The 72,089-nt window shown below is 41.1% G+C and overlaps 2 protein-coding genes across 3 annotated transcripts; one reads left to right on the top strand and one right to left on the bottom strand.

Moving 5' to 3' along the window:
- The first annotated feature begins 30,276 nt into the window (after positions 1–30,276).
- On the top strand, positions 30,277–40,842 carry wipf2b (WAS/WASL interacting protein family, member 2b). Its single transcript, XM_048245200.1, has 8 exons — positions 30,277–30,459; positions 31,239–31,356; positions 31,699–31,831; positions 32,183–32,299; positions 34,430–35,164; positions 35,390–35,590; positions 37,101–37,202; positions 37,494–40,842. Exons 2-8 carry the CDS (start codon positions 31,297–31,299, stop codon positions 37,532–37,534), a joined length of 1,389 nt encoding a protein of 462 aa, XP_048101157.1. The 5' UTR covers positions 30,277–30,459; positions 31,239–31,296; the 3' UTR covers positions 37,535–40,842.
- A 1,021-nt stretch (positions 40,843–41,863) lies between these two features.
- nprl3 (NPR3-like, GATOR1 complex subunit) lies at positions 41,864–70,139 on the bottom strand. Of its 2 annotated transcripts, XM_048245198.1 has the most exons (14): positions 69,425–70,139; positions 69,144–69,213; positions 65,742–65,780; positions 64,605–64,737; positions 52,371–52,445; positions 48,431–48,584; positions 46,834–46,915; positions 46,404–46,541; positions 45,845–46,001; positions 44,670–44,776; positions 44,253–44,382; positions 43,494–43,686; positions 42,770–42,962; positions 41,864–42,430 (listed from the first exon to the last, which is right to left on the bottom strand). In XM_048245198.1, exons 1-14 carry the CDS (start codon positions 69,624–69,626, stop codon positions 42,265–42,267), a joined length of 1,839 nt encoding a protein of 612 aa, XP_048101155.1. In that variant the 5' UTR covers positions 69,627–70,139; the 3' UTR covers positions 41,864–42,264. The 2 variants fall into 2 exon arrangements, with proteins under 2 accessions (XP_048101155.1, XP_048101156.1); XM_048245199.1 differs by lacking the exon at positions 65,742–65,780.
- Between the last annotated feature and the right edge of the window lie 1,950 nt (positions 70,140–72,089).

The raw sequence follows: 72,089 nt of genomic DNA, 5'->3' as shown, positions 1-72,089 counted from the left end.
TGAGAAAATGTTCAGTGTATTAAATTGAGTCCAGGCACATACTTATTGATCAGATGGACTGTATATGTGCTTCTGTACATTAAAACACACACACTATGCCAGCCCCCTCTGGAACCTTTCCCTAATAGAATCTTCCCCTTTCTGACTTGCATGAGCTCAGGTCAGTGAGGCCTGCAGGCCATAAATAGCTAATGGAAGTTCAAAACTGATTATATCCAATAGCACACAAGTTGATACAAAGGTCTATCACAACATTAGATGATAATATGTCTGTTACTATGGATTTATAACAAGTTGCAAGCGGTCATTTTTGACCGGGAACACAAAACACAACAGGAGGGATAAATACCATCCTGACATTGCCCCTACTGAACAACTGTTGCGTCCTGATAGGAAACCTGAAATAGGCATATAGCGTCAATGGGTGTTTGTACCATGTCAGGTTGGGGTACTAACTTTGAGGAACTATCCGGAACATGCCCCCCTTGCCAGCTCCCACTCCCAGCATGCCAGCTGTCATTGCCTTGGCCAAAAAACAAAATTGATAGTCACCACGTCACCCTCTGAGCCACTATGCAATACAGCATGCCATCAGAGAGAGAGAGAGAGCAGATCAGAGGGGAGAGAAACAGAGGATGGTGGGACAGTAATGACAAGAGTGGAGCCATAAATATGCGGCCACTTGACACCGGGCCACAGTCCTGGTTACGCACTTTGTTACAGTTGGGACGTGTACTTGGCTTGTTTACCAGACGTGATGATGCACAGATCACAAGCAGTACGGGAAAGAGCCACCCTCACATGGTGGACAGGACACAAGGAATAGATAAATTAGTCAACAAGCTGTGTCATGGTAACCTTGCAGCCTAGAATATGCAACAACACATGCAGCTAGAGGGCAGGCGTGACTAGTCATTAGGTGAAGGGTCATACACACAGGAGATGGGGAAAATAATAACCAATCCATACTACATGAGACAGCTGCCAAATAGACTCTGCCACTATTGGGACTCTACAGTACTAGTGTTGCGATCTTGAAAGGGTGAATAAATTATTCTGTGTTGGACATTTCTAAGTTACCACTGGAATACTTTAATATCCCTACATTCACCTTTCATTTAAAAACAGAATACCCACCCACAGCTGATGTACAGACTACCTGGATGAAATAAAACAGAATAATGACATGGTTATATGGTTATATGTTAATTTTTGGTTAAAATGCGTTAGCCAAATAAAATGTAATATAATTATGGGTGATGACCAATGGCATTGCTCAAGTCAAGATTTATTGACAACCAAAATCAGTGACATACTTAAGCTAATGGCGAAACTAGACTCTAAAGATTGTATGGATCCACTCCATGTATGACTGAACTAAATGACTGTAGCACAAGAATGCTAGAACCACATATTTCGTATGCTTTTTAGACTTGGGACTTCAGATGTTTGCAGATTCCTCCCCCATGTGGCCAATTTATTAACTGCATCTCTGTGTGCAGCACAGTGATGTTTAAACTAATCTCAAACACAATCCACGTTACAACTTCAACCACAACAACCTCAGGTCAGACTCAAAACTGGGTCCCCTGGGTCTCCCGGTTTTAAGTGAAGCCAAGCAATGAATCTGTCAGTTCGGTGGGATGTCCATGGCGGTTCAAAGGTGATGGCCACTTAATTGACAAATAGCCTAAAACATGTACAACACTTCCAGGCTAGCCATTGGTATCTCTGGTCATCTTTTATTTTTGAAAAGAAATAAAATTTCAGTGCAATGTAAAGTTAAAGTATCTATCTACTTCCTCTCTCCTTTACATATTTTAGCAAAACCACTACTTGCTCCCACTGAAAGTTTTTGTTGACAGTATATTTGAGATGTATTCTGCAGGTGAAATGTGACTAGCCCTGAAAAGTAGGCCTAGCCCAGTGTTTCTGAATGTGTGGGGTGGGCACCACTTAGAGACCAGGAAAAAGAGACCAGGCAGGTCGGGCGTGCCAAACAGGAGGACATTTGTCTTTTGTCATTTGTCTTTATTATACCTTTCTTTCTTGACAATGAAGATCATATTCAAAACAAAATAGCCACACACATAAACAGGCCTACATACAATATGAATGAGACGGGAAATGCTAGGTGAGCCTCAATGCCAAAATCATATTGAAATCACCATATCATTCCCCATACTTTAGTAGACAACATATATTAGATATTTTGAGAGATATTTCATCTCTCACACATAAGTGAGGAAAAGTGTCACGTTTTCTGGGCGTGCAGTGATGATGACAGAGATGCCATTCTCCCTATTATTGCAGTCAGAAAATTAATTTTAAGTGATTATTTTTAAGGGAAAATTGTTACATATTGTTGCTTTAAGAATGACAGCTAGAGTACATGTTGTACAGTATGTGCTTTATTGCTTACATGATGCTCCACATTTCTGCATCAGCAGCGAGCCAGAGAAAGTAATAGTGTTTGTAGTAGCAGTGGCCCAGGCATTCCCTGAGTCTTGTTTCACAGTGACCTTATCATTCTGTGCCAGCTCAGTCATGTAGGTGCACATACTACCCACAGTGGACCCTGCGCTAACTTGAGAATGGCATAAAACCTTAGCCACACCATTAACCTGCAGCCACCAGGCACCGTTTAGGTTATTTCTGCTACTCTGGACTGAGAAGAAAAACTGGTAGATTCCATTTACTGGAGCAGTGAAGATGCCCGAGCTCCCGCTGAATGCAAAGCCCTCATTCAGGGTGACATCACTGAAAGGGATTGGGTTGAGGCTTCCAGAAACTGATGATGGGTGTGCAGCATAGAAGTGCACTGCTCTGCAGACTAAATAGCAAAGACAAATACAAGAATGTGTGTCCAGATTACCTAAGAAGACCAATATCTTCTGTATGGCCAACATTTCTTTCTCTCTCTCTCTCCTCTCTCTCTCTTTCTCTCTCTCCATTTGCCTGATTTGTATAGCATCATTAAACAAATGACCGTCTTAAAGCAATGGACAAAGCCCTACATGTTTAAACCCTTTTTTCAGTCAATTGCATTTGAATTCACCATTGACACATTTTAGTTGGGTATAATAAAATGTCCATTATAAATGAAAGTTGTGAAATTGTTACCTTCCGTTGGTGTGTTACAAAGCTCCACATTGGTGTCATCATTCTAGTTAGATAAGGATTTAACATGTTTAATCTGTTTACATATTGGGATGGGCTATATGGTATCATGTCCTATACGTTATAACGCAAGACTTTCTCTGCAGTCACAACATTCAAGGAAGAATATAACTTGTCATTAACTCACATTGGATAGGACTGGTCTGATTTCACATATGAGTGAAATCATCACCACTAGAACAACTTTCATTTCTATTTCAACCTGTGAAAAATATAGAAAAAACACAGTTGTAGATTAGGAAATGCCGTTAACTAAGAAATGCTTCAATAAATTACTAGACTCTTTTGAATCACCATTCTGCTTTGCAATATGATAGGTAAAATTATGAATAGGTAACATTTCAAAGACTATACAGTTGATCTAAAATATATTTGTTTATGCTGAGGTATAAAATAATATTCACAATACCTGTAAACAAGAAGTGTCCAAAATATCTTAATTATTGGAACCTGGTTGTCTGATAATGAATGACACTGACAACAGAATTCTAGACCAGGTTGTATATATATATGCAGTATCTCACAAAGTAAATATTTACTCAGTAGTTAATAGTTAGTACGCAAAATATGACCACTGCTCAGTCCTGGCTGCACATTCTCTCCGGTGGGAGTAATGGGGTGTGTGTGACTATAGAGAGGAGTAATAGAGGGTGTAACTATGCGTGTGTATGTGGGGGAGGGGGGTATGGAGTAATAGAGGGTGTAACTATGCGTGTGTATGTGGGGGAGGGGGGTATGATATAGTCATAGTCATAGTCAAGTTTATTTATATAGCACAATTTAAAACAACCTGTGGTTGACCAAAGTGCTCAAAAAAAAAAAAACTGATAAATAAATAGATAATATAAGACAAAATGAATAAAGACACACAAAAAAAACACAACAACAGGAAAATAAAACTAAAACAAGATGTACCGCATAGCGGTACAAAATATGACCGCCGCTCAGTCCTGTACATCCGTTCCGCGAAAATAAATCACACTTCAATTTGTCTCCATATTTTACTCCATCCCCCACTCTTGAAACTTTTGTGTATGCTTGTTTGGCATGCCTGAGTGTGTGTGTGCGGCTGCACAGAAAGTAGCCTACTGGTGCTGAAAAGGTGAATAGATTGTAAAATAGCCAAAGAAGATGTAGCATTGTTATAAAACTTTTAAAATCTCTAAACAATCACAAGTAGGGCAGTTCATCACAGTTCATCCATTGCAACTGGATTGATGAAAGGTCACTCACACCTGTAGGCTACATTGTATTTGGGAAAAGCAAAAGGTATCAGCATAATGTTATTTATTTATAAACAAAAACATCTCTGTCAGTTCCATGCCGTTTTCAACAGCTATCAAAAATAAAGGTCATTTTTGGATGGATTTTTTGTGAATGTTTCTAGATAGATAGATAGATAGATAGATAGATACTTTATTGATCCCCAGGGGAAATTCAAGGTCTCAGCAGCATACATACAACAATAACACATTCGCACCAGGTGGAGACTACGCTTCCTACAAGGACAAGACTGTACAGTAGTTTACCGCAGAGAACGTCTAATAAGGGTAGGATGATTTCTGCATGACATGTAATTCCCATTTCCTCTTGAAGCCAAAATAAATCTGAGAATGTTTATCGGACATGCTTGTTTTTTACTGCAGGTAGGCTACGTTAATCCTATCAATAGCAGGTAAATTAATGTTAAGGGACCGTTCGTTATTTATAAACGGGATCACCGGAGGGATTTTGAGTGCTTCGATCAAGAGTTGCATGACCCCCTGCCTGCGCTATCATTTTCAACGACCCTCCAGCAGTATTTTCAAAACTGACATGACCCTCCCCGGCCAAATGTCGAGGTCTTCCGCCCACGCTCTTTACGCGCTATGAAAACACATCTACATATGCTACCGCACTGTAACCAACCTCTGCTTTCTGATCTTACACATCACACTTCACCTTTAGAACACCCATGTGTATTTCTGGTCAAAAATGACCGGCCATTAGAAATGAATGGGTGAGAAAATGTTCAGTGTATTAAATTGAGTCCAGGCACATACTTATTGATCAGATGGACTGTATATGTGCTTCTGTACATTAAAACACACACACTATGCCAGCCCCCTCTGGAACCTTTCCCTAATAGAATCTTCCCCTTTCTGACTTGCATGAGCTCAGGTCAGTGAGGCCTGCAGGCCATAAATAGCTAATGGAAGTTCAAAACTGGTTATATCCAATAGCACACAAGTTGATACAAAGGTCTATCACAACATTAGATGATAATATGTCTGTTACTATGGATTTATAACAAGTTATAATGCAAGCGGTCATTTTTGACCGGGAACACAAAACACAACAGGAGGGATAAATACCATCCTGACATTGCCCCTACTGAACAACTGTTGCGTCCTGATAGGAAACCTGAAATAGGCATATAGCGTCAATGGGTGTTTGTACCATGTCAGGTTGGGGTACTAACTTTGAGGAACTATCCGGAACATGCCCCCCTTGCCAGCTCCCACTCCCAGCATGCCAGCTGTCATTGCCTTGGCCAAAAAACAAAATTGATAGTCACCACGTCACCCTCTGAGCCACTATGCAATACAGCATGCCATCAGAGAGAGAGAGAGAGCAGATCAGAGGGGAGAGAAACAGAGGATGGTGGGACAGTAATGACAAGAGTGGAGCCATAAATATGCGGCCACTTGACACCGGGCCACAGTCCTGGTTACGCACTTTGTTACAGTTGGGACGTGTACTTGGCTTGTTTACCAGACGTGATGATGCACAGATCACAAGCAGTACGGGAAAGAGCCACCCTCACATGGTGGACAGGACACAAGGAATAGATAAATTAGTCAACAAGCTGTGTCATGGTAACCTTGCAGCCTAGAATATGCAACAACACATGCAGCTAGAGTGCAGGCGTGACTAGTCATTAGGTGAAGGGTCATACACACAGGAGACGGGGAAAATAATAACCAATCCATACTACATGAGACAGCTGCCAAATAGACTCTGCCACTATTGGGACTCTACAGTACTAGTGTTGCTATCTTGAAAGGGTGAATAAATTATTCTGTGTTGGACATTTCTAAGTTACCACTAGAATACTTTAATATCCCTACATTCACCTTTCATTTAAAAACAGAATACCCACCCACAGCTGATGTACAGACTACCTGGATGAAATAAAACAGAATAATGACATGGTTATATGGTTATATGTTAATTTTTGGTTAAAATGCGTTAGCCAAATAAAATGTAATATAATTATGGGTGATGACCAATGGCATTGCTCAAGTCAAGATTTATTGACAACCAAAATCAGTGACATACTTAAGCTAATGGCTTAAACTAGACTCTAAAGATTGTATGGATCCACTCCATGTATGACTGAACTAAATGACTGTAGCACAAGAATGCTAGAACCACATATTTTTCATGCTTTTTTTAGACTTGGGACTTCAGATGTTTGCAGATTCCTCCCCATGTGGCCAATTTATTAACTGCATCTCTGTGTGCAGCACAGTGATGTTTAAACTAATCTCAAACACAATCCACGTTACAACTTCAACCACAACAACCTCAGGTCAGACTCAAAACTGGGTCCCTGGGTCTCCGGTTTTAAGTGAAGCCAAGCGATGAATCTGTCAGTTCGGTGGGATGTCCATGGCGGTTCAAAGGTGATGGCCACTTAATTGACAAATAGCCTAAAACATGTACAACACTTCCAGGCTAGCCATTGGTATCTCTGGTCATCTTTTTTTTTTTTGAAAAGAAATAAAATTTCAGTGCAATGTAAAGTTAAAGTATCTATCTACTTCCTCTCTCCTTTACATATTTTAGCAAAACCACTACTTGCTCCCACTGAAAGTTTTTGTTGACAGTATATTTGAGATGTATTCTGCAGGTGAAATGTGACTAGCCCTGAAAAGTAGGCCTAGCCCAGCGTTTCTGAATGTGTGGGGTGGGCACCACTTAGAGACCAGGAAAAAGAGACCAGGCAGGTCGGGCGTGCCAAACAGGAGGACATTTGTCTTTTTTGTGCCCATCTTTATTATACCTTTCTTTCTTGACAATGAAGATCATATTCAAAACAAAATAGCCACACACATAAACAGGCCTACATACAATATGAATGAGACGGGAAATGCTAGGTGAGCCTCAATGCCAAAATCATATTGAAATCACCATATCATTCCCCATACTTTAGTAGACAACATATATTAGATATTTTGAGAGATATTTCCTCTCTCACACATAAGTGAGGAAAAGTGTCACGTTTTCTGGGTGTGCAGTGATGATGACAGAGATGCCATTCTCCCTATTATTGCAGTCAGAAAATGAATTTTAAGTGATTATTTTTAAGGGAAAATTGTTACATATTGTTGCTTTAAGAATGACAGCTAGAGTACATGTTGTACAGTATGTGCTTTATTGCTTACATGATGCTCCACATTTCTGCATCAGCAGCGAGCCAGAGAAAGTAATAGTGTTTGTAGTAGCAGTGCCCCAGGCATTCCCTGAGTCTTGTTTCACAGTGACCTTATCATTCTGTGCCAGCTCAGTCATGTAGGTGCACATACTACCCACAGTGGACCCTGCGCTAACTTGAGAATGGCATAAAACCTTAGCCACACCATTAACCTGCAGCCACCAGGCACCGTTTAGGTTATTTCTGCAACTCTGGAATGAGAAGAAAAACTGGTAGATTCCATTTACTGGAGCAGTGAAGATGCCCGAGCTCCCGCTGAATGCAAAGCCCTCATTCAGGGTGACATCACTGAAAGGGATTGGGTTGAGGCTTCCAGAAATTGATGATGGGTGTGCAGCATAGAAGTGCACTGCTCTGTAGACTAAATAGCAAAGACAAATACAAGAATGTGTGTACAGATTACCTAAGAAGACCAATATCTTCTGTATGGCCAACATTTCTTTCTCTCTCTCTCTCCTCTCTCTCTCTTTCTCTCTCTCCATTTGCCTGATTTGTATAGCATCATTAAACAAATGACCGTCTTAAAGCAATGTACAAAGCCCTACATGTTTAAACTCTTTTTTCAGTCAATTGCATTTGAATTCACCATTGACACATTTTAGTTGGGTATAATAAAATGTCCATTATAAATGAAAGTTGTGAAATTGTTACCTGCCGTTGGTGTGTTACAAAGCTCCACATTGGTGTCATCATTCTAGTTAGATAAGGATTTAACATGTTTAATCTGTTTACATATTGGGATGGGCTATATGGTATCATGTCCTATAGGTTATAACGCAAGACTTTCTCTGCAGTCACAACATTCAAGGAAGAATATAACTTGTCATTAACTCACATTGGATAGGACTGGTCTGATTTCACATATGAGTGAAATCATCACCACTAGAACAACTTTCATTTCTATTTCAACCTGTGAAAAATACAGAAAAAACACAGTTGTAGATTAGGAAATGCCGTTAACTAAGAAATGCTTCAATAAATTACTAGACTCTTTTGAATCACCATTCTGCTTTGCAATATGATAGGTAAAATTATGAATAGGTAACATTTCAAAGACTATACAGTTGATCTAAAATATATTTGTTTATGCTGAGGTATAAAATAATATTCACAATACCTGTAAACAAGAAGTGTCCAAAATATCTTAATTATTGGAACCTGGTTGTCTGATAATGAATGACACTGACAACAGAATTCTAGACCAGGTTGTATATATATATGCAGTATCTCACAAAGTAAATATTTACTCAGTAGTTAATAGTTAGTACGCAAAATATGACCACTGCTCAGTCCTGGCTGCACATTCTCTCCGGTGGGAGTAATGGGGTGTGTGTGACTATAGGGTATGGAGTAATAGAGGGTGTAACTATGCGTGTGTATGTGGGGGAGGGGGGTATGGAGTAATAGAGGGTGTAACTATGCGTGTGTATGTGGGGGAGGGGGGTATGATATAGTCATAGTCATAGTCAAGTTTATTTATATAGCACAATTTAAAACAACCTGTGGTTGACCAAAGTGCTAAAAAAAAAACAAACAGATAAATAAATAGATAATATAAGACAAAATGAATAAAGACACACACAAAAAACACAACAACAGGAAAATAAAACTAAAACAAGATGTACCGCATAGCGGTACAAAATATGACCGCCGCTCAGTCCTGTACATCCGTTCCGCGAAAATAAATCACACTTCAATTTGTCTCCATATTTTACTCCATCCCCCACTCTTGAAACTTTTGTGTATGCTTGTTTGGCATGCCTGAGTGTGTGTGTCTTGGCTGCACAGAAAGTAGCCTACTGGTGCTGAAAAGGTGAATAGATTGTAAAATAGCCAAAGAAGATGTAGCATTGTTATAAAACTTTTAAAATCTCTAAACAATCACAAGTAGGGCAGTTCATCACAGTTCATCCATTGCAACTGGATTGATGAAAGGTCACTTACACCTGTAGGCTACATTGTTTTTGGGAAAAGCAAAAGGTATCAGCATAATGTTATTTATTTATAAACAAAAACATCTCTGTCAGTTCCATGCCGTTTTCAACAGCTATCAAAAACAAAGGTCATTTTTGGATGGATTTTTTGTGAATGTTTCTAGATAGATAGATAGATAGATAGATACTTTATTGATCCCCAGGGGAAATTCAAGGTCTCAGCAGCATACATACAACACAAACACATTCGCACCAGGTGGAGACTACGCTTCCTACAAGGACAAGACTGTACAGTAGTTTACCGCAGAGAACGTCTAATAAGGGTAGGATGATTTCTGCATGACATGTAATTCCCATTTCCTCTTGAAGCCAAAATAAATCTGAGAATGTTTATCGGACATGCTTGTTTTTTACTGCAGGTAGGCTACGTTAATCCTAACAGTAGCAGGTAAATTAATGTTAAGGGACCGTTCGTTATTTATAAACGGGATCACCGGAGGGATTTTGAGTGCTTCGATCAAGAGTTGCATGACCCCCTGCCTGCGCTATAATTTTCAACGACCCTCCGGCAGCATTTTCAAAACTGACATGACCCTCCCCGGCCAAATGTCGAGGTCTTCCGCCCACGCTCTTTACGCGCTATGAAAACACATCTACATATGCTACCGCACTGTAACCAACCTCTGCTTTCTGATCTTACACATCACACTTCACCAAGATGGTGGCCATTTCAGTAGATTTACTCACTAACATTGTTGTGGAAACACAATAAGCATGGAAACTAAATGCACACTTCCTGCAACTGCATTAGCCTACTTGAAAAGTTACTCCTCTAGTAAGTATTCACATGAAATAAAACAATAAAGCATTGAGACCAGAGCCATATAAAGGTAGAGTTGCGACAACTCCATTGACGCTAATGTTCCATTTTTTTCCAACAATGGCAGCTAATGGAAGCCTCAAATAGTTCCCGGAAGTTAACCATTAATAATAGCAGCAGTGCAGTTACAGCAGTATAGACTGTTTGAAGCCAACATTTCAGACTCAGATTTACATTCCTTTGCCTCATCCGAATAATAATAATAATAACAGTAATAGTAGTAAAGTAATAGTAGGCTATCACAAGAGCCTAATTATAATAATAAACGATGTATCGACTATGACTTTTCTGCTGCTCAGTCATATCAGTTCAACATCAAATAGGCCTAAATTAAAAGAGGCTAAAAGCCCAATAAATGTGCCACTTTTAATACTTGCCTATCCCATTTCAATTAGGCAGCACCACCACAAGCTGTCATTAAGTTTTTGCGTTTAGTAGGCAACTTGACGTGACGTTTCTTGGGCATTTAGCTTCACCATCACGTCAAGTTGTAACGCTCATATAGGCTATGGATTTAAGTGGCTTAAAGGCAGCAAAAGTGCAACTGCTTCCCCAAAACAATTCCTCCATAACTGTGTATTTAATCGTTTGATATGTGGATAACTTTCAGTGGACTAAACAAAAGGTAAAGATTTTGTTATCACAAGGCTAGCTGGTTCGTTATATGGCGAAGCATATAGCCAATTTTGTTTGCAGCAGTGAAGCTGAGTTTGTTGTTAACATTGTTGGTAACTGTCAGGGAATTTAACCCCAACATACAAGAACCACAACACGTAGTATAGCTTTGCCCACAAACTCTGGTACCAAGAGGAGTGCCTGCTAATGTAAGGAAGAATTCCTCACACCATCAGTCTCTGACTCTGCAGCCCAAAAGCTGTGTCTTTTATTGTACAGATGCACATAGAAAATAGAAAGCAAGGCATAGCGACTTCATTGTGACATACTCTTATCTCACCCACCCACACACACAGACAGGGCATACCTGTCAACACACCCGTTTTTCCCGTGTTTCTCCCGTATTTCAATCTCCCAGCACACTCCCGTTTTGTTATTTCTCCCGGAAAACTCCAGTAATTTGCATGGCCATCAAACTTCATTTTAAAATCATTGATGCATTCAGGTTGGCAGATTGTGTATGAAATACACCCTACACATACACGATCACTTAGTTTCAATTTCAACCGTTTTGTCAGGCTAAAACCTGGCAACCCAAATAAGGAAGTGGGTGCAGTCTGATTCTCGTCGTAAGGAAGCGGGCTAGATGAATGGCCTACTCCACAACTAGCTGTTGTGAAATTGTTGGGAATTTAATTGATTAACACATCACATAAACTGTTATTGAGTGTTGTTGATACACTGAACTTGTTCCCTCGGAACCAAATCTAGCAGCAAGCAACTCCAGCTTTGGAAATGGTAGGCTAAAGTAAAAGCAACGACACTGACCCCCAAAAAAAAAAAAATCTCCTGTTTTTGGAAAGCTAGACATGAGATGGGTGCAGTTCCTGTCTGTCTGCACACTTAACTTGTACTCTCTGTTCTTAGAACTCAGCACAACATTTAACTTGAACTCTCTGTTCTTAGAACTCAGCACAACAATATTTCTGCTTACACAAATGGTTATACAATGATAATAATAATTTCCTTACAGTAACGTAAACGTTTCTTCTGTTAGCAGCAGTAGCCTAGGCCTACTGTTTTTTTTTTATGTTGCATTCATTTTCATTGGCAAAAGCTAGCCTAATATGCATGAGAACCTATATAGATTTGAGGGAGCCGCAGCTTAGCATCAGCACGGTCATATTAACACAGCAGGCACTAGCCCAGTGAAGGATCGTGTAAGCCCATCCACAGAAACCAGTTTCAAACCAAGCTTGCGCTGATATGATGCATGATCACTGATCAAATTGCTATTTTCTGACAGGATGAGCACAACCAAGTTCTCTGAATCTCAATTCTTTAGCCTAGCACAGGGGTGGGCAAACTTTTTGGCTCAAGGGCCACATTGGGTTTTGAAAACTGGCTGGCGGGCGCACAACAACCCCCCCACGACACACACATAAAAAAATACATTTTTTATAGCCTATAATTTAGTATGAAACGTATTTGTTTTAAAATATGAATTGCTTAAAATGCTGCTAATTTTATACTGTTTAACAAATGTATAAATTGTGCACTGTCGCTTTAATTCACGTTTATTTCTCAATGATCTTCTGCCTGCTTCCCTATGGCTAGTGCTGTACCTACAGCTGGGCCCTCTCACAGTTTTTAAATGGTCAGTAGTGGGAACTACTGTTGCCTTCATGATTTCCTTTTAAAACTTTCTTATAAGAAGGAGATATCAATTATCAACAATGACAAGCCAGCTGGAACCTGCGGCTCTCTCTCCCTCTCGTGAGTGCAGACGCGTTCCCAATTAAATGGATTGCATAATGTTCACGTTAGATCTGCTGCAAAGGAGATAACTAAGAGTTAATTTAGTTTAACACGATATTATCTCTATTTAACATGATGTTTTGACATTGACATAATGTTCTCTAAGGAGAGTGAAAAGCAGTTTGCAGTAAAGCTAACCAACGTCGTCTCTATCGCAGGAAAAAAATAGGGAGCAGCCTGATAACCAAATGAAATGCTCGGCGGGGCGGATGAAAGTGCTTGGCGGGGGCGGACCATGCGGGCGCAGTTGCCCACCCTGGCCTAGCATCTTAATGCTGTATTAAGCAGCACGGTGAATGACAAAGCGGTGACAAAATGCTGTTGTTTATGAGTTCATAGCTGGTTATTTATCAAGGACTATATCACGTTTTATGTTATTATGATCACTTTCGCATTACCATAGGGTTACTGTGTAGGTAATGCTACGGTTAACTTAACATGCCCACCATTACACTGGAGATGTTAGAAAACTTTTAAACTTTTTTTTGTATTCTCGAGGCGCTAGTTAAGGTAGTTCGCTCATTATCTCAGATCAGTGAAGAACTACCAGAGAAAACGTTGGGGAGAAAACTCAAACAAGTTAATGTTAGACTTAGACTAGCTGTGTTAGTTTCTCGTTGCAAAATTAAAAATTCCATGCGCTTTTGTAGGCTACACGCAGTCTCAAAAACACTGTTTACAGCTCTTGAGTCACGTACTAGGTCATTTTTTTTATAACGATAATTTAGAAAGGCCTAGGCTACACTCATGGGGTGGGTGCTACTGCGTTTTCTAAAGAATCTCCCGTCTTGGTTTTGTACAGAAATTAACATACGTAAAAGCGAGAAAAAAAGGTCACCTTCCGATATTTAGCAGGCTACGGTCTGGGATTTAATTTAATATTGTTGTAATGGTAGGATAACTACACAGTTTACACAATAATTACACTGTGTTATAAGTATTGTATATCAATGCATTTATTGTCTGTCCCAAAATTGTGGCTCTGTCTCTCATTGAACAGTAGCTTATTTAATGCATTCTAATCCATTGTCAATCACTTCCGGGAACTTTTTGAAGTTTACATGAACCACGTGACCTTAACGAATTTTGAACACCCATTGTCGCAACTCTACCTTTATATGGCTCTGATTGAGACCATTCAACAAAGCACACTGGGTAATAACAAATTCAACACATGAACTTGTTGCAATGGACTCGTCTCTAGGCTTCCTCAGTCATTGTAAAGCTGGCGAAGCTGAACATTATCCAAAACTCAATTTTTTAGACGAGCGTCAATTTGGGAGCTTGCTAACACTCCTTCCTTCTCAAATGGCTTTAAAAGGCCGTTTGCACAATTTCACAAATAATCACAGGGACCGAAGAATAACTAACATGCCAACTTTTTCCGGGTTTATCATTTTAACGTTTCCCCGCTGTCTTGTCGTTTTAATATTTTCCCGTAGAATATCCCATATTACTGTAATACTCTCATAACATTAGTCCTGCATTCTGGCCTGTCTCTGTGTTGTCCTGTTGTTACCCCTAAGCCCTTCCAGTGAAACAGATGTATTCAAATCATCGTTTTGCTTGCCTGAATCACCGAACTCAGAGTGATGTTAACCTAGGCCTATTTAAGTTAACAGCATTGGCTGTCGTGAGAACCGCGATTCATTGCGCTTGCAGTGTTGGCCCGTGAGGCTATGCCTACGTCGCACCTGCCAGGCCACTCAGCTAGACAAAGAATTTCCCCTGTATATTCCTCCAAGTTGGCCTACCATAACTTACCAACTACACTGTAGACCATAAACTGGCTATTTATATGACCAAATGTATTTGTTCAACTTTATGAAGCAAATTACGCACTGCTATTTGGAGCGTTACACATTTTTTGTTGGCAGGAGAGATAATGACAGCGATTAACAAATTGCACTTGTTGCTGGTTACCAATAAATACTATATATATTTTTTTGCAAACAACAAAAACAGAAAGGATGGAGACAGCAAAGCTAGAGATGGGCAGGAACGAGGTCAATTGGTAGAAATGCTTGTCAAAACGTTAGGAGCTGGATGTGTGGATGAATGAAGCACAAGTGTGCTTTATGTTAAAGGAACCGTATGTAGGATTTTGGCCAAAACTGGTACTACAATCACTTTCAAAATACTGTAGAGCGGTGTACACCGCAGATGTGGTAACTAGAGCAGAGCTGGCAACCCAGATGCCGAAACACTACTGACTTTGTGATTACTAGATAGGTGGAAGGTGGCGGATCAGGCTAAAACACAAATATGTAAACATCAACATCAGTTGAGGGCTGCAACTTCACTTTTTTAAATGACGATATCCTGGCCGGACTACTGTTGTCAGTGATATAAGTATTTGAAATTAGCATGATTTCCTAATATCTAGTGACAAATCCATTTTATGATTAATTGAATTACATTTCTTACATACGGTTCCTTTAAGCATGCACACTGTTTAAAGTTAGGCTACACGGTAAACTACAAGTAAACCAAAGTTAAATTTAAGTTAATGGAGACGAATGTTGACATTTTCCGTATTTTGGCGTGAGAAACCGGAAATCTCCCTTATTTTCATTGTTCAATGTTGACAGAGCTATGGAGCGAAAGAGAAGCGTTATATGGCGACGAAATCAACAATCAAACAAGCCACTTTGACTTTTTGCTGTTTTCATTAATACAAAAGATGGGTGACCCTGCCTCCTAGACAAAAAAAGTTAGGTGACCCTCCCTCAACAAAGAATAAAAAGACATGACCCTCCTATTTTCCTCCGGTGGCCCCGTTTATAAATAACGAACGGTCCCTAATGTTACCGTTAGCATGGTTGAGTGATGGAGGCCGATTTGATTATTGATGTATTTGTAGAAAACCATAAATCGTTTATAGGCTACCAAGCAAATTGATAACAGCACTAATTGTATCTTTCGACGGTCATCTCATTTGCTTATGACCATAACCTAGTGTAGCAGGGTTAATTATGCTTCCCTGGATTCCCCCATCGTTTCTACAAGTTCTATTGTAGTTTCCCATACTCTGAGGTACAGTAGGTTGTAGGGGGGGTGTGGCTTGTGGCAGGGTAGGTTCCCACGCTGAAGACCCTTAAGTGTTCATGTAGCCCCCTCCTCTGCCTCTTTTGCTACTGTCCTGAGGCAGAGGTATGGAGTCTTACATACAATACATCATATCTTTTATTTATGCTTTTATGGTTACTTGTATGGTGCATTTTTCACATAGAACTGTTTTCTGGTGTTGCACACCTTATATACGAGTTATGTTTATTTAATCACTGTTTTTATGTTAGCTCGTTATACAATGCACATTACCTCAGCTCTACATGCTACAGTCTGCTAGCGTGGCTGCAGGTGTAGCGGCGTTAACTAGTTAGCTTACAGACTTTCATACTGGTGAATTGACTGAATGCATTTAAGCGTGGTTTACCTGTTTGATTGGCAGGAGCTGTGATGCGACTGGCTGCGCTCCCCTGTCTGATGTGTTTGTTTGGTCTTATATTTCAGGTATGCCATGTTTGTTTAATGTACTTTTGTTATTGTCTATTCACATGTACTTTTATTGGCGGCGCTGTTAACTGCATGTCTAAATGAGTCTTGCGTAGCGCCTCTTTGCTACTGTCCTGAGGCAGAGGAGCTGTGATACGACTGGCTCGCTCCTGTCTGATGTGTTTGTTTGGTCTTATATTTCAGTAAAAGAGTCAAAGACCAGGTCGGTTGTGGCGTCTCTTATTATACACAACACAACGCAGAGAACGTGGTAGAGGGAAAACTACCTCTGTTACACTGGTGCCGATTGACCCGTCGTTTGTTCAGCTGAAGCCGAACGCTGGGGTTGCTGCATCGAGGAGACGTTCGACCGGACCTGTTGCTGCGTTCTTCATTGGAGCAGTCTGCTGTCGTCGGAGCCTCTGTCGTCTGCACGAACTGCCATTGTGCGCATGTATCTTTTGCAAAGACTCTTACGTTTTAATTCTCTGTTCCTGCATTTGCTGAGGGTGATACGTGAGAGCATTGTGTATATGTATATATAACTGTGTATATATATCTGTGTTTTTTAATTATTATTTTTTAATTTCTTTTGAGTGGGTAGTTTACCATGGATGTTAGGGGTGGTAGTCCTGGGCATTCTAGTTTTGGGAGGGGCCATCTAACATTTACCTTGGATCACGCTGGCAGGGTTATGGACAGTGAGTACTCTAGTGTTGGGAGGGGGAGGGGCCTTCTCACATGTAGTACTCCAGGTAGCCCTGGTTTAGCTGATGGTGACAGGTTTACACCATTTACGCCTATGCGTCAGGATGTGTTACCACTCAATTTCAGTGAGTCGGACATTCCAGTCCAGTTGAGTAGTGAGCAGGCGAAAGAGATCAGTGCTAATATTAGTCAGTCTGTCACTGCAAGTCTTTTGAAGAATATTCAGTCAGGTTCACCTACGCCTCTCTCTGTAGGCCATTCCCCAGGGCATGGTACGTTCATGGATGCTTCGAAATTTAATCTCGTCCTTAAGTCTGAGAGGAAAGAGCCACCTTTCTTTAGAGGTGATAGCTCGGATAAGTTCACTCTGTGTGAATGGGAGGGATTGATGAGGGGGTATCTGAGTAAGAGTAGTTACACTGGGAGGGAACTGGTAGACGAGCTCCTTAGCAGACTGTTGGGCCGCGCCAGGGATGTAGCTAGGATTTGGCTCCGTAGTAATGTCCAGGTGTCTTCTTCTGGTGATGTGAATGCTGTCTTTCGCTTCCTCAGGCAGCATTTTGACAGTGCTGTGCATTCAGGTATGCCTATTGCTGACTTCTACGCTACCACACCATATACCAATGAGCAATTGTGGTGATTTTATCTAGACATGATAATAATAATACTTGTGTGTGTACTGGTTTATTAAGGAGACCTTCCATTTACTATGAGAACATTGTTTGTGCAGCTGTTATGCAACATTTACTGGAAGTCATGAGACTGGACTGTCAAAGGCTAAGAGTGGAAGTAAACAAGACAGGGCCTGGAAGAGAAAGGTGCTTACCAGAAGGGCATAAATAGAAGGGGCTAGCAGAAGAGGAGAGGTAGGGACCTTCCAGAGAGAGGAAGTGAAACCAAAGTTGAAGTGACACATAGAACCAAATCAAAACGTACCCTGCCTGGCAACAGATTACACATAGAACCTGGACACATGTATTCTGCCTAGCAACACACATTTTTTTAATGTTTATATGAGAAGGAGTTTCCACCAATATCTCAAGTCCCAAAACGTTCTGATTGGCTAAAAGGGGCCTGGTGACGTTCCTGGTGATAGGAACGCCTCTCAGGCCCCTGAGAGCATAAAAGAGAGAGCTCAGGCACATTCAGATCAGATCTCATCGGGGTAGCAGCTGCCACTCATCACTCTATTGCCTGATGGTCCAGTCCTGACGCTGTTTGGATTGTATTCTCACTGCAATACGGTGAATAAAGGATCAACAGTATTCGGCATCTCTCGTCTTGGTGTTCTCCTTCGGGTCTTTGACATCAGAGTGCTAGTTGGATTGGAGGTTTTGGGAAGTGGATGATTTCCACGACAGATCCTCTTGATTATTGGATTAGGTTGAATAAAGCAGCGGAGGTAGCAGAACAGTCTATGGGGAATGATGGTAGGTCAGTGTGGCTGCAGACTGTAGAAGTCGCTGCCATGTTTGTTAGGCATTGCCCTTGTTTCTAAGCAAGCCTCAGAATGAGTGGACGGCCTGTGAAGTTCAGGCACGTCTGGATGAGTTTTTAAGAAATCGCAAGGGTCAGAGGGGTCGTGTGTCACAGCACACTGTTTCTGCTGTCACGCCTGTAACTGAGGCTGAGAGTGGCATTATGCTGTCGGGTGAGTCTGCAGTGGGGGTGGGCAAGCCAGATAGCGAGGCTACAGAGGGCACCACGCTGGATAGGTTACTGGGCATGCTTGAGAAGGCATTAGTGTGCAATGTGCAGGCTGCTCAGCATACTTACCCTAAGCAGAATGTGAAGCGCAGTTTCAAGTGTGATGTGTGTCAGAGTGCTGATCACTACACAGTCTCACTGTAGGTTACACAGGTTGTGCTTTTCGTGCTTCAGTCCTGAGCACACTCGTGCGCAGTGTCAGGGTGGGTCTCAGGGTGTAGGGCGTGCTGTTGGTTCTGCTGTAGTGGGGACTGCGCAGAGGCCGAGGCCGCCTCAGGGAAACTAGAAAGCCTCCATTCGGAGGAGGGCAGTGGCAGGCATCCGAGTTTACCCTCCAACTTAAATGATGATATTGAGTCTGTGTATTCATATTTGTGTGAGAAATTGCCGAAATCAAGTAAAATAGTCATGCAAAATACCATGAGAGCTGCGCAGAGTGACAGTCTGTTTTACACGTCTGTGTTGGTGCAGGGCAAAGTTGAATTGAAGGGGATGTTGGATACTGGGTCAATGGCGACCACGCTTAGTGCAGATGTTGTACCGCATCTGAGGGAAGCCGGTGTGTTGCCAGGTGAGTCTCCAGCCCCGGTTGATATTGTCCTGGTTGGCTGTGGGGGTAAGCAGACTAGTCCTCTGGGTGTATGTAATTTGGCTATTGAGATGTATGGATTCAGTTTTGAGGTCCCGGTGTTAATTGTTGAGGGACAGGTGGATCCCTTGATTGTCGGCACAAATGTTTTGAAGCCTTTGATCAGGCAGTTTAAATCTAGTGATGCTTTCTGGCGGGTTGTGAGCCAGCCTGATGTTGCAGGTCAGGATGATGATAGTCAGTTTTTGCGTTTGTTATCCAGTCTGGAGAGATGGAGAGGGGGGTCCATCCCAGATAAAGTGGGCACACTGAAGCTGAGAAGTGCAGTCACACTACAGCCCATGACTAAACACCTTGTGTGGGGTAGGTTACCGCCTAAAGACCGCAGTCTCTGTCGGCAACTGCGGTTGCTGTGGAGCCCAGCACGCCAGCTGTATTAATAGGCAGATGTTAGTAGGCGTGTTGTCTCTCCTATGTGGGGAGATGGGTGGCTACCAGTCAAGGTATTTAATCCCCGTCAGCTGCAGTAACCTTACGCCAAAAAAACGAAGGTAGCTGATGTATATCCATCGTTGCACTGGAGGATCTTGATCAGGACTTTGTTTCGCAGCATGCAGCTAAAGTGAGTGCAGATGGCTCTCATGGCAGCTTATCTGTCAAGAGTGATCTTGGCAGCAGTGTTGCTAATGGTGACTCTTCGCTGCAGGGTCTTGGACTGGGTGCTATACCCATTGACAGTTGTCAGGTCTCCTCTTATTGGAAGGATAAGTTAGTTGACCTAATAAAAGAATATGAGTCTGTCTTTCTCGTCACCACCATCTTGACTGTGGTGGCATGGGTTCTGCCACAGGATTAGGTTGACTGATGACCGTCCATTCAGATTGCCATATCGCAGATTGTCCCCGGCCCACTACCAGAAGTTGAAAGAGACTTTGGATGAGATGGAGGAGAAGGAAATTATTAGAAAGTCTAGTAGTGATGAGGCTTCTCCACTGGTGCTGGTGTGAAGAAAACGGAGATCTGCGGATATGCACTGACTTTAGGTGGCTTAATCGCCGCACTGTGAAAGAGCATCCACCCACTCCCCACCAGGCTGATGTCGTTTGCAGCTTTAGGTGACAATGTGTTTTTCTCCACCATGGACGTCGGGTTATTACAATGTGCCATTACATGAGGATGACAAGAAATATACAGCCTTTTCATCGCCATTAGGGTTGCATGAATATAACCGACTCCCTCAGGGCCTTTGCAATAGCCCAGCTACATTTATGAGGATGATGCTCTCTGTCTTTGGCGATTTCTTAAGTCTCTTGTGCTATTTGGACGATGTCCTTGTATTTGGCAGGTCTGAAGGGGAAAGTTTGCAGCGCTTACGCATGGTGTTTGAACGGCTGAAATTGCACAACTTGAAGCTGTCGCCTGCTAAGTGCAATTTTCTTAGGAGATCTGTGAAGTTTTTAGGGCATATAATTTCTCAGGATGGCGTGGCTAGTGATCCAGATAAGGTTGAGGCTATTGTGAATGTTTCACAGTCAGATTTGATGGAGGCTGATGGCGTCACGCCATCTGCAAGCAAGATCCGCTCCTTTTTAGGCATGGTGGTTTACTACCAGCATTTCATTGAAAACTGTTCTGTGATTATGGAGGCCACTTTTTGCACTTACAGGTGGGTCTAAGCGACCACGCAGGGGTAAAGGTGTGAGTAGACCTGTGCAGAGGAGGAAGCTCTGCCCTCAGGACTGGTCCCCTGAGTGTGCAGAGGCTTTCCAGAGCCTTAAGTATGCACTGGTGAGTAGTGTGCCTTTAGCGCATCCAGACTTCTCAAAGCCTTTTCTCTTGTCTGTTGATGCCTCCACTAGTGGTCTTGGGGCTGTTCTGTCTCAGGTGCAGCCTGGTGAGGACAAAGCTCGGCCTATTGCTTTTGCGAGCAAGTCACTGAATCACGCCCAGTCTAAATACCCTGCTCATCGGCTGGAGTTCTTTGCGATGAAGTGGGCTATTTGTGATAAATTTAGTCACTGGTTGCGGGGTCACAGGTTCACTGTATGGACTGACAACAACCCCCTTAAGTATGTTTTGACGAAGCCGAAGCTGGATGCTTGTAACCAACGCTGGGGGGCTAGGCTGGCGGCCTTTGACTTTGACATCTTGTATATCCCAGGCCCTAAGAATGTGGTGGCAGATGCCCTTAGCAGAGAGCCATTTGTGAGATCCAGAGTTATGCCTGACCAGAACTCCCTATGTTGAGTTGCTTAAAGAAGCAGAGAATTTGCAGGTGGATTCAGTTCAGGACATGTTTCGCCTATCCTCTCAGCTTGCTGAAATGAGAGAGCGGTGAGCTGCCTCCGTGGCTGACGGTGTGTGTGTGTTGGGGCCACCCATGCTGTTCGGGGCGAGGCTGCGGGGTCTAGTGGCGTGTGTGTTGGGGCCACACATGCCCCTGAGATTTCTACCTCTGACCATGTGTGTGTTGGGGCCACACATGTGGGTCAGAGTGAGGCTTCTGCATCTCTTGGCGTGTGTGTTGAGGCCACACATGTCATTCAGAACATGGCGGGAGGTGGGGTCTCAGCGTGAGGAGGTCTCTGCTGTGCTGCAATCCTCTGCGTGGTGGGAGGATGGTGCTAAGCTTAGGGCTATCTCTCATGCTTAGCAGTTGAGGGGCCATGTCCATGACTGGGCAGGATACTTTGCCTGTTTTCAGTCATGAGGAACTGTATGACAAACAGTGTCAGGATCTCACCATTAGCAGGGTCAGGTTCTTTGTTGATAGGGGGCAGCCCATCTAGGTGTGGCGGGTACATGAATCGGGGAGACACTGAGGACTTTAAGGCAGTGGGGTAAACTGACAACACGATTAGGTGTGCTGTACAGGGTGGCTAAGAATCCTGTGTCTAAAAAAAATGCCTTCCAGTATGTGGTGCCCGTAGCACTGAGGTCCATGGTTCTAAAAGGGGTTCATGACGAGGCAGGTCACCAGGGCCAGCAATGTACTCTATGGCTGGCAAGACAAAGGTTTTACTGGGACACGCTTGAAAGGGATGTCAGGGACTATGTTCACAGGTGCAAGAGGTGTGTGGTTAGCAAGGCTCCGGAACCTGAGGCTAGGGCCCCTCTTGTTTCCATTGCTACCTCAGCTCCTTTAGAATTAGTCTGCATTGATTTTTGGTCTGCAGAAGATTCTAATAATAAGTCCATTGATGTCCTCGTGGTGACTGATCACTTCACTAAGCTGGCGGGTGCCTATCCCTGCCCTAATCAGTCTGCTAAGTCTGTAGCTCGGGTGCTGTGGAATAAGTTCTTCTGTGTGTATGGTTTCCCTGCTTGTATTCACTCAGATCAGGGGGCTAATTTTGAAAGCGCTTTAATTGCGGAGCTGCTTCTGTTAGCTGGGGTGGACAAGTCTCACACCACCCCGTATCACCCCACGGGGAATGGTCAAGCCGAGAGGATGAACCGCACTTTAGGGAATATGATAAGGGCCCTACCCCCTAGGTCAAAGGTCAAGTGGCCCCAGCTTCTTAATAATCACCTTCAAGGCATTACAACTGTGTACTATTCATGAGACCACAGGTTTCCCTCCTTTCTTTTGATGTATGGCGCACTCCTAGGTTGCCTGTTGACTTGATGTTTAAAAATGTTCTGTTGGATGGGGACACAGTAGACACTGACACTTATGTGGCATCATTGGCAAGGACCTGAGGGAGGCTATGGCTTTAGCTCAGTCTAACACTGAGAAGCAGCAGCGCAGGCAGGCTGAGCTGTACAATAGGAGAGCTAAGGGCCAACCTGTTGTAGTTGGTGATAGGGTCCTGCTGGCCAATAAGGGGGAGCGGGGCAAGAAGAAGCTGGCGGATAAGTGGGAGGGGACCATTTACACTGTAGTTTCTGTGAACTACTCCACTCACACTTTCCGAATTAGGAGTCCAGCAGGTACTGTGAAAACAGTGCATAGGAATCTCATCTTGCCGGTTAACTTCTTGCCACTGACCAACGTGGATGATGATGAGCATCTGTCATTTTCTGGTGGCAGCATTAGTGAGGTGGGCAGCTCACAGTTCAGTGGGGATCGTGCTTCTATTGACAGAACTGTATCATGGGTGGCTGGGCTTCCTGGTGCTTCCACTTCGCATAGTAGCAACACAGGGGATCCGCAGGGGATTCATGTGGCTCCGGACACAGTTAGTTCGGACTCAGTGAGCACTGTTCCGTCTTTGCACAGCAGGAACTCTGGCTGTGCTGTGCCAAGTGATTGTGCCGAAGAGTCTCTGTCCGTTGAGCCCCCCTCAACTTTTAGGTCTGCTGCTCACACCCGTGCTTCACCTGGTCATTATGGGGGTGGGTTACACACTAGGCGGGGTAGACTGGTTAGGCCGGTGTAGAGGCTAATACAGACTATGGCTCTCCAGTGGGTGCGGAGTCTTCTAAGAGGAGCTCTGTAGGGAGATTTCTTTTTGTTTGTTTTCTTTTGTGAAATGCTGTTTTTTTTTCTCCATACTGTGTATCTCCCCTTGTGGGGAAAGAATGTCATCATTTTCTGCCTATTGCATTAGGCTATGGTTGTAGGTGGATGTACCCCAGTTGGTAAGGTGTATATGGCACCTTTTTCCTGTGATAAGTTAGAGCCAAGCTAACCCCTCTAGCTGGCTTCTTACTTCTCTAGTCCGTCACTGGACAGCATTCATGTGTTGGTGGACTTTCTGTCCTTATTGTGGGTTCACTGTCCTGCATGCTATCTAATTTTTTTTGTTAGTTTTGTTTGTTTTCTTCATGGGTGAAATTCAGTGAAGTCAGTGGGGGTGAGTGTAGCAGGGTTAATTATGCTTCCCTGAATTCCCCCATCGTTTCTACAAGTTATATTGTAGTTTCCCACGCCTCTGAGGTACAGTAGGTTGTAGGGGGGTGTGGCTTGGGTGTGACAGGGGTCGGTTCCCACGCTGAAGACCCCTTAAGTGTTCATGTAGCCCCCTCTTCTGCCTCTTTTGCTACTGTCCTGAGGCAGAGGTATGTGGAGTCTTGCATACAATACATCATATCTTTTATTTATGCTTTTATGGTTACTTGTATGGTGCATTTTTCACATAGAACTGTTTTCTGGTGTTGCACACCTTATATAATGAAGTTATGTTTATTTAATCACTGTTTTATGTTAGCTCGTTATACAATGCACATTACCTCAGTTCTACATGCTACAGTCTGCTAACGTGGCTGCAGGTGTAGCGACGTTAACTAGTTAGCTTACAGACTTTCATACTGGTGAATTGACTGAAAGCATTTAAACATGGTTTACCTGTTTGATTGGCAGGAGCTGTGATGCGACTGGCTCGCTCCCTGTCTGATGTGTTTGTTTGGTCTTATATTTCAGGTATGCCATGTTTGTTTAATGTACTTTTGTTATTGTCTATTCACATGTACTTTTGTGGCGACGCTGTTAACTGCGTGTCTCGTAGTCTTGCCGCACGCCTCTTTTGCTACTGTCCTGAGGCAGAGGAGCTGTGATGCGACTGGCTCGCTCCCTGTCTGATGTGTTTGTTTGGTCTTATATTTCAGTAAAAGAGTCAAAGACCAGGTCGGTTGTGGCGTCTCTTATTATACACAACACAACGCAGAGAACGTGGTAGAGGGAAAACTACCTCTGTTACACTAGGCTACTAACAGGGGCCAAGTGAGTTAGCTGCTACGTGATGGTTTTCTAATGGAAAATATATAGGCTACCTGAAAGATAGCCTGTCTATGATGCATCCTAAACACATGGCACATTTCTGCTTAAGTCTCAAAAAGCATCAGAATCAACGTTCATTCCAAATGAATTATGTCTGCTTTAATTATGGCTGCTTTAGCCACAGACCTTGAGCTACTGTACAGTGGGTTGGGTTCCATTTAGAAGTGTCCACTTCATTCACCCTTTCCGTGATTCACACAGCTACGTGAATGTATTAGCCTACTACTGATATGCAAAACTATTAACTTTTCGCCTAGAGGTGGCAGCTTAAGTCTGCTTGATACTGTAAGCCATTGGTTCCCAAATGAGATTTTATTTGGGTCGCCAGCATAGCCTAGTGACAATTTGTGTTGTGTAATAGGCCATAGGGCCTACCTTATATAGCTTATAGTTTGTTAACAGCCACGGTTTTGTCCCTTTATGCATTTTTGCATTTAGAAAAGCTCTGAAACCGGGGGGCGAACACGTCGCAGGGGGGGGGCGCCAGTGCGTGGATATCTCAATCGCAAAATTAAACAATATTTCTGTGGGCGACTCAAAACTTTGGTCGCCGAGAGGCTGAGTAGGGGAGACTAACTTGCCCGACGCGCTGTTCAATAACTTCCAGTAGCGATAAAGTTAAGTTCCTTTATTGTAGAAAACAGTCATCTCCAGAATATCCAACACAGCTCAGTATCAGTACATGAACGTCAATAAATCCAGTTCTTAAAATCCACAAGTTTCATGTATTCCACAACAGCTTATTCCATTCAACAGTCATCAAAATGCGGTCAGCAAAAAGTAAGGCTTCCCCCATCACCCCCTCTCTGTTCATTCACAAAAACACCTAGGTAATATTATGAACCTTGCCGCCACCAACACCACGTGACCCAATTATCGTGAGCAACCACAGGTGCATAACACAGACGTCATCTGACCCCAACATTCCAGCCCCTAATTATTACAGTTATTACGCAGTAATAATAATACATCACAAATTCTGCATAAGACAATACAAAAACATTCAAGGGTGGTGGTTCTTTTTGTTGGTTCCTTTTGTTTGCTTTTTTAATGTTTTTTTTTTATTTCAGTCATTGGCCAGAGGTTACCAGCACATCGCCAAATATCAATGCGTCAGTAATGTCTCGTGAGTCCTGAGGTCATGTCGAATGATGTGCTCTTTGTGCAGATCCTCTGGATGAGGTTATTCATAAAACCAGCGTAATCTTGGTCTTTGGAAACCTTTGATCCTCCTCTTCCGGTTAATTGCACGTTGCTCTGCTGTCTTATTAGACATTGTCGAATCTCTGTCTAATGGCCCACTCACCGTCCAACCAGTCTTGATGGCATATGGACCTTTATTAACACTCTGGATGACCTCCAAAGGTTCCAAGGCTTGGGGCATGTTCATACCTATCAAAAGCTCAACCTCTGCTTCTATATCAGGCAGATGAACCTGCTTCAAGTGTGGCCAGTCACTCAGATTCTGCTGTCTTGAGATGTTACATCTGTTAACGGGCATTTTACGCTGTGTGAAAAGATTTGGCATTTCCCAAAACAAGTTGCCATCCAATCCAGACACCTCCAAGTCTGAAACAATACAGCTGTCCACAATCTTTTCTTGTCCCATCGTACGCAAGAGAATCCTCGTTTTTCTCCCAGAAAGATTCAACCCATCCATGAGACCCACTGTGCAAAAGGGTGCTGAACTCCCTTGGTCTAGAAAGGCGTATGTTTCGATTATTTTTTGGCTTTTCTTTGACTTTACCTTTACTGGGACGATGGCAAGCTTGCAGTCTTGCTCACCGGCCCCAGTAAGACCACTTGTCTGGACTGCAACAAGAGAACGATCTGCATCGTGATTAAGATCATCATTCCTCTCTCGGTGGATTCTGAGTATACTGGGGTGTCTTAAGTTACAGATTTTACATGAGAGGCATTTCCTACATTCTTTACTGATGTGCCCAGGACACAAGCAGCCGAAACAGATACTATTCCTTTTAAGAAAGGCAATCTTCTCATTGTGTGGCTTGTCATCCAGTAGAGTAAACAACTGAAGTATGTGTGCACCTTTGCAGTAGAGGCATTTCCCTTCAGGTAAGTATCCATTTCTAACATTTTCCTCTGTTTGACGCTCTTTCTCCACTGAGGTGACAGTCGTGGCAAAGCTACTTCCTCTAGCCTTTGGCTGAGGTGAGTGCCTTCTTCTGACACCATCTTTAGCAGTTGCTTGAGTAGGTGGAACTTCACATAATTTCCCAAAGACCGGATCTGTGGCAATTTTCACTTGACGCTCAAGGAAGACAACAATGTCAACAAATGCAGCTCTGCGGTGATACTGTGATGAATATCCCATGCCACTGTTCGCCACTTATCTTTTAACTCATAAGGCAATCGTTTAATCACAGCAAGCATATTGGAGGGAGTATTTAATTCATTAAGACCTTGATCCTCATCCATTGCATTGCAACACCGACGCAAAAAGAGACTATATGCCTGAAGAGACTTCACATCCTCTGATCTAATTAATCTCCATGAATGTATTATATCCAAGTATGCAGATGCAATGACATGCTCATTTCGAAAATGTCAATTTAACAAAGTCTTTGCCTTCATATATCCAGTACCATCGGCCATATGTTGACAGCTTCTAACAAGTTCATTAGGTTGCCCCCTGGTGTACCGTGCTAGGTAATGCAGGCAGTCGTCAGAGTTGTCAGCCTTTGCCTCTATGACCTTTTCAAATAATCGCATAAAAGTATGGAAGTGCAGAGGGTCACCGTCAAATGTTTGAATTTCTCTTTTTGGGAGTTGTGAAAGACTTTGTTGACGCACCAACATACTAGTTATTTCATTTTGTTTCTCCATTACAGACAATATATACTGATTCCCGTTAAGTGTTTGAGAAGGTCTCGGTTGAATTTCTGGAAATATAGCATTTTGGATTACATTCCATGACGGATCTGAAGGCCCCTTGTGGAGATGTGTAAACTTACTTGTCATGGTTTGTTGCCTTGTACTTAACTTAGGTGCTGTCTGTCCAATTAACATTTGTTTCTTTCCATTATGTTCATGTGACACAAAGGTATCAGCATCAAGGGTGTCAAAGGTTTTTCTTTTGGTTTGAAAATATGATTCCATTCCGTTTGACCTCCGTGAAGCGGCACTTTGGACAACGGATCCAGTTCTCAGTACATTCACCTTTGCAACAGACGCCGCTATATCCTCTTCGATTTGTAGCTGCTCCTTCCTTCTCCTCAGTTGCTCTTCCTGTTCCTCAAGAGCGTGCTTTTCTTTGAGCATGCATTGACGGGCATACAAGGCGGCCACTTCAGCCTCTGCTTTGAGCAGTGCAGATGAGGTTGTAGATATGTTTGATTTTAAACCACTACCAAGATTTGATATGCTGTCACATGGCAATATTTCATCCTGGATATCATATTGTGGATTGAGAACAGATTGAGGTTCCTTTTCTATTCCATTTTGAACACCACTTTCTGCCTCTGGTGGAACTTTCTGGGGTAGCTCTACATCCTGGGTTGGTTCTAATGGCCTGCTTGGATGTTTATCTAGTTCTGAAAGCCATATTTTAACATCCTCTGTGAAATCCTGGCTGTATTTAGTGATACTGGAGAACCATGTATTTTGTTTGTCACGTTCATCAGAGGGAATTAAAGGAATCAAAGATTCATGTAATGAACTAGCATTTTCAGACAACTCCATTAATTTGTTGAGCTTTGACCTGTGAAGCATTTTTATCATCCTTCATAAGCTCTTTAAGCAAGGGTATTATACTCTTAATTTTGTCTACTTCCCTTTTACGTTCTTTCTGAATTGCTCCAATTTTGTTTGCAAGAGCCTTTTCTGTGAGGGTGTTTGGCCTTTTATTTATCATTTTCATTTTTGTCAACAATAACCAGCTGTTGATCCAGTCATTTTATACTCGCGAGACAATGAGCATCGATACAAATTTCAACAGAAAACAACAATGTCAATAGCCACAGCAATCTCTGAGCAGAGGGTTGTTTGATCAACACATGGAAGCAAAAACCACACACGTCAGATATTCAGTGTTCTTAAGGCAAGCGGCCTACACGACACCAAGCAGCAGCAGCAGCCGCCATATAGGCCTATTCAAACAGACGTCTTCTCGTTGCAGTAACCGATTCAAAGTAGGCTAAACTGCGTTCCAAACCGTAAGCAGATTACATACCACCGCCTTCCGTAGGCATGCCGCGATTCTGTCTGACTGGCCGCTTTCGTAGATGAAAGGTAGAAGCCTAATCGTGAGTGGCCTCGTGGCTTCTCAGCGTTTGTAGAAGGCTCCGTTGCTGAGTTTTTTGCTGACAAATGTGGGCGACTCAAAACTTTGGTCGCCGAGAGGCTGAGTAGGGGAGACTAACTTGCCCGACGCGCTGTTCAATAACTTCCAGTAGCGATAAAGTTAAATTCCTTTATTGTAGAAAACAATCATCTCCAGAATATCCAACACAGCTCAGTATCAGTTCATGAACAGTCTCGCAACGCATTTCATGGAGGCCCTTTTGGACATGTCAGTTATTTGCACCACTGGGCAAAACGGCATTTTGTTTTAGACTACTGGTATTTAATTTGTGCATTGACAATAAAGCTGAATATCATATGAACTAGATGACTAAACTTATGAATATGTAGAAGAAGAAACATTCACAAAAATCCATGGCATGACCTCTCTTCTTGATAGCTGTTGAAAACTGCATGGAACTGACAGGGATTGTTTTGTTTAATAATAATAAATAAATAAATACATTATGCTGCTACCTTCTGCTTTTCCCAAATACAATGTAGCCTGCAGGTGTACCTTTCATCAGTCCAGTTGCAATGGATGGACTGTGATGAACTGCCCTACTTGTGATTGTTTAGAGATTTTAAAGGTTTTATAACAATGCTACAATTTTTTTGGCAAGTGCTACAAATCTATTCACCTTTGCAGCGCCAGTAGGCAACTTTGTGTGCGGAATGTGTGCAAACACACATTCCAAACAAGCATACACAAAAGTTTCAAGAGTGGGGGATGGAGTAGAAGATGGAGACAAATTCATTAATATGATTTATTTTCGCGGAATGGATGTACAGGACTGAGCGGCGGTCATATTTTGTACCGCTATGTGGTACATCTAGTTTTGACTGTAGCTGGCTAACCTACAACAACTTTTATTTTGACTTTGTAAACGAATGAGGTGACCCGGAAACAATGTCTTGAACTCTTGTGGTGTTCTGAAATCGATGCTTTTCGCTTCATCTGAAGTCGTGATACGATGCCAGGGTGGAATCTCGACTGTCAGTGGTATGATTGATATCTAAAATAAACAGGTAATATTGTCATTCACACGTCAAATTGATCCACGCCACACCACCAAAGACTACTTGGTATACATATGTAACAACACAGATGGCATTATCGCAGGCTGAGGCGGTTTAATGTTAGCGCACCATAACATAAGCTAGCTTTCGCTCGCTAACTAAAGTTGCTTGCTACCTGTAATGTATGAGATGAGCAGCTAGAGACGTTTGTTTATATGGCAAGTCGGAGAACCATAGATGATACAAGGACTACAGACATCTTATCTGATCACATTGCCCCTGCACTCCTTCTAGGCAAGTATGCGTTATCACCGATTAGTTTGGTTCGGCTAGATATTCCGTCAGTTTGGCCCACTGTTGATAGCTAACGTTAGATTGCGAGCTACCGATAGCCAGCTAGCAGCTAACTTGAACGTGACGTCTTATTTACTTTGCTAGCAAACGCCGTAATAATGGTTAATAGTTTAGTACCCCAGCCATAACTAGCATTCTTAGCAACATACATCGCTTCTCAATGGCGTAGGCAGTGGGTAAGAGTTGCATGTCAGATCAGTTAAGAGTGAGTAAGAGTGCCAAAATAATATCAGCGATATTTTCTGTTAACTGTTTATACTGTGTATTAATCTGTACTAGTAGCGTTAGCAAGTGTAGGCTTGGGTGCGGTGTTGTGCTTCGTGCGGCATGATGTGTTAATTAAGCAGCTATATCCTGCACCAATTAATCGGATTGAATCCAAAAGAATTTACTTATGCACTGGATGACATCGGGTGTTTTGGTGGTGTTTACAGGTAAGCCCATCTTAATGTGTATCTGAGAGTGCATACACAGCCTGCTGTGAGGGCTAAGATGCCGATCCCTCCCCCTCCACCACCTGGAGGACCACCTCCTCCTCCCACGTTCAGTCAGGTAAGCTTACTGTCTCCTTGTCAGTTAAATAATCATGTGTAACCTAGTATGTACAGCTAAACTCATGATTAACACTGTGATTGATGAATATTGAATGGTGTGACAGATGCACGCTCAGTGGTCTCTTGAAAAAGCTTCCTCTCCATTAACTAACCATCGTGCTTCTCCAGTAGCCACTTCTCCATTTACTAACCTACAAATTGTACAGCGTAGTGAAGATATAACCCGTGTTTCTGACATTTAGTGGGAATTAAACCATGGGCCTGTGCCAGGGACTGTGGGCTTTGCCTTGGTGATTTCCCTATGCTCAAAAAAAAAAACCTTGCACCTCTGTTTTGCCAGGCCAACACAACCCCACCCAAACTGAACAAAGATGAGACCAAGGGACGTAATGCTCTTTTGACCGACATCTGCAAAGGAACTAACCTGAAGAAGGTTGCTGTTGTCAATGATCGGAGTGCACCCGTCATCGAGAGTAAGCTGTTAACATAAATACATATTGAGGATTCTAGAGCAAGTATAAACCTTTATCCAAACATATATTTACAAGGCATTTGGAAAGTTAGATTATTAATAATAAGAAAATAAATGTATCATGCATTTTAATGTAATGATCATTTTCATCATCAGTGCTTTTGTCAGATTTACACACCTGAGATCAGTTCACCACAGTTATGAAGATTTTGTTGTATATCACCTTATTGTAGTGCTTACAAGAAAGCCATCCCTGTCACAGAAAGAAAGCAACGATTTTATTTGAGTTTGGTAATTTAATGGTTATTGGCATATGTGTATACATGCGCTCGTGTATTTGTGTCCTCCGCAGAGCCCAAAGGAGGTGGTGGGGGCGGAAGCAGTGCCAGTCCAGTGGGTGTGTCAGGTGCCGTGCAGCCAGTGGGCGGGCTCTTCCAAGGAGGCGTGCCAAAGCTGCGACCAGTCGGAGGCAAGTGCCTACTATACTGCTATTCAAACATACAGGCATTTGTGGGCGTTTTTGGGAGGTAACCAGGTGGTCACCTGAGGGGTATTTCACAAAACCTAGATAAGGGATTAAGCTGGGATTTTTAGGTTATCCTGGATGAATTTGGGCCTTGACTTGGTTTCACAAAAGAGATGGCACATAAGTTACCATGGGGATTTATTCTCTGCACCTAGCCTGGTCCCGACCAGGCTAACAATAACTAAGTTAATTCTAATGGTAATTATGTCGTCTTATTGGTTCAGCTAGCTGTCATTCACATCAGACCTCCGTGCTAATTTTTAAGGAGCTTTATTCCATTTATAAACTATTTGCTAAATGTATTTGCTCGCAAAACAAAACAGATTGTCTGCCTACTACCATATGGTTATTATTTTACTTGATAGCCTTATAATTATTAACATAGGCCTAGGTACTCAATTGTTTGCTTATTTTATTGATAGGCGTTTGATGAATAGCCTACTGTAGTTGATTGGAAGTGGAGGGCAAGTTTCGGAAGGTATTTTCAACTATAATATTAAGGTATATCATACTATGTGCATCTTTGCGAGCTTCAAGCGCTTTCTTAATGGCGTTGCGTGCGAGACAAAGGAAGCCCCCTGCGTGGGTGCATCGTAATTTGCATTCAGTTGGTCTACCATGCCTACTCCTGCTGTTTTACAGAAATAGCCATGATTCCCCATTCCAAAAAGGACAACTTTACTTCATTGTTAGTCTATATCAAAAGCAGTGGTTCACTTTGTGTGAATGGCGCTATTTTCGCGTCTTTTATTCCAACCGTGGGCACTTTGGAGCAGAAACGAGAACTGGCGCACACATCCTGAATTATTTACACCTGGCTTGACATAGTCGCTCCTACTCATCCTGGATTGGCATTAGTGAAATGAGTTGAGCTAGGATAATGAAAGCACAGTTTTATAGCTATCCATGTGTGTTCACTTCTGGCTCTTTTGCTATGAATTTTGTAACTATAGCGGGCTATTTAACCTCTTTAAAACACTAAACACATTGGAGGTGTCAAATGTTGAGTTACTCCAGTCTAGATTTTTTGATGTTAATCACTCCTATGATGTATTGCTATTTTCTATCCAAAGAAAAATGCCTGTTTCGAAGTTAACTGATGGTCAAATCAACGTCAGCTCTGTTATTGTTTGCACCTCCAAGTGGTCTGTGACGTATGTTTGTGTGAAAGAATGGGCCCTAATTTAAATGCTAGGCAAAGTGCAATGTCAGTCTATGAGCAAAGTTCTCGTGCATGAACTAATGACATCATGTAGCATGGGACAGCTTTTAGCTGACCCACCGCTGTTTATGCTTAGAGTCTTTCTTGTGGTATTAAATTTGCAAATAGAATTTGCATAGTTATTCAGCAAGCTTTAGTAAGACCCAAGCTTTAGTTTAGACCATTAGAGCCCTAGATGTTAGTGTTTTATTTGTGCATTCAAACCTTGTCTATATCATGATTGGGTCCCAAAACCAAGGCCTGTGAAATATTTCTGTCAAATCCTATGTCTTCATATTATTGTTAGCTCTTGATATTCAGTTTTACAACCTGAAACACATTATCTGGGAAGCAATGTTTGTGTGTGTGTGTGTGTGTCTATATATATATATATATATATATATATATATATATATATATATATATATATATATATATATATATATATATAGTGAAAAGTATCATTCATAGCCAGCCAAAACATGACACATTTGTTTTCAGTATGACTGAACCATTCAAAGTCCGTACGGCATGCTCATTGATTTTCCACAGGGCTCTAAATTTGGAAAGAAGTGCAAAAAGAGTGACATTAAGATTGGTTTTAACTGGTCTTTGAAAGCATTTGATATCTATCATTATTATTTTTCTTCAAATACAATATTTTGTCATTGTCAATATTTGAGTTCTCCACATATAATGAGCTTGAAGGTTGTGTTTTGTCTGTCATTGTCAAAGGACCAAAATGGTTTGTTAGGTAGCTAATAGTGTAAAGACTATGGTGGCTTGTTTAATCCATTTGGTCATCTTAATGAACTCCTTTGGTCATCTTAATGAACCCCTTTGTCCATCTTAATGAATCCTGTGCTTCCCAGATGGTTCTATTGGTCGGTCAGCACTGCAGCCTGGCTCTCGTCCCATGGCGCCCCGCCCTCCCGGTCGCCACGATGACAGCGACAGTTCCTCGCAGCAGCAGTCTCCAGGGTCTTCGTCGCCCCCCGAGCAGTCTCGGTCCCAGCGGCCCTCGCTGCCTGACCTGTCCCGCCCGGTTAGTGGTGGTAGCCCCTCATCCTCCTCCACCGGGATGAAGCACAGCAGCTCGGCCCCACCACCACCCCCGCCCATGTCTCGCCGCGGCAACGCCCCGCCTCCACCCAAGGCAGCCACTCCCACCTCTTCCTCCTCCTCGTCTCCTTCCTCCTACAACCGCGAGAAGCCCCTGCCCCCGACACCAGGGCAGCGGGGCGCCTCGCCCGCCCCTGGCCGTGAAAGTGCCCCCCCGCCACCACCCGTGAAGCCTCCGCCCTCCCCGGTCAACAACCGCCGACCTCCCACAGGGGGCTCCTCGTCCTCCACCTCCTCCTCCTCCTCCTCTTCCTCGCTGGCACCCCCGCCTCCTCCGTACCGCCAGGGTGTGGTCAACGGGCCTTCAAGCCCGGGCAGCGAGGGGGCCCCCGAGCTGCCTCAGAGGCACAACTCTCTCAGCAAGAAGCCGTCCTCCGCCGGGCACACCCCTACACGTGCCCACGCACCCCCGCCACCCCCCTCGCCCTCTCCGCCGGGCGGTCGGCCCCCACCTCCTGTGCGAGACCCTCCGGGCCGAGGGGCAGGTAGGAGCCCACTGGAGCGAGCCCTCCTCTCCCCATCTCTCTCCTGCTCTCTGCTATTTCTCTCTCTGTAGGGAGACATTTGCTAGCATAATGTATTCCGTCATTTGATAAGCTGCCACTGCCACTGACGTTTTTCTTTGTTTTGGTGTATGGACATGTGTATCCTCTGTGTGTATGTTTATTAATGCCTTTTGTGTGTGTGTGTGTGTGTCATTCTGTGTATAGCCCCTCCCGTGCCTGGGCAGCCGTCGCGGAATGGCCGAGAAGCCCCTCCCCCGCCGCCCCCGTACCGGACCCACGGCGGTACCCCCGAAGCTCCTGGTCGAGGCAAGCCTCCCCCTCCTCCCTCCCGCACCCCTGCCGGGCCCCCGCCCCCTCCCCCGCCCATCCGAAATGGACACACCTCCACCCCCCGCTCCTTTGTAGGTGAGTTTGCGCTCACGGCCTCCTCACGTCACCCACATCTCTTAGTCTCTCTCTCATTCACCACATCATGGCATCAACGTCAGTCTGCCCTCTCTACATCCATCTGACCCAACACACTCTGATTTCCTAATTAACTGTGTGTGTGTGTGTGCATTATTGATATTATTATTATTATTATTATTATTATTATATACAGTGTGTGGCATCTGGCCCTGAATGATATGGTTTACAGTGAGTGTGTTGAGGGAGTTCACATGAGTGTCTTGCGTGGACCTCTGGATGTCACTGTCTGTTGAACGTCATGGGAGCACTGACCATCAACTGACAATTTAGGGGTTTTATACTAGACTCGTATGTGTAGACGTCAATATGTGTATATGTGTAAAGCTGTGAGGCCACAAGTCTGGTAAAGACGGACCCCTGTCAATCATTTCCAATGCATTGAAGGGCATTTCAGCATTTCAGCATTCAAACATTTTCTGTCGAGGGAGGTGGAGATTTTCACAGCAACGCCACAGTCCTGCTCTGGCTTATAAATCTTTCCCCTGGGGTTAGCGGACCTGTCGGTAGAGCAGCACACAGTGGGCCTCCAGAGAGAGACTGCTCCTTGTGGTGTTTTTCCCTTTCCATGAGCCACGTGAGGAGCTATTCAGCCAAGTCAGGGCTTGAGCTCCTTCCAGCCTCCACAGTGTGTGAGTTGGGTAGCACTGGTCCTCAGCCAGCTGGGATAAAGCTTGAAGTCTCTGGTCAGGCATGTCATTTTCTCTGTGAAGGGCCTCGTTATAGGGCTATGTTCCAATGGGCCTCTTCTGCCCACTCCTCCTCAGCTTGTGTCCTTGTCTTCTCCTACGTGGGTAAAGGCCCAAGTATACTTCTACGGATGAAGTCTATGCACTAAACGGATGACGCAAAATTCAACAGACAGCTGGTCCTTATGGCCACATTTTGTGTCCGTACGGATCTTGCGTATTGCCTTTGTAAAACTGGATGTGTAGTACCATGCCAATCCAGTAGATGGGAGAAGGGCACGCCGGTACGCACCACCGTATGACCGTACAGCATAGCCATATGTGCAGAAGTATACTCGTTGCTTAAGAGTTGGTGAGGGAAATTGTGGTAGCACAGTGGCTAAGGAGCTGGGCTAGCATGCAGTAGCCTGAAAAGTTTTGGATTCAATTCCTGGCTTCCACTGTTTTGCCCGAGGGCCTCTGCACTCAATTGGATAGACCTAACCAATCGGAGCAACGAAATAGCTTACCGTGAGCTGTAGGAAGAACACACAAACCATCCTTCTCCACAAATGTCTTAATATTGTTTTCTGGACACCCAATAGCGAAATCTAAGACAAAATACACAGCAGGGTAGGCAATTTGGAAAAACGGGTAGGATGCTGATTTAATGGATCTTTCCATTTTTACTGTTTCTTTTTTCTTTCTTTCTTTCTTTCTTTTTTCGATTCTTTCTTTCTCTTTTTTTCCCTCTCTCCTTCAACTCTGCAACTCTCTCGCAGATGACTTTGAATCTAAGTATTCCTTCCACCCTCTGGATGACTTTCCCCCTCCAGAGGAGTACAGGCACTTCACCAAGATTTACCCCAGCAAAGCCAATAGAGGTGAGCTTCCGCAGCTCTGCGTGCGTGCGTGCGTGCTCGCGTGTGTGTGTGTGTGTGCGTCTGCATGCGCATACAATATAGCATACAGGGCTGTATGTTATGTTAACTTTTTTTGCTTTGCACTGGTGCTACAGAAGCTGATAGTTTTGTAGCGCAATCCACAAAATCTTTAGCATCGATATGACTAGTGTTTATGTCGGATAAAGTTTGTGTGACTGGCATGTCAGTGTGATTGACGTGTGTGTGACTGGCATGTCAGTGTGATTGATGTGTATGTATTTTTATTGACAGTGATGAGAGGAGCGCCGCCTCTTCCTCCTGTGGGGAGGTGAACACTGTGAACACCTGCTGACCAGGAGACAACAGTCTCACTTTCTCACACACACACATATCTACACAGTCATAGTGATAACTAATCTGCAAAACACACTCACACATTACTCACTCATGGCTGTGTCTTATTAACATACATGTCCTAACCAGACAGCATTCCACCTCATGCAAACACTCAAACTCCCAGAATGCACTCTGGTCTCCATCCCCTTTTAATCACATCAGCCCACTTGAGCACCCGCCAGGGCTGAGGACCTCCACAGGGAGAGACAAAGATATCACAGACGGAAAAGATGCACAACTCCATCTGTTCATGTGATTTTGGTGGTGTAGAGATATGTTTTTGAAGAGGGAGAGACAAAGGCCAACGATTCCTTTATTGTTTTACTTACCTTTGTGTTGTTTCTCCTTTTTGACATGGCAGTCTTACGTGATGTTGGGGCATCCTTAACAAGTGATGTTTACCAAGTAACACTAATCCTAGCCTGAGTTGCAGGCTAAATTTGTGTGGTAGCTACCAGTCCTAGCCTTTGGCTTAAGGTGGTAGAAGCACCATTCCAAGCCATGGATTATAGTTTTGTCTCTATTTGTTTAAGTTGTTGTGAAGATGTTTAGTGAAAGATTTTGAAAATTATGCACTGTGAACGTGTCAGTCATCAGGGAAACTGAAGAACTTAAAGACTTTCCTACTGAGAGGCTGACAGAGACTTGTAACTGCTGCCACCTGGTGGCAGAGTATTGGAAGGACAGGGGAGAGGAGTACCCCCTGGTGGACAGAGAGGGCATTATTATTCCATTAATGCTTGAAGAATGCTTGGTCAAATTGGCCTGAACCTCTCAAAGACACTCTAACCTCTTCTTGTGGATCAACATGAGGAGGGCACTTTTTGAGACCATGTTCTCTGAGAAGACTACGAAAAAAAAAGTGCCAACGGAAGCAAAATCCCAACTGGAACAGGTTGTTTACCCGGCCACTCATTCAACGCCAGACCACACCTTTACCCATGGACTCTGCATGCATGTCTGTAAAAACTGGAGTGCATTTAAAAGGGTCAAGGGCTGACTGTGTAGTGGTATGGTAAACAGACTCCCAGAAAATGAGCAAGTATTTGGGATGCACAACAGTAAGGCACCGGTCTCTGTTTTATTTGCCCAAACAGATACCAGTCAATCAATATGTTACTCCAAACCATCAGCATGTGCTTCCAAGCGCCATTTTGTACATGTATGATGAGTTTTTTTTTTTTTTTTTTTTGTTTTGTTTTGTTTTTAAATCCATATTCACAGAATCAGGCAGGTTTGCATGATCCCAATTGTGCCAGATAGGCCAAGACAGTGCGTCTTGGATCACCTGTTAAATATGCTTTGTGTACGCAGAGAGAACTCTAGTGTTTCAATTGCTACTCTTACTGGTACCGCCAGTCTATATCTACACATACTGTAAATGCATGGCTTGGCGCTCGTCCAAAAGGTAGTACAAGTCCAAGTGAATTACTGTATTGGTGTATAATGGAAAGACCCCATGCTGACCAGGTGGCTGTTTTACCTGACAGAATAGGAAAGGGGCATTTGGGTGGAGCAGCTGCTGCTTATGTGCAGTGCTGTGCTAAAGAGGGGCGAAGCATTAACCTGTAATCTTCTGACCATTGTTGAAACTGCAGGCCAACACAGTGGTTTGGATTTGAACAGAAAATCCAGTATTTCTTTTTTTGTCATAGCAGGTTGCATGTCATTCCTTTAATTATCCAAAATTCTTTGAACCATGAATCATGAAAGTCTTTTTTTTTTTTTTTTTCTCCCAGCACTGAGAATCTTGCCTTTTTTATTGGCAGCATGGAGATGTTTAATGATTCTATATGCTTTAAACTGATGCAGACAGATGCAGATTTCGTGCTGCGTATAAAAACATTAAGGATACAGTTAAAGGTGCTCTAAGCGATGTTACACGGTTTCTAAGCTAAAACATTTTTTGTCACATTGAGCAAACATCACCTCACCATCCACTAGCTGCTTGTACCCTGAATACACTGTAAAAAACACGTCTGTGGACAGCCCAGGCTCCAAAAACGGCAACAAAAACAACTTGGTCCAGCCTGGACCATAAAAACATAAAACTGTTTAAGCCAATCACCAACGAGATGCGCATATAGGAGAGTTTCAATTGCATGGGAGGGAGTAGCAAGCTAGCTCTCTGTTTTGTTTGAACGTCAACAGATGTGACTTTACCATCGCTTAGAGCACCTTTAAACTACATTAGGTTAAATGAAGAGTTATCCAAACAGGTTTTACTCCTCTCTTTGTTGTTAACTTTATTGAACTCTGTGGAAGTCTTAACACACTAGTTTCAGTTCATTTCTTGGTTTACATAAACACTGATTCAGACCTTTGGGAGAAAAGGAAGTTAAGATGGCATCAGTGTAATTATTGGGAGATAATCCTTTGCCCTCCAACCTGTAAGTCAGCAACCCAGCACGTATAGGAGTAGGTGTACTTGCAGGAGGAGAAGGAGGCAGGATGGTGAACCATTCCATAAGGCTTGTTCCTATACCTGTGGTTCCTGGCCTGTGATCAAGTGTGCGTTTGCCCTGTAATCTGTATACTGTACCATGACAATTAACCCCTTGTCCACCACCATCCTCCCCAAAACCCCTACCAAGAAAACAAAAACAACAAAAAAATCAATCCAAAAATGCTTACAGCTTTGCATCCTACATCACTCCCTCCCACCTCCTTGTTTCTGGTGGTATGCCTTATACAGATCTACTGTAACTTGTCGGTACGTGATTTGTAAGAAAATAAACACTAATCATACGAAACAAAAAAAAGTATATTTACACTAGGCCTACATGTAAGGCAATATGGTAGTAATAGCTATTGATCTATTTTGAAGTTGTAAAAAGCTTGTAATATAGTGACTAAATGGAATTTTTGGGGGTGGGAGGGGATCAGAATCAACGGGAAAGATGCTGGCTTTGTAGCAAGCCAGCTGCTAATCGTTAGCTAGTTGCACTCTCTTTTATTCCTTTTCTGTCTGTCTTAAATCTCGCCTGCTTTTCGCTGTCCTCCTCCATGCTGTCCCTCTCCAGTCCTGAAGGGGGCAGAGGGGGGCTGTAACTGTAGATATCTGCGGGAGCATTAACTTACTCACATTGAGAGCCTCCATTCCTTCTCACCCTTTTCCCCCATTTCACTCTATTCCAGGCTTTTAAAAAAGAAAACTAATGAAAGCCCTCGTCTTCTGTCGTTTGTCGCACTTTTCTCTGCCAGTCGTGTTGTACAAGGCAAAAAATAAAAACCTTAGAGAAAAGCGGACGTGTCTCTGGTTTGCTCATTTCATTATTGTCTTCTGTTGAGGTGTTGCTCACGACTTTAGAATAATCTGTAGTTTTTCAAAACCTCATATTTGGACCAGAATTGTCTGAGACCATATTACCATTATAACAGAGCATATTCACAATAGTCTCCTTAATGGTTTGCAGTTAATCAAAAAAGTTGTTTTTTTCTGTCTTTCTTTTGGTCTTGACCAAATTGTAAAGTTACCAGTAATACTCCAGCATGTGACTACCACAGAAATGAAGTCACGAGTAATGCAGGTTAAAAGGCAGCAAAGCAAGTGAGAAAGGCATAGGGCTGTTTTATGGTCTACGCAAGGTACTGTAGGCTACGTGGGCCTAAATAGGGCTAAAGGCGAGGGCTAGGGCTTGGTTAGTATTTGGATGGGAGACCGTGGAAAATTAAGTTGCTGCTATGTTGGTGGGTTGCCAGTAGGTGGCACTCTCCCTCTGGTCAAAATTTCAATCCCTATGTGCAGTGACGGGGACACTGCAGTAGAAGATGCCATCCTTCTGATGAGGTGTTAAACCGTCCTAACTCACTGTAGTCATTAAGGGTCCCATTGTTACTTATCACAATTAAAGAGTAGGGGGTTCCCTGGTGTCCTGGCTAAATTCCCAACCTGCCCCTTTAATCCCCCAGTGTAACTGGCTCATTCATTCATTCCCTCACTCTCCACCCCAAGCTGACGAGCCTTCTGGCACATTAATGGCTCCCATGCATTACCCAGTGCTACACGTTGGTGTTAGTCAGTGATGTTCCTCTTCACTGTAAAGCACTTGGGGTGCCTTGATAAAGTGCTATGTATATCCGTTGTTGTTCATGTTTAATGAAATTGTTATTATTCACTTTGGACAAAAGCTTCTGCCATGAACCACAACTGTAACCATACATGCCAACCAGTACTGGTGGTTATATGGCCTATGATGAATTCTGAGACATCAACGTACCATAACTGAAAATGCCAACACATAACAAAAACAAGAAATCTGCACTATAAGGCCATTCAATAATTTATTAATAAAGACGAGACACAAGTTTGAGATGAATGTTTAGCAATGGGGGAATACAGAGTTCACAACACTATTTACAGTATAGTAAACTAAGACACCAGTTTCTGGGCTTCATATAATAATAAAGACCTTCTGTTGCAAATTATAATACAATATAATATAATATATTTTACCTGATTCAGAAGGCAAGGTGGAGAAGGCGGAGTAAGTCAACAGTGTTAGCAGCATTCAGAGAATTCAAAAAGTCTATTGTGGAATGGAATGAGTGTGCTTGCATCTGTGTGTGTGTGTGTGTGTGTGTGTGTGTGTGTGTCTGATTTGAGGACAACTGATCTGAAAAATGCCAGGGTGTTACATTCCACTGTGTGTGTGTCTGTGTCCTTTCATTCTGGGGGAGACTGAAAGATTGAGATGACAGGATCCTCGTGGTTGGTGACCACCAGCACGCTGCGGAACTTGTCGAAGAGAGTCTTTAGCTGTGAGCGCCGCATGTTCTCGTTGTACATGATCTCCTCAAGGTGGTGGTGCCCTCGGAAGTAGTGAAGCAGCCTGTCAGGACATACCCGTATCACATCAGAGGTGTGAAATTAACAGCAGGAGACTTCAGAAGACAGTTGTCTCAGTCTATCAAAATCATATCATATTATATACACTTTCTCATGTATATATCTATATTATACTTTCTCATGTATAACCTCTGAGCACCAATTTTGACACCAAGGTGAACATCTTGGTCTACCCATTAGTTAAGTTACAAGGACCACAATGATGTTCAAAGATGGAGATGATAATTTCCTAGAACTCTTCTAGTTGACACGTTCAGGGAATGCACCCCTGGATGGACGGAGTAAGGGCGAGAGGTTGGGAGGAGAGGGGTCATGGCGTTACCTGGCGAACATGCGCAGGTCCTCAGGGCTCTGTGCGGCAGGCACGCTGAGGATGCCCTGGCGCTCCTGCTCAGTCAGGCTGGCCAACAGCGTCTCGGTCATGCGCTTGTTGAGGGGCGAGTCGCTGCCAGGCAACAGCTCGGAGCTGGAGTTGTCCATGCTGGGGCTGGTCAGGGTCATGTCGTCACTGCTGGCTGCAGGAGCACAGGAGAGTTGTGGAGAGTATTGCGTGTGATGGACAAAGTTTCACATACACGCAGTCTTTCAGTTTATTTTCTAACTTCTGAGACCTGCAGCAGAGCACACGCCCAGTGCGACTCCAGAACAAAAGATCTTATATAAGATCTTTTACAAACATGTGGTTCAAAGTAGACATTTTGTTGAGCATTACGCTTAAGTGCAGTTTATTTTCATATCAAACGTATCTGCGTTGGTTTTAAACATTTCAACCAGAAACCCTCTAGGGACATATTGAAAGGGTCTATACATAGTCTGGTAACGTTATGGTTAGTTTACATTCACATGTATTCATTTAGCAGACGCTTTTATCCAAAGTGACTTACATTCAAGCTACAGTAGATATATATATATATATATATATATATATATATATATATATATATATATATATATATATATATATGTGTGTGTGTGTGTGTGTGTGTATGTATATGATATATAGGAATAATTGTTAGCTAGTTAGCTGGCTATTGATGGGGTCCTACTGGGGGAGCCGAAGCTGAGGGCGTTGGGCGTGCTGAGGCTGCGTCCCCCGAGCCGTGCAGCCAGGAGGGGCTCTTCCTCCTTCAGGCCGTGCTCCTCGTCCTCAGTGGGGGGCACCAGCAGGCAGGCGTAGGTGTGCAGCTGGATGAGCAGCCGACGCTGCAGCATCCACACCACCATCTGGATCAGCTGAGCCTGTGGGGGTCGGGGTCGGGGTCGGGGTGGGGAGGTAGAGCAGACAGACGGGACAAGATGGAGGCGTGGGGGTCAGGGTGGGGGTCGGGGTGGGGAGGTAGCGCAGACAGACGGGACAAGATGGAGGCGTGTCCTGGTTAGACTTGGCTTGCCTGGGGAGAGTAAATCTGGTGATGAGTTGAATGGAGTGCATCTCGAGCTGATTGATAGCAGGCTTGCTTTCCCCTCCACTTGATGACAAAACAACACTTGCTTCGCTTTTTAAGAATGTTTTGAATATACTGAACCAACCAACAAATAACCACCTTTTTTTTTCCAAGATCATTTCAAGGTCAAGCTTACTTTATTAGGTCTCCCAAGGGAGAAATTTGTTTCAGAGAATGGTAAATGCGATTTCATGATGAATGGAAGTATGTTTATACCCAATTATTAATTTAAATACATTACAGCAGACACATTAAGTATGGATGTATGTTTATACACAAGGCTTAAGATTTATTTAGACACATTACAGTAGCTGTGTTTGCAACAGTGATACTGTCCGTCAGGGATATTCCTGGACTGACCTCATGCATAGGGGCATCCAGAGGGTTCCTGAACTCAGACAGGGAGATGGGCAGAGAGAACTTAGCCAGCATGGAGGGCAGGTCGTGGCCAGGGAACTGCTGTGCAAACTGCTCTGCCAGAGGGGAGTAGCTGTGAGCAGAGGAGGAGGGGGGGTCACATTTGCCCCATTTTATACTTTCAATGACTGCTGCATGCCTAGGTTAGGCCTGAACATACAGAAAGTAAATACAGTATATGAAAGAAACATCAAAGCTGAACAACAATGTATATCTAAACGAGATTACACAACCAGTCTATAAAAGGCATACATTTGCATTCACATTTACATTCACAGTTTTCCGCTTTATCAATGTATGCCATTGTTTCATTAATGCCAGTAACTAAAAGCGTTAGGTTAGACAGAAGAGCGTACTCACAGGCGAATGTTGGCATGTGGGGACAACATGTAGACATTGTTTTCACAGAGAGGATACACAATGATTGCCTTGCCCCAGTATACCAGATGTGCAGCTATCTGGAAGATCTAAAACAAAATAACACTCTATTAGATAATATATTTAAGTGTCTGTAATAAACTGCTGTTTCTACTGGATGCCCTGGAGTTTCCACTTCATCTCCCTCAGGTCTAGTTTATCTGACTGTACTCTTTCTGAGAAAATCTCTGAAGATGTGCTTACATGTTCTGCTGTTTTTCAGTTTGTTTATTTGCCCACTAGGTGGCAGTATCTGAGCAATCAATGAGAACTTCAGCTTTATGAGAGTAGATCACATTTACACTACACAACTGGCACAGATGAACATAATGACACAATACAAGTAGGTAAACATATGCATGAAATAGCAGAGGTTCCTTTTTGATTATTTAGGGGCTTTATTTTTGCCTTCATTTGGACAAGACCAGTGAAGAGTTACAGAAAATGAGTTAGAGAGAGACTTCGAGAGGGATCGAGAAATGATCGCAGGTTGAATTCAAATCCAGGACCCCATGGGTACTTGGACACGGCCATTAGTGCGATGCTACTGTTTGTGCCACAGTCCCCCTAAATCGCAGGTCAAATTGTATAACCACACAAATCAGTGTGTTCTAGTCATTCACAGCTTAAACCGTAGTCTGTTCAAAACTGCAATTCTTTCTGCAACCTCTAGATGTCAGTGCAGCCCACAAACACTCTGAAAAGTCCCCATATTGCCTATACATAAACTGACTGACCAATCCATTAGTTGCTAGCTAGCTTTCCATGTTAAAGTCAACTGCTGGTTAACCAGCTAATGTAAACATGCCTGTTTACCATTAGCCATTTTTCCTAATGGATACAAAACAGTGCTAATCATTAAAAATAAAATAAATTACTCATTCTTTCACCCAAATATCATATACCAAAGACAATTCCTTTATAGTAAGTTGCCTACTCATTATAAAGATCTTACCTAGCACATGTGCCCTTACTCTGTCAGTAGCAGATTGTTTTGAAATAATCACTGTGCTTACTTTCAACAGGTCAAATGAATGTATGTAAATGTAAATGTAAACATAGGCAAATGCTTGGCCGTTCTAGGTGTGTGCTGGCAGAGTAGTGAGAGCTCTATATACCTGCAGGAGGGCCAGGTCCGCGTCCTGAGCGAGCTGCTGGAGGTTTTTGACCGCGGAGCAGGTTTTGATGAGACGCACCAGCGCTGGGGAGCAGTCCAGAGGCAGCTGGGCCAAGAGGGTCTTCTCATTGTCCAGTAGCAGCAGTGCATGGTACGGCCTGCAGCACAAAAAACACCACACACACATACAGACACACACACACACACACAAACATGTCACTAATACAGACAGCTTCTATATGAAAAAGTTTTTTTTTTATTATGCCACACTCTGTCACAGATCACAGGAGGTTATGTAAAGTCATGATGGATAGTAAGAATTGAGGAAATGCATCATTGCAATTACGGGGCTGAAGGTCCTACTGACAGCCACTAGGTGGTGCTGTGGAGTGTCGGAGATCTGAGAAGTACAGATCCCTAGGGGGTATAAATCCCACTGATGCAACACCTCTTAAAGTACACACACACACACACACACACACACACACACACACACACACACACACACACACACACACACACACACACACACACGATTCAGCTGCACTGATCCAACTGACCTGATGGCCTTGAGGCTGCTCTCCAGGGCCTCAGGCGGGATATGGTTGCCCCCGACCCGGTGGATTTTATGAGGCAGACAGAAGCTCACCTCCAGCCAGTTATTGATATGCAGTCGGACCACACCTGTCGTGCAGAGGCTGACAACCAAACCAGCACAAAATGTAGCTCTTTATGTTTATATCATTTAGCAGACGCTTTTGTCCAAAACGAGTTCTTTAAGCTAGCTAAAGTAAATCAGAATTTAACTGCATAGCACAGTCCATACAAACTGTTCTTAACAGACATATAAAACAAATATTAAACATGTTTGATAAAAAAAAAAAAAAAAAAAAAAAAAATCATTTAGAAAAGTAACTTAAAATATGCAATGCAATCAATCAATCAATCATATCAATAATTAAGTATGTAACAACTGTAACCCAGTCACACCTGTCATAGGCCTCCTTTAGGTCTCTGGCTAGTTTGCACTTTGGAAGGATTTGCCTGAAGGGAGACTGTGGGGTCCCATCCGCTACACACACAAGGCACAATTGAATAGAAATAGACAAAATAAACTAGTTATTACAGATATTATAGACATTCATAGGGCAAACTATACACTATATGACTATTTTTCCCCACTACTTAATGTGTGTGTGTGCAGTGTTGGGAGGGTTACTTTCAAAACATATTCCGTTACAGAATACATGCACAAAAATGTCATTTGTAACGTATTCCGTTACGTTACTCAATCTGAGTAACGTATTCTGAATACTTAGATTACTTCCGCATTGAATTGCATTTTATAAGTGTAGGAATGCGGCCATCAAATCCTGTTTAGGCCTACTAAACAGGCCTATTCTGGTGTGTTCTTCTGTTCCAAATGGCTGAAGTGTTAGGCCCACATAGGAGAATGTAAAGTCAACTAAGCTACCTGATACAACTTTAAAATAGCAAGGTGACCACTAAAACTACAGCAGGCGACTAGGCTAATTAAAACAAACAAAATAAATAGGCTACTTTAAGGGCGTAGCCAGAAATTATAATTAAGGTGTGCCTGTGCTGTGAGATTTTTCGGTGGCATCAACCCAGTACAAGTGAGTGGCGCATATGGCAGGTGGAACACAAATGACCTGTAAATGTAAACACCTACTGTATATCAGTGCTCTCAAAATGAACGTGATCGCGTAGGCTAATGACAATCAAAAACCGCACGTTAAAATATGCTGCTCGCAAGAATAATTCTTCAGAGGCTGCACCATATAATTAATTTTAAAAAGAAAATGTAGATCTAATTAGAAAAAATAAATAATCCATAAAGCTATTTTAAGTTAGAATAACAAACTTAGAATGCAGTGCCTATTTTAGAGATTGGTTTTATTGTAGGTCTAAATCAACACGTGAGGCTTTGTTTATTGATTAGCAAACTGTGTAACCGATTGGCCGAAGTAGCCTGAGCTATTAATACTTGGGAAAATATTCTTTGAACAGACATCAGGAACCACGATCAGTGAGGAACAGGAGTTACCTCCACTTACTTTACTCCTAATTTGCTGTGCAAACAGTCATTTCGGGGTCTCCGATGAAGCATCCATAATGCGCGCTGGCTGCGTTTTGAGCCTAGTGCAAGACGGCGAGGCTTGGATTTAACCATGGAAACAATTTCATCATAGATTGCTTTCAGGAGCTTCTGGGAAATGGAGTTGCCTTAATTTATTTAGAGAGTGAATGAACTTATGAAACAGAAGTATCGTCATGTAATCCATTGATTTCAACAATGTAACTGTATTCTAAATACCAACTATTTAACTTGTAACTGTATCGGAGTACAGTTACTCATAATTTGTATTCTGAATACGTAACGCCGGTACATATATTCCGTTACTCCCCAACACTGTGCGTGTGTGTACATGTGTACGTACGTATGTGTGTTTGTAGTTGTGGTGTGTGTGTGTGTGTGTTTGTAGTGGTGGTGTGTTTGTGTGTGTGTGTGTGTGTGTGTGCGTGCGTGTGTGTGTTTCTAGTGGTGTGGCCCAATTGCACTCACTCTCAGTCATGGTGGTGACCTCGTCCTGCACGGCCAGCATGAGCTTGGCCTCGCGGGTCAGGTACTGGCAGCGGCGCTCCTCATGCTGAAGGGCAATGGCGATGCGGCGCGACAGGTTGTGCATGCAGCTGATGACCGACGGGTCGGCGTTGGCCTGTAGGGGGCAGCAAAAACTATCACTGTCCATTCTCTAATTATATTGTTAACAAACTGAAATGAGTGACATTGGGGTGACAGTGCGGTTTGTGAAGGATGCCCTCACTTATAGAATGCTTTTTGTTCAACAAGCAATTAATAAATATTATATTGTATTATATTATATTATATTATATTATATTATATTAGGCGGGTCAATATATAAAAAAACCTAACCTCAAAAAAATTGATACAAAAGGTTTTTTAACTGATTATGATACCTTTAGATGTACTTAATAACATATTAAAAATCTAGTAAAATCTGACCCCAGTAAAGGGGTCATTTTCAAGATGGCGTCCAAGATGGCCACCAGAAGCTAATTTGGGATATCTGAAGCATTAATCAGCCTAGGAAAGTGTTTTTCGTGTTTGATTGATTTTAATTTATGGCTGAAAAAGGTAGAGCATTGAAACATTTTCAATTTTAACATTTAAAATCCTATTCTTGTTTAATTTGACCATCATTTGATATCAATTTCACCCCTGTAGGCTGAATAGTAATTGAGATATAGCCATTCTAACCTGTTGACAGCCATTTTGGCGGCCATTTTGAAAATGACCCCTTTCCCAAGGTCAGATTTTACTAGATTTTTAGTATGTTATTTAGCCTGTCCAACAGTACCAGAATATAAAAAACCTTTTTTCAAATTTCAATTTTTTTTTGACGTTGAACCCTATATTGACCCGCCTATATATATTATATTATATTATATTATACTACACTGTAGGTCACAAGGTGTATTTGTTTGTTTGTTTTTCCAAAACAAAAGGGCTTATTGCAACTCGATATACAAGTTATTTCCTAGGAATGCATCTAACAAGGGAAATAAGTTTGATTTACACACTGTTACTTAAACTTAAAGTTTACTTAGTAGACTTTACTAGCCTGGGTGCCATTCCGAACTTAGTCCCGCCCCACGGAAAGTTCGGTCTGGCATTGCTCCATTGTGGGGCAAGTATGCTCGCCCTAAATCAGGCGGACCAATCAAATCAGGCTTTACGATGATGGACAGGTGAGCAACAGCGCTTGGTCTATCACGTCATCTGAGCACGCTTAGATTAGGCTTATGTTTGAAACAAAAACGCTGTGGCTAGAAGGATACATGGCTTTTAGACCATATGGAAAATTTATATTATTTAATGAGTTTGTATCACTGAAAACAATTATTTCTGAAAACTTTGGCCAAAGTTGAGATGTGCGAAAACTGGTGGTTTCACTTTCATCAAGGGAAAACAGCGCTGTTACATTGCGACATGTTCCCTCGTTCGTTTGAAATCTCTGATTGACCACCTGTTCGAGGGATTTGCGACAGCCTTTCCCAGCTGTTTAACATGTTTGTAGCATATCACTGTTCAACAGAATTATTTTAAAAACGGAGGGGATATAGGAGCAGAAGGATGGTTCGTGTGTTTTCTTCCTACACCTCACGGTAAGCTATTTTGTTGCTCTGATTGGTTAGGTCTATCCAATTGAGTGCAGAGGCATTCCCCCCCTGTATCGGTTGAAGCACGCCCCATAATTACGTCCCAATGGAGCAGTATCAGACTCATATTCTGACTAGAATTTGAGTATGACAACGTCAGGCTAAGACTTTACAAGACTACTAATAAGAAACAGGTCAAATAAAGTTGCCAATTTTCATTTTAAACCTTTCTTAGAGTAACACGCATGACACCTACTTCATAAGTTAAAAGGTGAATTTTATTGTATGGAGTTATTTTGTTATTAGACTAACTGTATTGGGCTTTGGTATCAAGGCCTTTTTATTTTATTTATTGTATGGGGTTATACAATGTGAAATACATATATGAGACAACACTGCTTTCTGTTAAAACATGGGAGTAATAAAACTACCTTTAGGGCATTAAGAAACACTTAACATAATTTTGAATGAAATGTTTATTTTCTAATGAACAAAGCTAAAGCTATTCTAAAGGCATGACTCCTTCCCACCAGCTCTGATCTGCCGAGTCACAAGGAGTATTTGTTTGATTTTCAAACAGCTAATTGCAAATAGGCTCCTGGGAATCTGAATTAAGTTCAAATGTTTTACACACTTATTTTTAAAGATATAGATGCTTTTGGTTTCAAACTCAGTATCATCATTTGAGTGCAGTATATTTAAGCATCTTAAATTTATAGCAAGACTATAAATAAGAAACTAAACAATAAAGTTGGCCATTTTGAATTAAAACCTTATGAAAGTGACACGTATGACACCTACTTCATATGTTAATGGGGAATTATATTGTATAGGAGTATTTTTATTGTATTAATTGTAGTGGGTTTTTGTATGCAGGTATTTTATTTTATTTAATGTATAGGGTTATACAATGCAGAATACATATATGAAACAACACTGCTTTCTGTTAAATCATACAACTACGAAACACTTCAAATCATTTTGAAGTCAGTAACATAATTTTGAATGAAAAGTTTATTCTGTCATTAAAACTGTCAAAAGGCATTACTTTTTCCAGGCAGCTCTTTTCTGCTGAGTCAAGCTGGTGCCTTTTGCCAGTGGATAAGGCAAAACAGCAGGTGTGGCAGGAATGGCAGACATTCTCCAGAACATGACATGGCATTCTGACTTGCCAGGCATGACTCAGCGCCTCAGGGGAGGTGGCCCACAGGGGGCAGCATGATTAAGCAGAGCCCAAAGCCCCCGCCCCTGCCACCCCCCATGACTGAGCAACTGGCACAGGCCTGATAGCCTTGCCACACCGACACCATTTCTACGAAAATGCCCTTATGCTACCCCAAAAACTGGAACCCGCCCAAGCTGTGTCACTATTGTGTGTTGTGTCAGCAAAATGCTAATTTAGTACCTATTTATAATGCATGAACACATACATTTCCTACTCAAAGTATTCAAACAATGACATTAATATCTTACATGTTACTAAGATGACAGAAATACATTTCCCCTTTTTAATTATTAATCTACAAAAATAGTCAAACAAACCAGGCAGGGTTGAATGGTAACTATTGCAATGTAGATTAATATCAGATTTCAAGGTGCATTCTTTGTAAGCTATGGCTTCTACATTCGTTTTTATGAGTTTGAAACAACTGTTTCTGGGTAATATATTTTAACAGCAAGGGGATCTTTGTTATGGGAAACACTATAAATGTTTCTAAATACACAATTATATACATGATTCAATTCAGGTAATTCAACATTCTGTAGGTTTTAAAAAAACAAACATATATAAGCAGCAAGGAGGCACATTTTCTGTGATGAGCCCACTTTTGAGACATGAGAAAAACAGACTATTAATTGCCCTGACACAACACAAACAACACTACAGGTGCATCTAAAACGTAAATATTGTGGGAAAAGTCCCTTGCCCTGTCCAGACTCTAAGAGATTAAAGGTTCAGGAAACCATTGCTGGTGTTTTGACTTAATTAACTGATTAGAGCTCTACTCAGATCGACATTTCTGTATCATAAATTATTTATTAATTATTTAGAATAATTACTATTTATTTGAGTAATTATTCTAACTCTTTATCCACATACTGGATTTGTCATTTCCATGAGTTGTAAACCGTAATCACCAAGATTAAAAAAAAAATAAATAAAAAAAAATTTCACTTTATGTGTAATGAATCTAGATTATATGAAAGTTTCACTTTTTGAAATAAATTATGGGAAAAAAATAAATTTTCCATGATATTCTATTTTTAGATGTGCCTGTACATTAAGCATTTAAGTTATGAGGTTCAATGATGGTTCATACCCTTAATGCAAACACCACACTGAACAGTATCATGGTGGGCATCTCTCTCTTTGGTGATGGGTCAGTCTTAGACACCTGCAAAACCAGACATAACAATGGCCAAGAGTAAATAGCGAGAGAACATGTTTGAATGTAGCAAAATGTGGGGACTCAATTCAATTCAATCTCAATTTATTGTTATTTAATGTTCAGTTTGATTATGGTCTCAAAACACTTAGGACAGTTACATGCAACAAGCAGACAGGCAGCACATACATACAATAAAAAAATACATAATGTATTATTATTATGTAAGTACATAATGTAAAAACAATAAATACATAATTGTAAAATAGGCAATGGACAAAAATGGAAAGGGGCATTATGAGTTTAAAACCAGGCCATGGTGTTTGGAAAAAATAAATGTTGAATTACTATTCTAATATTTATATTTAATATTTTAAAATATTTAACTTGCTCTGTAAAGTTGAGCTGGCTCTGAGCTAAAGAATTGCATTAGTGGTATTGATGTGATGTGGTATTGTTTATCAACTGTATATGACAAAAAACTCAAAACCTGAATGTTTAATTTAATATAAATTCATACCTAGTTTTAAAACATAGGTTTGTGCTGAGGAATGTCTACTTATTCATGGATGATGTAAACATATGATACATTAATATGTTATTACTTTCAGCTAAAAAAAAAAAAAAACTTGTGATGAGAAGAATTAAGTGATGATATAGCTATTTTGCCATTATACAACATTAACATTTACTCTTCTTTTTTAATATTTCACATCATTTAAGAGGACCAGTGATAGGATTATCAGAACTCTGCATAATGCCTATCAAGCTGCTTTGATCAACTGGTGGTGAATCAGCAAATAGTATCTTTAATAAACATGCCTACTTTTTAATGCTCATTCAGTTAAAGAAGTCAAAAGGGTACAGACCCTCAGTGAGAGCTATACGCATATATGTTGACTATCTTTGCATTTTATTTTTGTTTGCAGATACTATTTTCATATTTAAATGCAGTATAATTTACATGGTTTACTAAGTGGTGTGACATGTCTTGAACAACATCTTGAATCTACACTTAATAAGAATTGCAATCAAAGCTTAACATTTTTGTCATATGTATCATTGATAACTGGAGGTTTTTTGTTTTGTTCAATTGTTTTGTATATAATAGGAAGATGAAAAACGAATCATTTCATTTACAAAGAGCATGTTCCCACTAGTGTTCCTTCTCCTCTCCACTAGATGGTGATATACACTTTCAAAGCAGTCTCCTCTCCTATCTGCCCAGGCCTATGGCATAGGCTCTGTGGGTTTACGTTCCCTCCTTGCTTAAATGGGCTACAAACTATCCACTGCCACAGGGAGAAGATAACATGAAGCCGGGCTTCTACAAACTTTCACAAGGATGAAGGAGCTGTGTATTAAGTCATACAACGCTAATTAAGACTGTTATGTGTGGGTTTTTTTTTTCTAATATAAAACAGTGTTTCCTCTAGATTGTTTTAGCAGCGGGGGCAGGCCTGTCAGCAAACAGCCTCTAAGCAACCTTCAAACAAACCCCCAGCCCCCAAAACATACTACCTACTAGTGGTCAAACTGAATGTCAAAGGTATCAAATTGAAATAAATTGACTGTTCACTGTAACACAAACTAATCTCTATTAACCTTTACACAATGCTTGTTTGACCAATGACTTACACCTAAGGCATAAACATTTTTATAACGCTCAGTCATAGGCTAAAGCTGTTTTGAGCTATAAAAAGAATAACACAGGGATTAGGTAGTTTCTCCCCCAGTTTTCTTTTTTATTATTATTTTTATTCTGCTTGTTTATCATACAGTTTTAACAATGTTAAACAAGAGAGACAAACACTAAAGAAAGTCTGTAACGGTAACACTTTATAATAACTACACACAATTAATAATTTATTAAGCCTTTGTTACTTATTAGTTAATGGTTTGTTCATGGATGGAATTCACTATCTTGAAATCTCCTGGCTTCTTCTTCTTATAACCTTTTCTTTTTACCTTTTCAAGAGTGAATGCGACTCTAACCGCTTAACGTACAGACATGTTGAAATAACCGTTCTGAAGGTCTGGAGTGGGGCAAGAGAGTTATTATTTCATTTTGTTTTCGAGAAATAGGGGATTAAAAATGTTAAAAGCTCATTTTTCACCCTGTGAATGGCTGTGATGTCATAATGGCCTAAAGCCAGCTGCGCTCGTTAAAGAATCAGTATGTAGGAAATAATGGAAAATAAACTGTAACCATTTCAAAAATGATCACCATATGTTGTCAGAGAGTAAGGAAACACGATGAATTGAAGTAATGGCTTATTTGACACCATTACTATAACCCGTAAAACCAGAGATGGTTCAAGCGGAGCGAGAGGCGCAAACGTTCGACAATTTCCGCGTTCGATTATTGCAAGGGGAGGGGGGAAAATCCCCCTTTATGCAGACCACAGTAAACCCTCGCTGCACTAATGTCAATGGAGATTTGTGGAATTTTACCAATAAATTGGTCATTATGTCTTTCTGGATTTGTTGAGGGTTTTTTGGAAAATTTTGTCATAATCTGTAAGTGTTTGGGATCAGTTCAAGCCTAAAAGTGTAATTTTTTAGCGTTCGGATTTGTAATAAAATAACTTAATATCAGACCATGCTGCTGCCAGTTACTGTCCGGTTGTTAGCATGCTAGCTAGCCTTTTGGCTAAGGTAACATTTTAAACGGAGAAATGTAATTTCTTTGAAATGGCAACTAGCTGAATAACATTACTGACATTAGTTAAAGTGGATAGTTTATACTCAAGTGAATTTGCAACAGTATATTAAGTTTAGGCGAAGTCCTTCAACTAGTCACTTCTTAGCGCATAGCTGTACTATTGCCATAGCTACTCCCATCCACTTGTATAGCATTTTAAGCTAGCGTTAGCTAGCAAGCTAGCTCGGTTCACATGACTAATTAAATTCATATTCATATCATGTCCTAAAGAATGATTCATTGGTATCATACACGATTATATACAATAATACTGTGAACACAATTATGTTTATTTGTTCTTATTGCTTATTAAGAGAGAAAGTTTATTTAGTGACGTAGGGTGACACTCCCACTTATGCAGATCGGAACTGTCCCGTTTTGCTCCCATAGTAACGAATTACGTTGCTCTGTCTTGCTAGTAATCAAGGATCTTTGGTAAAACCCATGAAAAAAATGAGTTACGGGGCGGAATCTCTTGGAATTTTCGTTTATGTTTTGAACAATTAATTCTAGAATAGCGTATTAATAATGGGCTGGCGTGTCCTCCTATTTGTGTTGCCAAATTAGCAAAGGCCAACTGTCAACTTGCTGTCAATTGTAGTCATGAACACCTACGAGAGGCAGGCAAATTTCCAAAATGAAAACAAGAAACAAATTAAGTGGACATCGGAGGAGCTTCCTGAGATGGTGACATCTTCATCAAACGAAGAATATCAAGTCTGACGCAGAGCTGGCCATATTTCTCCACAACAGGTAGCCTAGCCTAGGCTAAACTTCATCTGCTTGGCTAACTTCAGCTAAATATGTTACGTTGGTTAGAGAGGTATTTTTTGTTTTCACTGTTTCCGTAATGTGTAGCTAGGTCGTGGTTGGAGAAACGTTAAAGCAGCTGGTCAACTAACGTTAGCTAAGTCTTCATTACATCTGGCAACCCAGAATAGGCTCGCGTCTGGTAGTCTTGAGAACGTTCACCAGTGTTTTGATTTTGGCCTACAAATCAAAAAACAGCCTACAAATTGCACCTTTAAGCTCCCAGAGTAGTTCCCGGGCTAATCAGAACACTGGCACAGGTGTCACCTGTGAATCCAACTGTCTCAGCTTCTAATGCATACAATCTGGCGCTCCCTAAAACTACACATCCTGTTTAAGTGTTTCCCGTGTGTCAAAATAAAAGTCACAGCCATATCTCATGCTTTGCGCATTATATCTCCAGAACGGCTTGACGCATATGCTATAAATTTGTGCTAAAAAAGTGTTTGTATGGACTCAAAGATTAAGTGAGTTGATGTTGGAGGTCAAAGGTCAAGTCCAAAAACATCAACATCAAAAACATTTTTTTTCAGGAATCTCCCACCAACATTAAGCCAGCAGCTTTCCATCCACTACTGTAATTCCTCTGGCATTACATTTCTAGTTTATCATCAGTAAAGCATTTGTTCACAGTTATGAATGGTTTGTTCATAGTAAATAAGCCTATGCAAAAAATATTTTTGTAAGTACATGATTTATACTTAATAAATAATGAAACAACCACTTATAAATGAAATCATTTTCCCATTATAAACCAGTTGTAAACTCATAAATAAAGTATTTGTACACACAGTTATAAATTGTTTGTACATAATAAGCCTATATCTAAAATAATTTATAAATTATTGTTAATACTTAATAAATTACGCAATAATATTTAGTTGATGAAGCAATATTTCCATTATTTAACACATACACATGCACTAATGATTAGTTATGGTGAGGATACATATTTTATAAACCACTTACTAATACTATAAATCATGATTAACTCAGGAGTAACAAGTGGTTAGCTAATGATATTTTGTGAGCTTATCTAAAGTGAGGACTTTCTCTGCCGTGCAACGCATTTTCAAATGAGTTGTAAAGATTACATTCACACTCATTCATTTAGCAGACAAGCGACGTACACATGTCAATTAAATTGAAGGCCATTGACACAACAGTTAAAGCCAGGAATCGAACCCCCAACTTTTTAGGCTACTGCATGCTAGTCCAGCTCCTCATCCACTACACTACCTTGGCCCAGATGGAAACACCTACGACTATGCAAGAGTTTCTGTTTTCTTCTACTACACACTGTTAAACATTTACTAAACTTCTGTAAACTATTATTAAAAACTGTAAATCTTCATATGTAAAGCATTATTCCTACATTAATTCTCATCTGTAAATCATGTTTACACACAGTTAAAATGGTTTGTTCATAATAAACACGCATATCTATATTATATTTTTGAATTGACTGTTGTAATACCACTGGGCAGAGGTAGTGTAGTGGATAGGGAGCCGGGTTAGCATGCAGTAACCCATAAAGTTGGGGGTTCAAACCCCGGCGTCCACCAATGTGGCCTTGCCCTTTAATTTCATTGACATGTGTAAATCGCTTTGGGTGAAAATGTCTGCTAAATGAATAAATGCAAATGTAAACTTTATAACTCATTTGTAAATGTGTTGATAGATAAGCTCACAAAAGATCATTAACTAACCACTTGTAACTCCTGAGTTAATCATGAATTATAGTATTAAGAAGTGGTTTATAAAAGATGTATCCTCACTCTAACTAATCATTAGTGCATGTGTATGTAACAACTGTTAAATAATGGAAATATTACTTCATCAAAAACATATTATTACATAATTTATTAAGTATTAACAATAATGTATAAACATATTTTAGATATAGGCTTATTTACTATGAACAAACCATTTATAACTGTGTGAACAAATGCTTTACTGATGATAAATTATGTATGAACAATACATTACTAATGAACAAACCATTAACTAATAAGTAACAAAGGCTTAATAAATTATGAATTGTGTGTAGTTATTATAAAGTGTTACCCTTCTGTCTTCTGTTACATGACTGAACATGACCCTATGCATTATTATACCACATTTCACTTGACTAAATGAAAAACATATGCTGAGCATGGATATGGTCATAGTGCAGGTTGACAATGGAGAAAATGTTTAGCCTACTTGGTTTCTGACAGAAACCACATTTTGTGAAATCGTGTTGTATAAACACAACTACAGCCATTGTGCGATGAATGGAGGTGCAAATCATCTCCCTTCTTTTCTTTGGTTATTGCCTATGATTCACACTAACTGTAGGTACATACAAAAGATATGTACATACAAAAGATTTTCTCCCCCAAACTTGTGTGCATCTAGCCTGACTCCGCCTGTCTAAGTACTTCCGCTCATTTACATTTCCCTACAGTACTCCGTCTGGAATAGCTCGCTCACCGTTTACTCGCAACTTGTCTCCGAACCAACCAGCGAACAGAGGGCGTTCCTGAGAGTGATTACGTTTAAGTTGCAAGCCTATCATTATCGTTGTGTCCCCCATGGTTAACATACGTCATTACCAAACTTTAGTGATTGAACTCCAATGATTTCAAACTTCAGACAAGCGTCCACCAACCAGGAAATAAACGTTTGCCAATGGATCTAGGCCAGACTCTCTGCGAAGTCAGGTGCATCACCTACGGAGCACGCAAAGGGTCATGATGGGAATTAATTTTTAGAGGTGGAAATTTATTTTTAGAGCTCCTTTTCTATGGAATCAAAACAACGCCATAAAGATTGTGTGCCCGTGAAAAGATATTCACATGTGTAATAGAGTTTTGTCTTCGAGGATATGATTTGCACAAGTGTAGAACCGTTTTGTAGCTGTGGAATTAATTTGTCTGTGTGCAAAAAAAATGCGTACCTGCAAAAATATTTTGTGCACTTGTGAAAAACATTTGTTCACAGGGATTTAGTTTGAATGTGTGTGGAACAGCTTTATAGCTATAGGCATGGGAGAAGTGCGACATCTATCTTTCGTGTGCAAACTGGATCTATGAAGCTACAAAACTTTTTTACAGACACGAATTTTGGCAGCGTTTTGTCGTCGTTTCTGAAGAGCCAATCAGCAAATTTTGGCACGGTCTTGACAGCGTTTCTGCAGAGCCAATCAGCACATTGCATCGCCTACTGACTAGCCAATCAGGGGACATCCTGCGTCACATCTCTCGCCCAGGGTCAGGCACAGAAGTAGCGAACTTAGGTCTTAAATCTAACAAGTTATGCCTTTTACAATAGTGTTAATTTCGTCAGATGAGACGAGAGGAAATATGTTCGTCAACGACCTTTTTTTTTCATGACTAAGACGAGACGATGACGAGGCAGTGTTAATTTCGTCAGACGAGACGAGAGGAAATATGTTCGTCAACTACCTTTTTTTTTCATGACTAAGACGAGACGATGACGAGACGGCAGTAATGTCCTGAAACACTGACTAAGACTATCTTAAGATGCATTATTGTTGACGAAAAAAGACGAGACTAAACTGTTTTGCATGAAATCAAAACTAAGATAAAATCTCCCTTCATGTTCGTCTACAAAATGAGAAGACAGAATATCTAGCTGTTATGTTTTCAAAATATTCGAATGAGTTTATAACGCAACAGCTTTCCTGGAGGCTAGTCGTGCTGCTGCTGCAACCCTGTGGCTGCAACACTAAAACTACATGGAACAAGAACACTGGAGATTTCTGCCAGAGTTAGCAAGCTAACTACCTAAGCTTTATGCCACAATGCTACATACCCAGAAGTTGAAGCTTCTCTCATACAAATTAACATCCCCATACGAAAATGTTCAGCATGTAATGTCAACTATTCATCTAGTTAGACTGATGATGCAAAGTTTGCTAGCAAGTAAGCTAATATGGAAAGTTCGCTAGCAAGTTAGCTATGGCTAAGATGGAGAGTCTGTTTGGGGAATGTGTTGTGTTTGGGCGCATATCGCCATCTAGCGAGGCAGAGTAAAACATTAATAGTTTGGCCTACAACAGTGTTTCTCAAACTCTTTCAGTTTCAGGACCACTTAAATAACCCTAGCTAAAAAAAACTATACTATACTATACTTCAACAGTGGCCTATAATTAGTCTACACAATAGGCCTATTCACTGAACCACCTTGCTTATTGTCTTTGCACTTTGCTTATTGTGTCAGAGGATTCATACTGTATGATTTAAATTGGCATATCTTACATAGACAGTGTTGCAGAACTGTTTGGATTTACATACAAGTTATATTGCAAACAACTCATCTATATTATATTTTACCACGTCTGCTCGCGGACCACTTGGGATAGCTTGCAGACCACCAATGATCCCCGGACCACACTTTGAGAAACACTGGTCTACGAATATGACAGTGGTCCAGTCAAATCTTTTACTGTCTATGGTCAAATCCCAGCCGAAGCTATAACTGTAGCTCGACTTACCTGTGCATGTAAACATACTGACTGACAAAAAATCACAATGAGTAATTATAACAGACGAGTAGCCCTGTGGACACACAATGTTGTTGGACAATTGAGATGTGTGAAACACTATTTGACTCAAATGGTAATCAGAAATAATTTGTTATAAAAAAAGACTAAAATGTGTTGACTAAAACTGACTAAGACTAAGATACCTTTAGTTTTCTTTTGACTAAAACTAGACTAAAATGACAAGACTTTTAGTCGACTAAAACTTGACTAACAAAAATGATATTTGAATGACTAAATATGACAAAGACTAAAAGGGACATTTCGTCACAAGACTAAGACTAAGACTAAATTAAAAATAGGTGACAAAATTAACACTATTTTACAACAAGCTTTTTGATGGAAAAATGGTGTTTAATTTCCATAATCTTTGTTTAGTGAATGCATAAAACAGTCAGTTTATAAGCAAGAAGAATCAAGAATAAGAAATCAAGAATTAAGATCTTTGAGTTTTTTTTATTTGATTAAATATCAACCCCACCCGAGGAAACCCGCAAATTGCTATCTTTAACGTTACAGTCAGGAATGCCTCATATAGGGATCACGTTTTAATGCGGTTTAGAAAAACAGTGCTCCTGTAGGCTTAGCAAACATTACGAAAAAGCCCTTTCATTCCACGGCCTAACTGTAACAAGTTCAACTGAAGGATGTTACTCTGCCGGACTCTTCCTTTCCATCTGCCTCTCTCCCCTTCACGCACGCGCACGTGAAGCACTGCCTTGCACTCTATGCCATCCAGTTTGGAGGAGAAAATAAATCTAACTGATAATAAGCTACTTTACCATGATAAGCCCATATAAAACTGTGAGAATGGAATAATAATAATGGTTTCCACACGCACATAGACTCAAGTAGACCTATCCTGTCCCAGCTTGAAGTAAGCCTATAGCCTTTGATGAAGGTATACCTACATTAAAAGAAGACAGTTTTGTGAATTATGGTGTTTTAATCGCCACCGCCCAAGCAACACAACCAACCCATAATAGCAAATAAAGTCCTTTTCCTCACTATAGCTACCAATATAAAAGCACTTAACCCTTAGAACCCTAAGCTGTTTTTAGGGCATTTTCACTACCTTTATTCATAAGGATTTATCCTGGTCATTGTAAGTGCCACACACACATATTATATATTGTTTTTTTCAGCAGAATCATTTCATGTATTAGTACTAGCATTGATTTTATTTAGATTTTTAAAGAATTAAAATATAAAAAGCCTATTATAAAAAATCTTATATTTTGACCTGTATCTCACCACAGCAAGCTCATAGCTCTACATGCATTTCATGTGTGTGTGTAGGGCAGACTGTCCTGAATCGGGCAATATAATTGCCATGTTGGAGGGATACTCTGGGGCTGAGCAATTTACAGAAATATCTGGTGTGTGATTTACGGAAATAAATGCCATTTTTTATTTAGTGATGAAAAATGATCTGACCTGACTTGACCCAGGTTTGCGTGTTAACATGTGTGCCTATGGTGTATGCACTCATAATGATTCTCAACTTTTTACTGCATTGCCATGAACAAAGTAAAGGCAAAAAAGGTGTTTCTTTGTTGAACAAATTGGGATGCAATGTGAGCCTTGAATTGGATGCCATGCAGGAAATTGCTAGGATCTCAAAACCGGATTATGAACATGCTTTGCCATAGAGAAACACACGATAGCGTTGGATTATAAACATGCTTTGCCACAAAAACAGACAAAAATGTGGGGTAAGTCCAGCTATATGAAGTTATTATTTTGCTGTCACTTCGTCTGTTTTATAACCCAGAAGGATGTACTTGGTATCAAATGATAGCTCTGTGTCTCCTCTTTCATCTGACATGCGTGGCATATCTATCCGATCACGGGTCCGCGAGTAATTCAAATGAGAGTAATGGGTGTGCAGCGTTGGTTTGTGTACATGATGTTAATATTTTGCAGTCACTTCGTCTGTTTTTATAAGCCAGAAGGATCGATATACATGGTACCAATGGATAGCCCTGTGTCTCCTCTTTCATCTGATATGCTTGCCATATCTATGCGATCACAGGTTCGCGAGTAATTCAAATGAGAGTAATGGGTGCGCAGGTGAACGCAGAGAAGTATAGACTGTAGATGCAAGTTGATTTAATTCCATGATTTTGTAAAAATGTCATACTTGATCGTACAGCCAAGTGCCTAGTCTCTTTGGAAAGCCCCACTTCTTTGTCATCTCGCTGCGATGAACAGTCGCGGAGCAATGTAACAGAGAAGAAAGGGTGTGTTTTTTTGATGCACTTTGCGTAAATCGGGTTCTAAGGGTTAAACTGTAGACACACACTAACAAACTCTTATTTGGCTACTTTTACAACCTTTTGTATTGGTATGTAAATATCCAGTTCAAAACGAACATTGGCAAATCGATTGATGCTGGATTTGAACCAATGATCCTTAGATCAAAGCTCGCTCCTCTAACCACTGTGCTACGGCAGATCTTGTACATAGTGCAACTGCAATAATTTTTAACACTGAAAGCCTCGGTTGCTAGATAACGATAAAACATCTCAAAGAACTTAATTCTTGATTTCTTGATCTTGATTCTTCTTGCTTATAAACTGACGGTCGCTAGTTCTGTGCCTGACCCTGGCCGAGATGCAATGTGCTGATTGGCTCTGCAGAAACGGTGTCAAGACCGTGCCAAAATTCGCTGATTGGCTCTTCAGAAACAACGACAAAATTTGTGTCTGTAAAAAAGTTTTGTAGCTTCGTAGATCCAGTTTGCACACGAAAGATAGATGTCGCACTTCTCCCATGCCTGTAGCTATAAAGCTGTTCCACACACATTCAAACTAAATCCTTGTGGACAATTGTTTTTTTTCACAAGTGCACAAATACGCACAGGTACGCATTTTGTTTTGCATACAGACAAAATTAATTCCACAGCTATAAAATGATTCTACACTTGTGCAAATCATATCCTCAAAGACAAAACTCTATTACACATGTAAATATCTTTTTACGGGCACACAATCTTTATGGCGTTGTTTGGATTCCATACTTTTCCATTTCCTCGCAATATCCGTGTGTTTTCTCACAATACATTTGACTTTGCGAGGTAACACAAATTTATTGCAAGGGAATGGTAAACTTATTGCAAGGTAATGCAAAAGCATTGCTTAGGAACATAATAGAAGCTAAAGAAAATGTATTCCCACCATGTCCCTTCGTGGGCTCCCTATTCACCACATTTGCTATACCGTAATTTCCCAACTATTAGCAGTGGCTTATACATTGATTTTGCAAAATTTCTTCAGCTATGAGGTTAATACACAGGGCAGTTAATATGGTATTAATATGATTTTTGCTTCTTTTAACTTGTATAAAACACTGTCCTGCAGCTTATACACAATGCGGCTAATACACAGGAAATTACTGTAATGCCATTTACCTTCATTACTAGCCTACCAGTCAATCTCCAATACATTTTGCCTGCATTAAAATGTGCTGAGTGCACAAGTTCCGTGCATCAAATGTAACACACAACAGCCTATGATTTCTATGAGCCTATGACACTATGGCAGGAAAACCGGGACAATATTGTACATGCCCTAATTCTGAAGCAAAGACAGGCCGGTGCCACAAAATGTACACCACACAACTTACTAAACTGACACAGCAGTACATGATAGTCCAACGGTTCCATTCAATTTTAAAACTGGAATGGACAATCAAGCAATAAAAATTGAGAATCAAGCAAAAATCTTACTGACATGCACTGGGAAGTAGTTGGAATTTGCATTTTGTACGTATTCACAAATAGGCTTTATTTTAGTTTAAAGTGCGACCTGTGATTCTCATCCCATACTATACATTATTTGGGGAAATTCAGCAAAAAAAACTATGAGTGTATGACCTATCCATTAACAATCCCATAATAAGCCAAACAACACGGTGCTAACCAGTGACACAACCTTTTGCAAAACCCAAACATGAACTGTGTCCCTTAAAATAATTAGAGTTAGACAGCTACATATTATCATACCATGGGTACCAAAGGTATTAGCATAGTAGCAGGAAATGTGACATTTTTGCTTAGCACCAAAGCAGAGACAACAAAAATGGAGAGGTGTGATGTTCTTACCTGAATGGTGTGTGGAGATTGCAGCAGGGTCGGGTGACCCACAAAGCGCACGTTGTCGATCTTCAGCTCGAACTTCTTCCCACACATATCAGACTTGGTAGCCAAGATAGTGGCGAGAATAATATCGGAGAACCTACCCGGGGGATAAATGACAACAATAACGAATACACAAAAAGTATCCAACACAGGGAGGAAGGGATGGTATGGGGGGGAGGGGGTTACTGGGTTTTGGTTGGTGATCATTTCTTGAGGAATCTCGGATTGGTTTACAGGTATCTACGCTACTCAGTCACATGATCTAGAGGTCAAAGGGTATTGGAGGAGTTGGGTTGTTAGGAAGGGTAAATGATTTGGGCCATGTCTGTCCACTGTGAGTGGTCTGTGCTTGGGGCAGAGTCAGGAGGAGTTTGGATTTTCAAGAGGAGAGAGGCCGAGGCAGACCGCCGCCACCGTTTGGCAGGAAGAGCAGATGCCTTTGGTTTGAAGGGAGGGAACAGACTCATGCTGAAACTCATGCTGAAAAACACCACGTCTACCATCCAATGGCAAGCCAGTAGCCAAATTAGCATGTGCCATCCGCCGAAAGGGGCCCGCAAATGGCAAGACTCGCAGTCCGAATTAAACAGTATTAACCTCAATCAGTGATGGGTCTGAGGGAATTTACCCATGAGAAATTAACAGGGAGAAAAAGAAAAGCCAAGAAATGTGTTTGGTGAAAGGGACATTTATGAACAGTTCCAGACATGTTCTTTACAGCCTCAGTCAGGCCATTCTGTAGAGAACTGAACAGTGATATGGCAGTCCTCATCAGAATACAATTTTTTAAAAATCACTCTTGATTGGACATCAATATAGATCATCACAGGTTGTGGATATCAGGGCACAATTAACAGACACTTGCTAATAATTAGTCTGCGAGCATTAAAACACCATTTGATGCAACATTTACCCAAAAAGTGTGATTCATACCAAAAAAAAAAATGTGATTCACCATGGAGACCTTAGGGTTGCGGCTGGCGTGCGCATATATATATACAACCGAGATATATATGCAAGAGTGATAGGGAAGAGAGAAATATGAAGGTAGGGTGTTCTAGAAAAAAAGGAGAAGTGGTTTAGAATGAGTTTTGGTCTTACCCTGCTACCAACTGTTCATCAGTTAGAGGAGTTTGTTCTCTGAAATGGGGGTTGGGCCATACAAAAGAAACAAAAGCAAACAAAAAGAAAATATGCAGACATTTTTGACAAGAGTGCATGGCAAAACACAAAACAAGACAAATGTAAATTAGCAGTCCACTGAAGAGTGACTTGAATGAATGGGGAAGCTACACGAAACCAACATCCTAGGGTTATTTCTGTTAGTATTTATGGTTAATGTCCACAAGTACATACGTATATATGTATATTAGTGTTCTTTACAGTCAGGCTTGTGCAAAATTCCGAATTTTAGAATGGATCTCCATTCAATTCACAAATTGGAATTTGAATTTAATTGGCTCCGCCCCACAGGAAGTTGAATTTGAATTGGAATGACAGGAAGTGGAATTAAATTCATGTCAATTCAAAGCAATTCCACTGTCACACAGCAGGAAGAATGTGTTGAATCTCACATGCATTTGCACTGTAAAATCGAATAGCTATTCTTACTTAAAAGGTTTAGTTAGTATAACTCAGTTTTTGCCTTTTGTTGATTATGTTGATTTTGCTTTTTGAGATTACTTGGCTAAAAGGAGTAATTTAATGTTGAGGTGGAAAAGTGAACATGATCATTTAAATCAAGTAAACTATACTTGAATTGCTTAAGTTTTGCTAAACTGTGAAGTTAGTTAGTCAGTTAACCTTACCTGTTAGTTAACCTTAGTTTAAAAAAACCTGCAAACCGATTGTCTTGAAATTACAGACTAATCTGGAATAGGTATTCCAAGTTGTGCAAACAAATGCTTACTTTGTGTAGTACACTTACACTATTGAGAATTCATATTTAAACTAACTTGGTCATTACAACTAAAGTATATTGTGTGTTTATTAAACACAAGGTGTGCTAACTGATGTTACATTTCCTACAGTGCATTTCCAGAATGCCACTGCCCTGTCCCACATATTTGTGAAAATATCACATATTAATCCTCACTGAAATTCAATCTTAAATTACAATAAAGTGACAGTGACACTAACAGTTGTATACTGTTGGTGTGTAATTTATGTGGATGCATCGCACAAGTAGATGACTATCCAAAACACTCTAATGCTGTGGGTAGAATATCAGCAACATGTTACGTTTATTTATATATTGTTTTACACTCTGAAAGAACTGCACAGAGAGGGGGAAACCTTACTATGTACCACCAATATGTGGCACACACCTGGGTTTGTCCAGCGGTTCAGGGAACCCCCTAATCTTTGATGTCCAGTGAGTCAGGACTGTTTTACCACTGCATTCAAAGGCCTGATTTCTGCAGTTCAGTGTATCCATGATGTTGTGAAGGCATTGGGGTTGATATTAATATCCTGACCAGAGAGGAGAGTGCCATTTAATGGACAGCCACTAACACCACCATTTCTAGAAGCAACATAAGTTTGCAAGGAGATCAGTCTGTTTTGGATAGTCATTGATGGGGTGGTGTATTAATATAAACAGTATATATAGCCTTTAGTGTCACTGTCACTTTATTATTGTAACTTAAGATTGAATTTCAGTAAAGATTAATATATGATCCCTTTAACAATATGTAGGCCGGGCCTGTGGCATTCTGGAAATGCATTTTTGTCATATCAGTTAGCTGAATGTGACATTAGTTAGCACAACCTCAATACACCTGTTGTGTTTATTAACATACAGTATACTTTACTTGTAATTGTAATGACCAAGTTAGTTGAAATAGCAATTATGAGTACAGACAAATCTGGAATGGGAATTGCAAGGACAATAAGTTTGCATGCTTTTCAAAACTAACAGGTTAAGTAAGGTTATAAACTAATTTTACAGTGTAGCACAAACTTCAGCAATTCAAGTATAGTTTACTTGATTGTTTACTTTTCTACCTCAAAATTCAAGTATAGTTTACTTGATTGCTTACTTTTTCTACCTCAAAAAACACTCATTTTATGCAAGTAATCTCAACAAAAGACAAAACCTGAAGTCTACTTAAGTTACAAATTGTGTGTTTAATGCAATCATATCAGACATATACTGTGAAGCTTCATTGATTAAACACTACCCTTAAATTATGTATATGAATTTCTTCGAATTTCGTTGAATTTCAATTCTACTTCCTTTAATTCAAATTCGAATTGTAATTCTACATCCTGTTTTTGACCTTAATTCAAATTCAATTCAAATTCAAGAATTGAATTGGAATTTAGGAGTCATTCTCAGTTAAATTCTGAATTGTGCACAAGCCTGTTTACAGTATGTTTCTGCAAATGTGAGCTTGCATGTCATCACCAGCTGTGAAAACCTGAGGGCATTGGAGTGTCTGGAGGTTTCAACAGACTGTAAATATAGTAGACTAATTATCTTAAGGGAACAGAAACTAAACACTAAAACTTCACTTACTGACTTAAGGGATGCCAAAATAATGACTTAAGTCATTACACACCCTATGTAAAGCATTTCTCAATGTAAACCAACCATGCTCAATTTTACAAAGTTTAAATAGAAAAGCTATGCATGTGACACATCTAATGATGATGATGATGATGATGTTACTTACATATCTTTCTACATCCTGAATTCAGCCACACTACACTATAGCACACACACTACACTATAACACATGTGCTTCTACTAATAAAATGTAAGGTCAGGGCATAAATAAGTCAACTACACTACCCCAGATATGGAATATTAAACAAAACCCAGTTTTGACTTCAAAAAATATAAATTTTAGCTTTCCGTAGTGACACTGGGTGGACCAGTATGAATCCTTTCAAATATTCATTGTTAAAACATAGCCTAGTGTTTGAAAATAACATAAAGAATGGTAAATGCACACCATATGAATGAAAAACACATTCACAAATAAACAAAAGAGAAGCAACAGACTTGGCTACACCCCCACACACACACACACACACACACACACACACACACACACACACACAGGTTCCAGCTCCAGGGTACACACAGCCATGACGATACTCAACCTTTTAACACTAAAACTGCAAGGGGTGGTAGGGTATCCTCAGTATCGATATGATCACCCTCAAAATCACCACCCCAGATAATGTAGAACCAAATTCAGTCACACTGTTTTAACAGTTGAAAACATTAGGCCATCCTCCCCCTGAAATGGCTTGGGGTAAATGTGTCCACAATTCAAAAAGGTCTTAATAATAATTTACTATGAACTATGCCATTACTTTAAGAAAATTGATGTCTAGTCATTCAGAAATTCATAACAGATCAACACTACACTACATTTACCAACCTAATACAAGAATATGCCTTATTATAATATGCCTATTAACTATGCATCATTTTTACATGATCAGTCATTAATTCATTATATCATATATATAGTTTGAGTGTCATAATACCTTGAATCACCATCTTGATCATCTGCAGCATCGCCTGCTGTATTTAGGGCATAGGGACTTCGCTGTTTATCTTAAGACAATAAAAAAGTATAATCAGTCAATAAATAATGCTCAATCACAAACTTCAACATGATGAGTGAGCAACATCGCCAATGGGCAAAATTCCACTTAGCAACACATGAACTATAGGCTTTCAATGCTATGCCCTGGTACCTCTATTAACTGTATCCCCTGATAATAACGATAGTTATGTTTTACTAATGCCTAAGAGACATACTTACTCGCTGATGATGATGTGTTTTCGGACACTCTCTGGAAAGGGTACCGAAACAGCAATTTGTTTCCACGGCTGCCAGAACTAACTAGAATGACACTTATAGGGCTTGTCCTATCGCCACTTATAATTGCGTTGCGTTCTGGCTGTTTAAAGGCAGATTTGTGATCTGCTGTGTAATCCATTGATGGAGACACTGGCTTATACATGGCTAACTGGGTTAATACTGGGTAAATGTTGTGGTAATCTCTCCTGGGATTTAGTCACATGCTTGTCCCCACACAACTGATTCTGTTTACATTGGCTTGTGAGATTGAAGTTCCTTTGGCATAGCCAGCAAGCTTTCCACAGAAAGTCTGATACGATAGGATCACTGATATGATCCAGAAACGACTTGAACAGGGTAATAGTTGCCTTGATGTCTGTCAAAAACTATTAAAAGCAGTTACTTAGCTATTTAGCCATCAGACATTACTGGAGCGGGACGGACACCATAAAGCTCGGTAGGCAGGCAGGCTATTGCATAAAATTAAATGCAGTGAGGTAACAGTTGCTTACAATAGTTCAAATATACTTTGCGCCAAAGAACAATCATAATTCTTATGCAAATAAAATCATTAGCTGCTAGTAGCCTACGTTTACATTACTTTGCTTACTACCGAAACAGCAACAGTGTTGTCTCAGCTTGCTTGTCTCACTAGTTTGTGCTACTTTGTGAGGCTACCGGAATATTTCAGGAAACATGGAATGCTTTGTTTGGTTCCGCACAACTTTGAATTATGCCCAGAGACGAAACACCTTTACTCACCCCGTACTGAGACAAGCCACAGAGGTCCGCTATTAAAATTAGCTAAAGAAATAAAATAGAACCATTCGTTTAGTTAAAACATTTAAGTTATGTATATAAAACTCGGTCCGTTCATTAAATAAACCCGTGGTGATGCATATCCAAAAGGACTATGGTTCCAGTATGGGAAGTGTAGATAAACTCTCAAAAATAGGCTAACAAATAGTGAGCTCATTTTAATAAATTGTTCTCTCCTTTTAATTTTTGAAAAATGATCGCACGATTTAGTAAAACGTGAGCATGTTTTAGCCTACTAAATTGAGTGCAAAATCTAGCAAAATGAGACCACAATTTAGTAAAACGAGTGCACTAGTAAAACAAGCACACAAATTGTGCGCACAATCTAGTAAAAAACGACACGGCAATTTCATAAATTGAGTACACAACTTAGTCAAATATAAAGACAAAGTTGATTTAAAATGGTTTAATCTGCACAGGCTATGCAGATTCTGCTGTTTAGTTTGTCTAAACCAACACTTAATGTTGTGGGAACAGTGTTTACATTAGCCTACATGTTAAACTGTGCCCTGTAGGGATACTCCAGATAAGGCTATTTAGAAAGTTTTTATTTTATTTTTTAAGACAGCAGCAGCATCATGTCAATCATCGTAGCTTTTGTTTCTGAACGCCCCATGATGCCAGTTAAAGAGCACCTGTTGTCTAAAGTTATGCATTAGCCTTCAGGGTATAGGCCATAGGCCTATTATAATGATATCATTATAATGATTATAATGAATCTGCCTATTTGCTTCACCTTTTGCATATTCTCCATCAAATAGATTTTTTTAGCCTAGGCTACATGTCTATTTTTTCACATGCAAAAATGCAACATAAGTGGTTTGGTCTAATATTGCTCTCTGGACTAATAGAGGCAGCCGTGGCCTACTGGTTAGCGCTTCGGACTTGTAACCGGAGGGTTGCCGGTTTGAACCCCGACCAGGCACGGCTGAAGTGCCCTTGAGCAAGGCACCTAACCCCCAGCGCCGCTGTTGTTGCAGGCAGCTCACTGTGCGCCGGGATTAGTGTGTGCTTCACTTCACTGTGTGCTGCGTGTGTTTCACGGATTGGGTTAAATGCAGAGACCAAATTTCCCTCACGGGATCAAAAGAGTATATATACTTATACTTGTCAGCGGGGGCTATTCTTAAAATCCTTACACTGGCTCCCAATTAGATATAGAATTGCTTCAGTAAAAGAGGCTGCTAGCTCTTGGTTGTAAAGTGTAGTTTGGGATCAGTTCATGAAAAGGAAAGCAATCCAGGCACAGGATTGCTTCCCTTTTCACGTTTTAGATATAGAATTGATTTTAAAGCACTTCTGTTAGTTTTTAAGTCATTGAAGGGGATGGGGCCAAACTACTTGCATGACATGTTTAAACAATATTATCAACCAAGACCCCTTAGATCACAACATAAGCAACTACTATGGAAACCTATTGTCAGAACAAAGCAAGGTGACGCAGCTTTTAGCCACTATGGCATCCATCTCTGGAACACAGATGCTTTCTGCAGTTAATGCACATTTTTATTAACCTGACTCTCGCCAGATGAATTTCGTTCCGCCTAGCTCTACTCATCCATCTGGGATCAATCCATTGAAGTGTTGCTTCAGAAGGCTGGGCCTAATCAAAAAATGCTTGCAAATGATTGGATAAGCCACTTGTCCGTCATCTATTGACGTGCTACTTCAACCACTCACATGGAAGCCAACCCGTGACGCTAATAACAGTCTCACAGTCGCTTCTACGCTATGTCACATCTATGAAACTCCCGCCCTGCGTCCTGATTGGCTCTACCATACAATCTCGTGCTGAAATCACTCTCAA

This window comes from Alosa alosa, chromosome 6, assembly GCF_017589495.1.
Source record: "Alosa alosa isolate M-15738 ecotype Scorff River chromosome 6, AALO_Geno_1.1, whole genome shotgun sequence".
In the NCBI taxonomy this organism is placed as follows: domain Eukaryota; kingdom Metazoa; phylum Chordata; class Actinopteri; order Clupeiformes; family Clupeidae; genus Alosa; species Alosa alosa.
The sequence above is the reverse complement of the archived record's forward strand: the minus strand, read 5'-3'. Positions and strand labels throughout refer to the sequence as shown.

What these genes read in the sequence shown, in the direction of transcription:
- nprl3 (XM_048245198.1), bottom strand. Translation starts at nt 69,626, where the DNA reads ATGTATAAGCCAGTGTCTCCATCAATGGATTACACAGCAGATCACAAA. An exon ending in CCACATGCCAACATTCGCCT is followed by an intron (nt 44,383 to 44,669) that starts GTGAGTACGCTC and finishes CTCTGCTCACAG; the next exon opens with CTACTCCCCTCTGGCAGAGC. An exon ending in GACCTGCGCATGTTCGCCAG is followed by an intron (nt 42,431 to 42,769) that starts GTAACGCCATGA and finishes ATGTCCTGACAG; the next exon opens with GCTGCTTCACTACTTCCGAG.
- wipf2b (XM_048245200.1), top strand. Translation starts at nt 31,297, where the DNA reads ATGCCGATCCCTCCCCCTCCACCACCTGGAGGACCACCTCCTCCTCCC. An exon ending in AAAGCTGCGACCAGTCGGAG is followed by an intron (nt 32,300 to 34,429) that starts GCAAGTGCCTAC and finishes TGTGCTTCCCAG; the next exon opens with ATGGTTCTATTGGTCGGTCA. An exon ending in CCCTCCGGGCCGAGGGGCAG is followed by an intron (nt 35,165 to 35,389) that starts GTAGGAGCCCAC and finishes TTCTGTGTATAG; the next exon opens with CCCCTCCCGTGCCTGGGCAG.